This window comes from Erpetoichthys calabaricus, chromosome 2 (assembly GCF_900747795.2).
Source record: "Erpetoichthys calabaricus chromosome 2, fErpCal1.3, whole genome shotgun sequence".
Lineage (NCBI taxonomy): Eukaryota > Metazoa > Chordata > Cladistia > Polypteriformes > Polypteridae > Erpetoichthys > Erpetoichthys calabaricus.
The window spans coordinates 171811929-171884017 of NC_041395.2; the positions used below are offsets into that span (position 1 = coordinate 171811929).

At 38.6% G+C, this 72089-nt stretch overlaps 3 protein-coding genes across 30 annotated transcripts in view; 2 read left to right on the forward strand and 1 right to left on the reverse strand.

Annotated features, from left to right (window-relative positions):
- The window catches only part of kif1aa (kinesin family member 1Aa), a 243450-nt gene extending 236437 nt beyond the window's left edge, over window positions 1-7013 (forward strand). For all 27 annotated transcript variants that reach the window (XM_028794777.2, XM_028794779.2, XM_028794780.2 and 24 more), the window contains one exon: window positions 3066-7013. In XM_028794777.2, the coding sequence (XP_028650610.2) occupies window positions 3066-3108 (43 nt within the window). In that variant the 3' untranslated portion in view covers window positions 3109-7013. The remainder of the gene's footprint in view (window positions 1-3065) is intronic.
- A 33820-nt stretch (window positions 7014-40833) lies between these two features.
- On the reverse strand, window positions 40834-56565 carry LOC127526555 (uncharacterized). The gene is made up of 5 exons (XM_051922285.1): window positions 55946-56565; window positions 43415-43538; window positions 43223-43323; window positions 41930-41980; window positions 40834-41673 (listed from the first exon to the last, which is right to left on the reverse strand). The coding sequence occupies exons 1-5, from the start codon at window positions 56507-56509 to the stop codon at window positions 41248-41250; spliced, it is 1266 nt and encodes a 421-aa protein (XP_051778245.1). The 5' UTR covers window positions 56510-56565; the 3' UTR covers window positions 40834-41247.
- Window positions 56566-66095: 9530 nt separating this feature from the next.
- The window catches only part of cldn15lb (claudin 15-like b), a 22716-nt gene continuing 16722 nt past the window's right edge, over window positions 66096-72089 (forward strand). The window contains exons 1-2 of one of the 2 annotated variants that reach the window (XM_028792263.2): window positions 66096-66217; window positions 67709-67964. In XM_028792263.2, the coding sequence (XP_028648096.1) occupies window positions 67745-67964 (220 nt within the window). In that variant the 5' untranslated portion in view covers window positions 66096-66217; window positions 67709-67744. Of the gene's footprint in view, window positions 66218-67708; window positions 67965-72064 lie in introns of those variants that run through there. The other variant, XM_051922731.1, reaches the window with a different exon arrangement.

Genomic DNA, 72089 nt, shown 5'->3' on the forward strand with positions numbered 1-72089 from the left:
ATATACTCTATTCCTACTAATTTTCTTATACTTGTGCAATTGTGCAATTATATATAGAATGTTCATTTCTTTTGTTATATGTATTGGAGTACAGAGGTCCAAAGCCTTAACCGCTACAAAAAAAAAAAACAACTATTGTGTACAGAAAAGTACTTTGTTAGTTACATAGTACTTCTGATACACTTGATTATCTAATGGTACTACATCCACTGATTTACAAAATTTCCCTGGCAAAGAATCCAGATAGCACAACTAATGTGTATCTGTGTATACAGGTTGTTTGATAAGTATGGTAAAAAAGCAAGTGAAACACTGTTTTTTGGAAAAAAAAATACTTTAGAAATCTGTAGAATGTAAACAACGCATTGCTTCTGACTGAAAGTTTGGCTTGACCTAGTTTAAAGAGTAATGCTTGGTAGCCGTGATGTCACCAAATGAACTGTGGCTCCATCTCATAGAAATTTGCCAAGCTTATCAAAAAAAAAATTATATATATATATATATATAATATATATATATATATAGGCTGGGGATCATTAAAAAAATTAATTGCATAAATGTTATGAGATTAACACTAAAACAATTTTAAAATGAATACATAAATGATGAAGTAGATGTACACTGAATCATAAATTTAATGTAGAATGAACACAAAAGAATTAAAAAAAAATAAATGCATTGTTCAAACTTAAACAATGACTTTAAACCTGAACTTTTAACAAAATACTTGAGCAAGTACAACCTGAAATTGCATGCCTTCCTAAAAGGCAAGTTGAAAAGAAGGCAATAAGAAAGCGAGGTAAATGTATTAATTCTCATAATGGCATAGCATATGAGACACAAACATATCGAAATAAAAGTGAAATGATCCAAACGACTGTTGACTTTGAATGCACTGCTAAAGCCTGATTTAATTGTTCTGCCCCTTCGTACAGTTTAACAAGTGTAATTTAATTTAAGGATTTAATGCTTTCATGGTTTTTAGAGTCATGTTGTGCCTTGGGATTTTTTGGGTTACAATAAGTGTGCCAAGAAAAACACTTGGAAAACACTGCTGTACCTACTTCTTTGCTCCTGGCACCCTAAAAAAGACCTCTGTACCTTTTATCTCACTTAAAAACTGACACTGTGTATTACTTGGATGGTTATGTTGCATTCTTTGCATAAATTAGCGAAAATACTACAAACTTGAATCATGGGTAGGGATAAATCATTATACTTCTATTTCATAGAATTTTATCATTATGTTAGGGCAGTCAGCACTGTAAGCTGGCTGGCAGACTGGCAAGTTAAATAAAGAGATACTAGAGACTTATTTTGGTTTTAGTGCCACTATGTGATATGACATTGAGCGACAGAGAATAATTTTTACCTTTGCAGTTTTTCTCTAGCATTGCATCCGATATCTTTGCAAACGGACAAAGGTGCAAGTCTTTAGAGTCCTGGTGCTTCCTGTCTTGTTATTTGGTTGCGAGACATGGACGCTATTCACTGACCTGAGATGAAGACTGGACTCCTTTGGTACTGTGTCTCTACGGAAAATCCTCGGGTACCATTGGTTTGACTTTGTGTTGAATAAGCAGTTGCTCATGGAGTTCCGAATGAGGCACATTACCTGCACTGTGAGGGAGCGTCAGTTACGGCACTATGGCCTTGTGGCGCATTTCCCAGAGGGTGATCCGGATCATAAAATCCTCATTGTTAGGGTCCCAAGTAGCTGGACCAGGCCAAGGGGTCACCCACGTAACACCTGACTGTGGCAGATAGAGGGTCATTTCGGGAGGGTGGGACTGGACTGAGGGGTTGCCAACCGGGATCCCGAGTTGTTTCGTTATGTAGTGGGTGCGGCAACACACTGTACCAGTGCATGCTCCCCATCTTGACTTGACTTGATTGCACCAGGACTGCTGTAACCTCCCAGTCCCCACCCCCTTTCCCCTGCACCTATGTCAGTCTGTATAAATCAAGAAAACAAACACCAATGCTACGTATTGACATGTGGCGTACTGCTGTGAACTGCATAATACAAAATGTTAAAACTTTCATAAAATTTTTAAGGCAGTCTATAAATGTGGTACTGGATGTGTATGTAATTCTGTAGATACATACTTAACTTATTTGTACTATTATTTTGTAATGTTAAAAAAATGAAAATGCCACTCTGACCAAAGCACTGCCTGAGGCATTTGCCTCATTGCCAGCCCGGGAAGTGACGATATTTTTTAACACATTAAACGACCACATTTTTCACAAAAATTAATGCGTTAACTTTCCCAGGCTTAATACACACACATCCACCCACACATACATACATACACATCTACTCTGGGGGGGGGCAAAAATTTTTGGAATTGGTCATGGCATGAAGTGGGGTGTAGTTATGCCACAAAGTATCAAATGTCTACAATCTTGTTATTAATCTGTCTGCCAAGTTGCACTGTGCTGTGTTGATTGAGATACGTATTTCTGACTTTTACAATATTGTATGTGTGACTTTGCCGATTGAGCCAAAAAAAAGCATGTCAGATCATATTAAGCATCTAGACAATGATAATACCTTTGAAGACTATTGAATCAGAAACATTACACTGAACTGTTGAGGCATCTGCAGAAAACTATCAGGAAAAAAACATCCAGACTGCATTTGCATCATGACGGCGCTCCTGCACACCCTGCCTTGTCAGTCAATGCCTTGTTTTTGACTTTTTATTGTTCCCAAAATTAAACAACTGAAGGGAAGACAATTTTCTACCACGTTAGAGATCCACGAAGAAAATCACAGGAGGCTATAGACACGAGTAACCAAAGATGAGTACAGGAAATGTTAACAGGAATGTGAGAAGTGCAGGGACAAGTGTCTCAAGGGGAGTATTTTGGAAGTGATGTTATGCTTTTTGCATTGAGCAACGTTACGTTTAAGCAAAATTACGCATGGAAAAGTAGTAAGTAATAGATCAGCCAATATGTTTTAGTTTCAAACTGTGTGATAAAAGGCTCATTTTTCTACTATGAAAATCTATTTTTTACATACTAATTGCTTTTGTTTTGTTTTTTTTAACTTCCAGATCAAAACTATCCAGGAAGCGAACTGGACAGATGAGGATCTAACTTCTTTCTGCATTCAACCCGAAAGTAAAGAGAGACAAATGTAGAGTAACTTTGCACTGTACATTGATCACCAGACTGAATGCCGAGTCCTGTGCTTTTCCAGTTCCCTCTGTAGCTTGTCTGCTTCTTCACACAGTCAGCTTGTCACAGCTGAACCAGGAAGGAATGCACAACCCCAAAGCTCAACTTGTGTGCCGTTTGCAGGCTCTGTCTCTAACCTCACTGTGGTTATTGAGAAGTGTGGCTGTAGAAATGTGGGGAATTGGGAAGGGAGTTGGCACACACGTGCACTGCTCATTGGCACCTTCAAGCATTGCCCCCAGACATTGGCCTCCTGAGGCCCGTGCTCCCTATATGCATGGCCTTATCCAATTTGCATTTTATCTTTGTTCTCCTGAGAGATAGGAAGGCTGTCAAAAACCAGAACTTCCACCCATAATGCCTAGTTTTTCTAATTTTCGTTTCCACCTGAGTATAAAATATTTAAATATATATTTATGTATATATAGATTTTATTGATACAGTATGTGGTTATTTATTGACTTGTCTATGAAAAGAAAATTAATTTCAGTCGCCTTAAACAGTCATTCAGTTACCCCTGAAATTGAAAACGATGCCTTGACTTAGTCCCTTCAACCTGCAATTCATGACGTCATATCAAAGGCCAACATGGAAGTATAAACAGTACATTTAAAAGAAAATAAAAAAGATTTTGCATAGTGTTTTACTTTATAGTTTACGTTTAAGGTACCTAGTTTAGAGGGAAAGCCTTAAGGAGTACCTTAATTTTAAAATTAAACATTGTGAAGGTCAGGAGTCGAAAGTATACAAGATTAAGGTGATATAAAATAATGTACCAGCTCTTATTTGATCATTTAAGGTGAAATTATTTGGATTTATGATAAAACAACGGAGAGCTTTGAATTTTTAGAGCATTTTGTATGGAGTTTTTCATTATGCACTTTATTTCTTTTTAACTAACCTCCAAATTAAGTGACCAATCCTTTTTCTTCTGTGTTTTTCAAGGTTAATGCCACACATAGCAAACGAGAGCTTCGCAGACAGGACCTCTTACCCCTGTTCTGTAGTAGCTGCTGTTCATTAGCCATCATCTCAAACACTGGCCAACTCACTTCACAAAATGAGCTCACGGTGTAAGCACAGAGCCAGCTTTGTCCCATAAATCCATCTAAACCAATCACCTCAGTGGAGTTTAAGCTGATAGCCTGGGCTTAAACATACTGCAGTTTTCATGCAGCGATCAACAAGTCCATTCTGACTGTTTTGTAAGGTGAAGTACACAGGCCATGCATATGAATCTCATTGAGGGCCCATGGGAACCTTATTTCATGTGAATTTGGTAAAATTAGTTTCAAATTAAGGAAATGCTATACCACAGTTGAGAATCAGGTGTAGAACAAGAGAGCTACCAACCTTTACATTCCTTTAGCAAAGAAAGCAAAGCCTACAATTGTTCTGCACCACAGAAGAATTGGTAGTCACTGGCAAGATCGCTGGCTGGAAAGACTGCAAAGCAGCACACAAACATTAATTAGTTCATCGAAGTCTTTGGGAATGCCTCTCAAGAAATGTGTGGTCACGGTTTACCACGTGTAGACGGTCAAAGTGGGAAGAGAAGTCCAGATTACGCTGTTGGGCAGGAAGACTTTTACAGTAAGCTCTTTGCAAGTTGGCTTTATCCAAAGTTGGTTACCTGGTAAAGAAAAAATCTTAAATGCAAGTTTATTTATTATTATTTTTGAATGCACTTATGGATATATTCCCTTGTATTTGACAGATCATTAGAATAAGTTGTAAAGGCGAGGATGTGTTCTCGGCTGTCGTATGGTGATGGCACGTCAACATTATAAAGAAAGCATTGACACATAGCGCACAAGGCTCTTGTGAATTTCTGTTGGAAGTCCCCGGCAGTAAACCTGTCTCGATTCTGCATGTTTAACGGTAGCATCCTGTGAAAGGAGCATAATACATTTTTGAGTCATTAACACCGTAGTGGCAGAATCAGAAGAGACTTGGTGCAGATATCCACAATGCAGGATTCTTGTTAGCAGTCAAAGAAGGCCGGATCCGTTCTCAACTCACAGTTCTGTCATCTTTCATATTGTCCAGCTTCTTTGCTCACTTTTTTCACAATTAGATATTTAGAAAAAAACTTTTTCCCCCAAACCAAATTCTTCCTCCTATTCTTCTCATAAGCGAACTCGTGTCCCTTACCACCCTGTCAAGAAGAACTATATGGCATAGCTTGTCTTGTCGGGTCAGCGCTATATTCTCCTTGGGCTGATTTACATTGACCTCTGTCATGCCTTAAAGAAGTGTTTTCTGTATTGGTGTATCTTACTGTTCCAATTCTGGAAGATGGCATTAAACAAAAGCGGACACAAATGGAGGCAGCTCATTAACCTCCTCGGCCTTATGCTCCCAATATCCGTCTCATGCTGATATTGTCCATGTAGGTGGTCAGCAAGCCATAAAGTACATGGGTAAATGTTCAGTATGTAGCAGAGGTTCGTTTGCTGTTGTCCTTTCAGATGGTCAGAGCCTGCCACCTTTTTCGTAGAGGCCATGCTGAAGGTCAGCAAACCTTTGCAGCACCCCGACAAAGCAGAAAAGTGTGCTTTTATGGCTTTGGCAGAGTGTGGCCTTGAAATTGTTAACAGAGATCATTGTTTGCAGACTCTTGTGGCATTGTGTGATCCAAGGAAGGTATTTAGAGGCAATGTGTCTGCTTAAATGAATGACAATACAGACTGCAAGTTTTGAAATGCTACACAACCAACATTCTGAGCAAATGTTTATTTCTACGAGATTTAATTATCTAACGCTTTTTTTGGTTCTTGGCCTTTTTTTTTTATTGTGTGCCTTTTGTTATTTCTTGATATTTGTGCAATAATCACTCGGTATTCAGTACCTCCTGGTCCAGTGATTAAAGCTAGTGAGCCTACAATGACGAGGATACCATAAATTACTACCCATAAACCTTTAAATGCCTTTCCAGCACAACTATGATTGTAAATAAATATATATCTATAAATACAGTGAATTGAGTAGTTTCCAACACAGCCTTTACAAAGACTACCATTCTATTAAACTCTTTTAACACTTCTTACATTACTAAGTTTTCTGGTCTTCTCCTTTCAGTGTGTGAATTCTACTTTTTTGGCTCATGGAAAGCTTACGTGGCAATAAAGAGTGCAAGTGGAGCCGTTTTACAAGTGAGAAAACACTGAGGGCTGTTACAATGTTGGCCTTCAGGAGGACGGTAAGAAGCATGAGGCATTGTCAGTGGTCACCTCACCACTGTACTTTAAAAGGAAAGCTTTGGTTACTGCAGCGGCGTATTTTAGGTCTACTGTAATTTGAATTAACTATATATTAGGGAGGAAAAATGGTGACTACTTGATAGAGACAACAGAGATCCAAAAGTGCAGCCTTCTAGTATCTCCCTGGGTGTAGAGTTTACTATTCTCCAACTAAACTACTACTAATATGTGCATCTCCCCCACTTCCACCCACTCTGTAATAATCGGATGAATTGAAACTCCTGTGGAGAACCCCAGAAGGTCTGACTGAATGTGGTAGAAAGAGAAATGCACTTTTTTATTTTGATTTCTGTGCTTCCACATTTGGTTGAGACCCAAATGGTTGCCTCTGTTGCTCTGTAAACTAAAAACACTTTTTCCCCTTTTTGTTTAGCTTTGTATATAAAGTTGGGTTGCTGTGGACAATGTACTATACGGCTGTAGCGTGTCTGTAAACATGGAAAACAGGCAGTAGTGTAATCAATGTTTCAAAATGTTTGAGTGTTGAAGTTCAAGTCTTAATATGTTTGTGTGCACTTAACACCTTGTCAGATTCTAAATAAACGTGAAACTTATGCACCATGTAATGTGTCGCCTCATGCATTTGTACCACTGTGCCATGATGTTAGCTCAAAACTCACCAAAATATTCCTAAATGGTCGTTACACTCCTCCAGTTATTATTGGGACACATTATAGTGGAGCTTTTTTATAACTTGGCTTCCTTGCACTTTCAGCTAGCATTATCCATCCGTCCATTTTCCAACCCGCTGAATCCGAAGACAAGGTCACGGGGGTCTGCTGGAGCCAATCCCAGCCAACACAGGGCACAAGGCAGGAACCAATTCCGGGCAGGGTGCCAACCCACCGCAGGACACACACAAACACACCAAGCACACACTAGGGCCAATTTAGAATCGCCAATCCACCTACCCTGCATGTCTTTGGACTGTGGGGCAAGCATTATTAGACTGACAAAATCTTGCAAACCTTTTCCTGAGCTAAATCTCTGATCAGGGTGGGTTAAATAAATCCTACGTGTCCCAGTGCCCATATATATCAAGAGTCTCAGAATTACTCCTAGGAATTATACTTAAAAGTCTAAAAGAACATTTATGAAGTGATTTTATATCTCCCCCGAGTGGCAAATGTTGTACTAATTAGGATACTAATAACAAGGCTTCACCAGAAAGATCATGATAATATTCAAAGGGGGAAGATTGTACTAAGTTGCACATAATTGTTGCCACTTCACAACATCATCAACAATAATACTGTCATGAGCACCAAACTGGAAAGACTGAGACACACACACTGAATAAAATAAAGCCCAGTATCAGGCATGTTTAGTTGAGTGATCCACAGCCATACTCTCACATGAAATCACCTTTCCGCTAGAACAGGAAATGCCTCGTAAAGTAACAGTTACTGTAACTAGTCAAGGCACCGTTGCTGAAATCACGTTCACTCTTTCAACGTTCACACTCTTCTTACACTGTGGCATGCAGTGTTTCTCCGTGATTGCCCCTTATCTCCTGAAAGTGCCCTGGGAGTTGACACTAGTCTTCTTCAACTGTCCTGGGCTTGTAAAGTGTACTGCAAATGTTCCAGGGGTTCATGGAATGCAGAGCTCAGCATAGCATTTCATGCTCAATCACCCATCATACCCCACTTATCTTACGATACAGTTTGTATCTGTGACCACCTGTGTGTTGATACTGTGATTTCCCAGGATGTGTGTGTCGAGTCCCATCTTCTGGCAGCTTATCCCAAGTCCTGGTGAAGTTAGGAGTACTCTCCTTATTTAGAAAAACTCCTTCTACTTCTAAGAGTAAGATCAAATTTACATCACTCTTAGATTTTTAAGCCAGTTAGGACGGTTTTCCTACTCTGAGACTCTTGATAAACATGGACACAGGTGTCTTTTTTTAATCTTTCATCTGAACATTTCCTTTACTCAACAATCTGGTAGTTGATGATCAGAAGAAACAATATCCTCACAGAACACAGCTACTTACCATATGTGGCAGGTACCCATAATGTCCAGCAACACTACACAACACAGTTAAGTTCTTTTCAGTTTTTTATCACACTATAAGGACGAGGGAAACCATCACTCCATGTTTCGAGTCCCACATTAATTTCATCTGAATATATGCAGAGGAGAGATGCTGGATATATTGGGAAAAGGATGCTAAGGATAGAGCTGACAGGCAAGAGGAAAAGAAGAAGGCCTAAGGTTTATGGATGTGGTGAGAGAGGACATGCAGGTGATGGGTGTAACAGAACAAAATGCAGAGGACAGAAAGGTATGGAAGAAGATGATCTGCTGTGGCAACCCCTAATGGGAGCAGCCGAAAGAAGAAGAATCATCAGAATAAACATTTCTCAAAGGTCTCTAATTATTCCATTTTACTGCAATAGCATCATTCATTTTTATTAATTTAGAGTGTTTCCATTTGGTGTTATTTTCTGCTGCCAAAAAAAGGTCTCAAATGGCAAAATCTCTCAGGAGGTTGGTTAACATGGGCCAAGTTATTAGAAGACATGCCTTTATTTGAAAACATGGCCTTCTATAAAAAAGCCTCATTTATCACCCAAAAGGACTAAAATGTGACACTTAGATCCTTAACATATAGAGACTGCAACATTGGACCTAGCAGGAACTCGAGTGGCTCATTCCAGACACAGAGACAACACTAAAGGTCCCAACACCCATCTTTCATCCTTTGTTCCTCTAACATCTGGATTGACCCTTAAGGTTTTTTATCATGCCATGTGCAAAGCTTGCAGTAGCATAATCAGCACAGACAGGAATATGGCAAATCTAGTTAGGTAAATGAACAAAAAGTGATTAAGAGCACTTGATGTAAAAAAAAACGCCCAGAAAGTGTGCTGGTAAGATTAAACCTCATGGACACACAAGTCTAAGCTTCCGTCTCCTGCTTGACAATCTGGACATACAATAAAATGGAAAAGTTGGGATTATGAAGCCGCTATTACTCAGTGTGCGGTCCTTGCAAGCAAGTTTTTTCAGTAAATAAATGACAAAAAATACAGAAAAAATAGAATGGGCAACAAAAAAAGTTTGCACATACTAAGAACTGTACAGATTCCATGTTAAGAAATAATTTGACTTTTCCAGTTGCAAATTGAATATCTGGCAAAATGTTCTTTGGCAGTAGGCTGTTCTTTATTACAAAGTAAATGTGTGAAATTTAAACAAAAATGCCAATTCCAAGCATGAGAGACCATTTATGCTTTGTCGTGGCCCAGTAATTGACGGCAGTCATCTTGGCACTTGCAGCTCCTCAGTCTCTGGCACAGATTTTTTTTGATGACAGATGCCGCAGGCGCAGCGGCGTATGGGAAGATTTACCACCTCCCAGTGTTTGCTCCACGTTTACTGCTAGGTGGGCTGAGGAGACGTGTGTGCAGGTTTGAGCCCAGTGTTGGAATACTTCACTGGATTGGCCCTGCCTTGTCCCCTTTCCTCACCAACGTAGACCAAGATAAAGATGTTGCAGAAAATGGGTCAATGACAGACAAGCTTTTTTGTTATGTAGGATTTTATTAACTACAAAATTTAGACACTTATGTAATTTAATTATGGTTTACTTCAACATAATTGCTTTCCACAACACCACAAAGTAAAACATCACGTTTCCAAAATTTCTCAAAGAGTGATAGTTCCCTACCTGTGGGCGGTAGTCTTGGATGGCTACCTGCTCCGATGACCCATTTCTTGCAGAATGACCACAAGCTGGACAGCAGCTACACATAGTGGGACAGCCGAGTCTCACTGAAGCTGTTGAGGTTTGTTTTAGACACCATGGCAATGGTTCATTGGGTGAGGTTCTAGAGCTTTTATCACCTAACATGCTCTACTTAAAAACTTATTGCCTTGCAGAGATTCATGGGACCTCCACTGGAAATAGGAAGTGTGACCAAAATGGTCACAATTACCTGTTTTTTCAGGCATCCTTTTCCAATGGTCCCATTATATACTGTGGATGGAGCAAACTAAGAGAAAATGCTATGAACTCCATGGTCAGGACATCTGTAGTGGGCTTGATGAACCACTCCAGCAATCTTAAAGGAAGGACTGGAGGACAATTCTTTCAAGCCCCACTTCCCAAAGCATTATTGTCACTAGAGGTGCAAAAAATAAAGTCTCATGAGTGAGCATCAGAGTAGCTACTAGAACTGCTCATGGTTCACCTTAATTCCTTCTAAACCTCTCGCGACCCCTTGCTCACCACAAGGGCATTACAGCACTAACGATCCACAGCAGCTGTTCAAACTTCAAAGCCTCATGGAGAACACTTAAAAGAATGACTCAAGTCGCCCACAGGCACAGAAGGAGGGAGTCATGGAAAAACAAGGGTGTTGTGGGTAAAGCTCTAAAAATATTAAAAATTACTTGTGTGACACTCACATGATGTGGCCTCCCTTATTTCATCCAAGGATGAAGCAGAATCTCTTCTAGGGTGGGCCGTCCTTCTGGGTTCATGGAGAGGCATCTCTCAATAAGATCTTGACATTCTAGGAAGACACAAACAGAAGTACGCTTATAGAGTCTGGTTTAATGGCATTCAATACCAAGTCCCACTGAACATAACTGGATTTAATGTTCTTCCCTATAACTTTGAATCAATCCATTCCAAAATTTCAGACTGTTACATCTGGTACTACAAAATTTGAAGTTGCGTGTTGTACTGCTTATGTCTATGGTAACATCAAAGATACAGTAAGTCAATATATCCATCCATTTTTAGGAGCAGTGTTTAATGTTTTGTATCAATGGGAGCCTAGACCACAAGAGCCAGACCACATGCAACTTGTACACTCACACCCAAACCCTGGTCAGCTTCATGTTGCTCATTGACCACGCATATGCAGGAAAAACATACGAACACCTCATAGAAAAGACCCTTGCTCATAGCTGAGTGAGAATTGAACTGAGCATTTGCTCTAATATTTATTTTTATGGAATACATTTATTAATGAGTACATTAGAGGGGAGGCGGCATGGTGGCTCAGTGGGTAGCGCTGCTGCCTCGCAGTTAGGAGACCCGGGTTCGCATCCCGGGTCCTCCCTGCGTGGAGTTTGCATGTTCTCCCCATGTCTGCATGGGTTTCCTCCCACAGTCCAAAGACATGCAGGTTAGGTGCATTGGCGATTCTAAATTGTCCCTAGTGTGTGCTTGGTGTGTGTGTGTGTGTGTGTATGCTCCCTGCTGCACCCTGTGCTGGTTGGGATTGGCTCCAGCAGAACTCCGTGACCCTGTAGTTAGGATATAGCAGGTTGGTTAATGGATGGATGGATGGATGGATGAGGGTCATCTCAGGTTGGACAGTTGGGTTGACAAAGTCAAGAGAGGCGAGATTGCGTTGGTTTGGACATGTGCAGAGGAGAGATGCTTGGTATATTGGGAAAAAGATGTTAAAGATAGAGCTGCCAGGCAAGAGGAAAAGAGGCTTAAGAGGAGATTTATGGATGTGGTGAGAGAGATGGGTGTAACAGAACAAGATGCAGAGGACAGGAAGATATGGAAGAAGATGATCCACTGTGGCAACCCCTAACAGGAGCAGCTGAAAGAAGAAGATCTGATCCTTTTCCACAACCCTATGACTGAAGAACCCCTAATTAGAGTTCAATAAAATGTGATGAGCTGACATGTCTATCAAAGAATAAACAACTTGTTGGACAAGAAAGAATGCTTTTTCCAAACAAAACCCAAGACAATACAGTTGAAGGCAACCCTATCTGACTATAAATCTGTTCTGACATTCAGATGAGGAAAATTATTGAGTGAGGATCAGGAGAAAAAACAGTCAATAGTAAATAAAGATTAAAACCAGGATTTAAAAAGTGTCTTCAGAAATCAAAGTCAAGGAGCAGAGTTAAATTCAAGAACCAGTAATCAAAAATTGTAAGAATGGCAAGTTGTTAAGTTTACCCAATCACAGACACATTAGGACCATACACATGCCCTTTAAATGGTTGTGTAGTTCTCAGTACAACTTCGAATTCATTCAACTCGGAAATGGGCATTGCCAAAACAAAAATGACATTGGAAGAGATCTGAAATCTATGTCCAGTTCTGAATTGAAGTTCCTATCACAGAACTAATGACAAACCTCATGAAATGACAAACATGTATTTTTTCAAGTCCATAGGAAACTCAAAGAAATTTAATAGAAACCACCAATCATAACCTTAATCTGCCATCTACAGTATAAAAGTAAGGCAAAAAGCAGTTGAAAGCAAAAGTTGTGTTCCTAAAATTTCTAAAGTGTTTTATGATTGATCTTCTCAACAAGCCTATCCTTATTTAAACATAGCGAAAGCAGTGCTTTTTCTTATACTGTATTAATATTGTTCACGCTGTCACGCATATGTGCCTGTGGGATCACCTTCCTGGCTCTACTGAGGTAAGTGGCAACACTCCAGGATGAGAGCGGGGTATTCACGCAGTCTCCCCTTTTCAACCCGTAGCTCCGATTAGCCACAGAGTGAGGGCAACTAACCCAACAGCAGAACAGCCCTCCAACGTTGTCTGATTTTGCACCTGGAACCCAACCTGGAGCAAGCTCCTTTGAGTCACCTAACCTTGCATAACGTGGGAAACTTTTTGTTTGCTGGGCTAATACGTGGTTGTCCCATCGTGCACAATTTTTGTTCGCTTGATTTATTAAATGGGGACATACAACTGGTGTTCCAACAATTCAAAGTGGCTGCTGCAAATTCTGCAAGCCAATCACGAAGTTTTAAGTTGATCAAGGGTCAATGAAGTACATGATTAAATGTGTAGCTGTACTGGGCTCCTTTATTATGTATTTTTGTTTTTTGTAGAAGTTTTTCTTTTAATATGATTTTTATTTTGACCTTTACTTATTCATAAATGCAGATTCAACCCCACAGAGGAGGGAAAGTGTGTTGACCCCCTCACCTAAAGTGTCCCATCTCCTTAGTTATGTACAAAAGTATTTTAATTTGTTCAACCTGTTCCGTAAATAAATACTTGTACTTTGTCAGTAGTCAAATAGCCAAAACACCAAAAGTGACACTGCACAGTGTCAGAGCAGCATAAGCACTCATCCATGCAGTTCACAACAATCCCATTCTGTACCAAAAAGCTACATATAGGAATAAAAATAGCAGCCTTTGTAGATTTATGGTAATGTTACAACACTCAGGTATCAGTTATATGATAAAGCATATTATTGTATTGTTTGTTTAGAAAGTGATTTGAGTTTCCTATTTACAATAACCAACAGTGCATTTATCATGCATTAACAGTTACCAACCCCATGTTTTCAACTTTGCTTACCAAACCTACCCCACACCCCCCAGCCTCTGTAGCTCGTATTGTAAGGAGGGGGGCTGTACGCACCCCAAGGAGACACAGTCGCTCCTCCAAAACCCCCTTTTAAACGGTAATTCAATGGGAAACAAATAGGTTGTTTTTTTTTTACCTCCTCTTTGCTTGATCAGCTGCTGGTTTGCTGCGGCTGCCATGCCACGTGATCTGCATCTCGTACAGCACACTTTTGTCATATCACCTATGTCCATATATTCAATCTCTTTTCGCTTTTACCTTGTCATCAATATCACACTGAATTTTGATTCCGTGTTTGGAATTACATCGTACCAACGCAACATATAACTGCCTGTGAGTGATTATCGTTTCTTTCTCTCTACAAGAAATGTGTCTGACAATAGCATTCACAAAAATGAGAAATGACTTCTTTCACGTGATTTCACTTTCACCAAACAACAAATCTTTTAATTCTCGCGAATACGCCTCTTCATTGGGAAGAAACAATAATTTTTTTTCCCTGATGGCAACATGAATTAGACGATCTACAAATCTCTGACTTAAAGTTTAAATCTGAACAATATATTCGATCTCTTTTCGCTGTCCAGTTATTTCAACCAAGTAATAATTTCCATTTGTTTGCACTAATGCAATTTTTACTATCCTTTTTTTGAGACTTTCGAATTTTCGTACTTCCATTATCCCTAACCTGCTCTGCATGTGTATCACGCCAATGTTTTTGAATTCTTTACAACGTTCTACTTTGTTTAGTCTAGTGTTTGTTTTATTTCTGGCCCTGGGCATGGTTAAATCTCTTGGCACAAAGTTTCTTCTCGCAGGATGTTAAAGTGTCTCTGTGAGAAAATCACGTCTCGTCTCCTTCCAACCTTCCAAGTTTTTATAATAGAGAGAGATATGACGACCAATGACTCTGTTAAGGTAGCTGTATATTGGAGGAAGTCTTAAATAGAATCATATTTTAAAAGCAGAGGCTTTTGATAGAATAATGAATATGAATGAACTAAAATATGACTCATTTAATAATACCACATTTTAGTAGTGAGTATTCACTATTTCTTGAAAGCAGTTTCACTTGGCAGTTGCATATCGCCAATCTCACAACATTTCAGTTACTCTAAAGTGTTTTCTCCAAGTTGTAGGCCCTTGCATGGACATCATCTTTATGTTGTTAACAATGATGACTAGTAATAAAGGTCACAAATTTGTTAAGAATATCCAGAACCTGAAAATAACATGGCAGAGAATGACAACACACCAGCAACCCGCATCCCTGCATCTAAGCAGGAGTGACTGCATTCGTAACAGCCAACAACCAAAATGAGCAACATTCAAAATCTGAAAAAACTAACATCCAATAAATGAATGACAAAACAAAATCAGAGGGAAAAACATAAGAGCATTAAAATAATGTTAAACACATGCAGAATCTGACACAACCATGCCAAGACCTCACTTTCCTACCCTCAGACAGATCTTGAGTAAATATGAATCTACCACAGAGGATCTCCCCTACTTTCTGGAATGGCAGCTGCCCACAGAGCAGTTCAAAGAGAGTGACTCCTAGGGACCACGAGGTTGTTGGGATGGCTTCATGATACTCCAATGAGAAGACCTCAGGAGGAGCATACAAGGTTGTACCTGCCATTAGACAAATGGGTGACAATTACTCATTCTGCCTGTGGCATTACTTAGAAAAGAAGGGCTTGGGAAGAGTGCATCATGATTAACCTTCAAAACTCTGATACTTCCCCTTCTTCAGCATGGTGCCACAGCCAAAATCAATAAGTTTGATTTTCCTTGTGGTGGTCTGGATCAGAATGTTTCCTGGTTTCAAGTCCCTGTGGAAGACCAAACAGGAGTGGATATGCTGGACTGCGTCAACCACCTGGGAGAGGATATTCTTTGTTAGGTCCTCCGTCAAATGACCATCTTGGATCTTCATATAGTCAGTGAGATTCATGGATGCCTCCACAAGCTCCAGAACCAGTACATCTTTTGTGGGCACCGTAAACCACTCCAACAGTTTGATTATACCAGGGTGCTCAGGAACAGAGACCAGCTGCATGAGGCCTACCTCCCAAGGCATAACCTGCATTTCTTTATTAGACTAACAGAATAAATCAAAAGGAAGTTCAGCAAAGGCAGGAACATCATTAGAACCTTTTCCTAAAGCTAGCCCTTTTATAAAGCGTTTACTTGTCTCCAGGCTTTCGAGTTAGGCCCTTCTGTAAACATGGTGATTCTAATATAACTAAGTTTACTAAAAAAATAATTAGATAGATGGGGTAGAAGAGGTTCTTCAGCTTACCATGTTATACATCACCTTTTCTGGTTTTGGTGTTGCAAACTTGATGGCAACCTATGAGGTAAAAAAGAGAGTACGGTAGATGGAAAGTCAAATCATTTTATAAAAAACACACATAACATGTAAAAGCCATATTCAGCCTGATTATAGGTTCAAGAACAATACAGGAACTGGCCAGCCAAACTGGAACAGGATGCAGACTGGAAGAAGTCCCGTTACCAATAAGTTGTTCTCAATCCTTTGAGCTGCCCACACCTGTCCAAATCCACCTCCCCCCAGCACCTTGTCCACTGTATACTTTTCAAACACAGCTCTGAATTCTGGAAGAGGAAAGACAGTCAGCCATAAGCTACACAGAAAGCCTACCTTTAAAGCCCCTTTGACCCATTAATATTTGACTTACCTGGGTCCTCTTTCATACTGCGTAAAATGGTAGATGGTGGATTGTCCTCAGATTCATCATGTTCCTTTAACAAGACAATGGAAAGACAGACACATATTATCCAGCATACTTTTGCTTTCACAGCTAACATTGCATAGCTCCTCAGTGTGATTACAAGTACCAATGTCCAAAATTGTATATCCTTTATGCTAAAAAAAAAGAAAGCTACACTAATGTTGTAATAACAAAAAAAAATTGTTACCTTAAACTCATTTCTGATTTTATACAAGATGTGTATTTAGGGCAAAACAATTGTGGATCATCTTTAAAAATTCAAATGTCTCCCTGGAAAAGTTGCAGTGTACATGAAATAGTACCATACTAGATGTGGATCATCAGTACCTGACCACACAGTCCGATAGTAAGAGTAGGAGGAGATCCTCAGGTAGATCAGACTACGTAGTACGGTAGTAAGGAGACAATCCTCAGGTCTAAGTGCTGCCTCAGTGAACAGATTAACAAGATCAATATCAATAGTCTAACTAATCCACAGTCTCACTGTCGGATTGCTTAATTAACAACACACCATTACACATTTCTCTCAATTTCAAGGAATAGAGCACAGAGAAAGTTTGCCCTCCTGTAAACTTATTAAAAACAAATAACTGCAATTGCTAATCTACACGAGTGTCTCTGTTGTTTTTATAAATGTTACTTTTGTGCATATGAAAGGGCCCTGAAATCCCTATACAGAAAGAAAAGAGGACAAAAAGTAAACATTAGTAGAATCGTATTTGAAACATAATTGTCTTTCTGTAACTCGTAGATGGATCTAGCATCAGGGTGACCTGTGAATGCTCCCTGGGGCAATGGCATATGTTGAGAAGAAAAGTAACGCCATCATATTTCTGTTTCACAGGTACATTATGTTCTGCACGATTAATTATGTCAATGCTCCTTGATCTAATGCAGGAGTGATTACTAGCTTAAATCTTCAAGGAAGACCACCTCCTGGGTTGTTTTATTTTTAAATGTGATGTTCATTGAGTGTAAATATATGTGTGTGAAACCCTGAGGCCTGTGGGAGTCTTAATCTGGTCTTGCTGTAAGTCATTTCCCAATTACCTGGATAAAAGAGAAGACTTAATACTCATTTAATTTTGTGCCTAGCTTTTTCTAATAACTGAATTGATAATACGACAGTCACCAAAGCCTATAAATACCCAGTCAGAGTCTCGACGGTACTTGTAAAGAATGTCTCATCACAGCATGGACTTTATAGAAGAGCACAAGCTCAATATACAGTAATACACACTGTTAGAGATCTCATGTCAGAGCTGTAGAACATTTGCTAAGATACATGATACAAACATGATAAAAGATGCATATTTCAATGTTTTTGAACCAGTGAACAAGCAAATTCGTAATTTGTGTCTTTTTAACAATGGTCAAATTTATGTTGATCTGTATTTCAATATGTCTTATATAACACAATATAAATACTTCCATGCATCCCTCATTTTTCCTGTGGTTTTGAGTTAAATATATTTGATTCAGTATCATGCTATACTTCAGATCAAATATAAATATATGGTTTCCATTTTATTCAATGGCATATTTGTGCTTTTTCATGTCCATAACTGTCTGATGTGTGCAAAATATATTATGTAATATTTCCCATGGTACTAAGTCCTTTAAATTTGCTCATGATGTCGTCTAAGTTAGTACTTTGTTCCCCTTCTCTAACTCCAAGAAGCCCACTGCACCTGCACCTTATTGGTCCGCTGCTAGTTCGCTGTTCTGGGGCACGGTGCAGCAGTGCAAAATCTGAAAGTTAGGCTTGTTACCCTAAATAATACTAAGACCAGATCAGCACAGGCTCATCCTCACTGATAACACACTGCACAAATGCCCATCTGGGACAGCCCTTAGATTTAGTGGTTTTGTGTTCAGCCAAGAAAACTGAGACAGTTTAGTTTGGACAGTATTACCCCTAACTGAGAAGGGTGTATAAAGAGCAAAAACAGTCTAATAAGTGTGTTTTCAAACTGTGTTCATTTTCATTCAAATTAATAAACTGAAACAAGACAAAATCCCTTTTGTATAGCAAAATTTATAAATATGATTTTGTCAGTCTGAATGTGTCTCTGAATTTAAAGATGCACCATTTACCAGAAGAGAAGACAGAGAAAACTGTGCAGCATACCTTTAGAAGACTGCGTTCAAACTGTGCCCCGGCACCACCTGTTAAATGTTCTCATGTGCATGCGTTTTCTTGTGGATCATCTGGCTGTCCTCCCACATCTTGAAAATGTGCTAAGTTAACTAGTTACTTTAAATTGGCACAGCAAGGCATGACTGAGTGTGGGTATGTGCCCAAGTGTGCCAAAGCAAGGAACTGGCATTTTTGGTGGTTACCTGATAATGTTGAGACAGACTCTTGACCCCTTTGAACCGCCCAAATGATACAATATTGTGCCAGAAGAAAGTTTTATATTCATTATCGGTCTGTATGTTTGGGATTTGATGGCTGATGAAGAACTTTAAACAGATAGATTAACTTTTTCAACCCTTCTTAAGTTCACAAAAGAACCAGGCATGGCCTGACTTGAATTTCAAAGAGTCCCATTGCTGTGGATAGCTAACAGTGCCAAATCAAACCAAGGCTCATATACTAAAAGGGACACATGCAGAAAGAACATTGCTACAATGCTGGATATCTCTTATGGTCCAAGTGTTATATTCTAGATTCTGCTGCAATATTCTTTCTGAAGCCAGAAGAATTAGCCATAAACACGGAGAAACTACTAAGTGCCTCAACATCCTGATCCAGTCTCTTCTTGAAGTATGTTTCCAGGATCCTCTGCAGTCTCAATGTAAATTTAAAAACAAGAGCAATTAAAAGGGACTAAAACTAACATGGTCGTCTAGAGAAACATTTATTTTATTTCAGACAGGTCAATATAATTCCCAGCAGACCAAATTCATTGGCTGATTCCCTGTATGCACGAATGGCTTCACAAAATTCCTAACAACTAAGGGATGGAAAAGTAGACCTTGTATTAAGAATGACAAATGAGAAAAATCTGATCCTGAGAGTCCCAAATCAAATGGTGGCCCCTATGTGTGGAGGATATGCAAAACAGAGCAATCCTCACACACAAGTTGTTCTTGGATAAATTATTAAAATAAAACTACCTACCCAAAGTGAAATCTACCAGGATGCTTCATTTAGGGGGATTATATGCTAAAGAATAACACACCGACCAGTGTCATGCACACAGTAGTGCTACTTTGGCAATGACATTGGATTTGATTGATCTGAAAAGAAATCGTTGATTATCAAGGGTTAAGTGTGAACATTTAGTTTTCAAAAACTAATTTGAATATGCAAACAAATTAGATGTGGTCCCAATTTTGAAGCTCTTGTCGATATATAAATAAATTGTTTAAACAATTTTTTTCTAAACAAATTGTCATGTCTTCAAGCAAATATAAAGCATCTTACTGCCCTCATAACTTAATGGTGCATTAAGTTCTCAGGCACTCTTAGCTAGAAATGTCTGTGGAAACCTCTCTAGTTTAAGAAGAGAAAACCATTCCCATTGCTTTCACAAGCCTTCTCATAATCAATCAACCCTTATAAACTGTCCAAACACTTTTGCAATACTATTCACAAAAATAGAAAAGAATAAACTAATCAGCAAAAACTCCTCCTCAGTCAACGAAACATAAGGACACAAAGCTGAAGGGAAAATCAGACAGTGGTGATGGCGTCCAATCACATTTTTCTACCTACCATAAAATCCTTCACCTCTATTTTCCTCACATTTTTCATTTTCTGACTGTAGGGTGTCATTCAGGTACAGTTTGTACCTTTGCATTTAAATTTATTGACCAATAGTGGAATCTGAAAAAAATCTGCAGCATATCTACCGTATTTGTGTACTTGTTTTACATTCAAAATAGTATTCTACATGCATTGTGCCATTTTAAGCATTTATCTTACTATATACCAGCGTGTTGTACCATGTTAGACATTATGAATGTGATGACAAGTCAAGCAAAATTACACCTTTTTTTGGCTAACTAAAAAGATTACACTATGCAAGCTTTCGAGGCAACTCAGGCTGCTTCTTCATCTTGCCTGAAGAAGGGGCCCGAGTTGCCTCATAAAGCTTGCATATTGTAATCTTACCATATATATATATATATATATATATATATATATATATTTATTTCGGACAGACCTTTTATATATATATATATATATATATATATAATAAATATAAAAGGTCTGTCCGAAAAAGTCCAGCCATTGTTAATATAACAAAAACGGTTTGCATGGCATCAATGTAACCTGCCAGTCAGGGAGAGTGGACTGCAATGCGCTTGCGTGATCAATGACGACTTCAATGGATTAATCAGTGAGGGTTCTAGACATTGTTGAGTGAGCATGTGTACTGTGTGGCCGTCGCATTCAAAATCACTGACAGAAGAGAGCAACGAATCTGCATCAAATTTTGTGTCAAGCTTGAACATTCATTTGTGGAAAACTATTTGGATGATTCCGAAGGCTTTTGGGGATGATGCAATGAGTGACGAAACATCAGATCAACCAGGGGACTCTACAACTTCTGGCTTTTCCCCAAACTTCCCAAAACTAAAATCACCTTTGGAAGATTAGAGATTTCAGACTGTCGATGCAATTCAGGAAAATATGAAGAGGCAGCTGATGGCGATTCGAACAACAGATTCTGCAGAGTGTTTTGAACAGTGGAAGAGATGCTGGGAGAACTGTGTGAGTTCCCAAGGTGCCTACTTGGAAGGGGACTGAAGCGTCACTGCCCTTTGTACAATGATGCTTGTATCTTGTATCTTCTTCAATAAATGTATCTATTTTTCACATTACATGGCTGGATACTTTCCAGACGGACTTTGCATTTGCAGCGTTTTCAAGTTTTATTGTACAATTTAAGTCTTGATGCTTTTGTTTTTTAATGTTCGTATTACTGCAAAGGAAAATGTAAAAGTAGCTCTCTCCGACGGCTCACAATTTCCCTTGGTCAAGTAATTGAACTGCTTTCTCAGACTTGAGACCCTGTGATGATACCTGTAATGTAGATCAGCATTGCTTGTAAATTCTCATTTTTTAAGATGTTTAAAAGAAAAACAGCTTTCTGACAAGTAAACAAATATTCTAAGTGAAAAGTGTAAAGTAGAAAATCAGGCCTTGTTTTCAGGAAGGCATGTTTTATCAGTAAGAACAGCTGTGTTTTATAATATTATTATCAGCATGTAAAAGTTTACTTGACCTTCCCTGGAGTCTTTAGGAAATTCTGTTAAGAGCTGATACAGAATGTGCCAATGTATCTGATTCTACAAGAATGTTGTTATAAAACACAACGTTTCTGACAGTTTACAAGTGACGTGCTGATTATGAGTACTGCTGCCATAGTTCAAGGTAAAAACATCTCTATTTCCAGTTCCTAAATATCATTTTAAGATTATCTATTGCTAGTATCAATTGCAGAACTGCCCTTCAAATAATTTTGCATTCCTGTGAATTCAGCCAAGTCTGATCTGTCAGCCATACCGGACACATTCTGTTCCTCTTGCTTTTAACACGTACTTTAGCAAACACGTCAGAACAATGGCCACAAAACGAGGACTTTTCTGGTTAGTAAAATTCTGAAAATGTGAGGTGCATTTGCCTACCAATCTAGAATTTACTGTGCAAACTAACAGAATGGATGTTCAAGATTTAGGCCTGCTTCATAAGAAAGAGTAAATCGATGGATGTGTCTGCAGTATAGTCTAATGTGCACAAAACCTAGTTATTGAGTTTTTTAGGAATCATAAGGTGATTGTGCACTTACGATTATAGAATATGGTGCAAAAACAATTAGCAGCTAAGCTTTACCAGGAATTAAAGAATTTACTAAATGTTATAATTCTGAGAGTCTTGCCCTGTAATCCATAAATTTTCTAATTTGGTGCTCCATGAACCCTGCATGTGAATAGCCTATGTCTTTCCCAGCAATACAGCAACATTGGGCACAAAGCAGAAAACAGCCTGGGAAGAAACACCAGCCCATCCATTACAGGACACACTCAGTCAGGTGTCTATATACACTAATACTAAAAGAATGAGTTGCCAAACAAGACAACTGGTTGTGAATATTTATTTTGCCCTTAATATGATTAAAGCCCCACCACACTTTCAGTCATTGGGTATTTTTAAAAATAATCCTTTTTGGTTAGCTGTCCTGCTATGTATGAACAGGTATCCCAAACAGGCTTAGTTCTGACCTTGCATCTGGTGCTGCCATGATAGGCTCCCACACACCATAAAACTGTCTTGGAATAAACAGATTTGGAAAAAAAGTATTTCAAAAACACCATCAAATGTGTGTATTTAAGAGCTAACCACACTGTAAGCCCCTTCCCATTTGTGTTCCTGATTAGTTTTTCCCGTTTGCATCACAGCCAGTCATTTCCAATCAGACACATTGATGAGACCTCACACTTTCACTTACCTCGCTGTTTTTCAGCACCACACACAAGACCTCCTGCAACATTTCCACAAGCTCCAGACGGACCGTGGCTGAGTGGAAGGCCCTCTTCACACAGATATGGATGTCCTCTTTGAGGTTATGGATTTCTTCTTGGAGATTTTGATTTATGTGTATCTGTTGTTTGAGAGCCTGCATCTCCTTTTGTAGGTGGCAGTTGGTACTTTTCAGTTCACACACCTCCATGTTTCTCCTATGAAGCTCTTTGTTGAGCTTCCTTACATGTGTGTCGTTGATTTGCAGCTGACATATCTGCTCCCATGTCTGATCAGTGATGGATGCGATCCTAGTGGACAGCTCCTTCTGACTTTTATTTAGACTGCTGTATCGACTTGCCAGATAAATACCAGTGGCGATCAATAAAGCGTTCAGTGCAAAGAAACATCCAAAAATGAATCCCTGCAGCATTGAAATGTCCACTCCCAGAAGAAGTATTATTTGACCAAACAGATCAAACATGGTGTGCTGCTGCAGCACTACTGTGGCTCATTCCACTCTGTGTTCATCTCTAACATACAAGCTCTACACCTCAGTGCAATTTTCAATGCAATGACGGCCAAAGTCCTTCTCATGGATAAAATACTACAGGTTATGAGAAATATCGCGAGATGGGCCATACCAACTTGCTATTGTCTGAAAAGGCCAACCAGTATGGTAAGGAAACTGTGGCAGTTCCCTGTGAAAAGTACCTACTTGAATCCCCATATGTACACCATCCACTATGTACTCCGGCTTCTCAATTCTGCCATGCAGGGATTCTCTGCACAAGGAACCCAAGCACCCTCCCTTAGACCTACCAGCAGGTGCTGACTGCCAGAAACTGACTGAAGCACTGCTCCCAGTCCTTCATTTTGCCTGCTTTTTACCCTGGCCCCTCCTAAATGCATCTGTTGCTAGTCAGCACTAACTTGATACCAATTGCATAATTGAAGGGGAAGCTTAGATGGTGGCGTAGTGCTAGCACTGTGTACCCTTTGGCCTCTGCTACAGCTGCCTTTCTACAACTTCCCTTAAGACTGTTTTCTTGTAGTTTTAACTATTTTTATCCTTTTCCCAATTTGGAATATTTGACTAGTGATTTGGACACTTGATCTTGTACTTGCCTGCCATGTGTTCTGACTTCTTTTCAATTAAAGGTCCTGTTTTAGTGCTCGTCTTCCAAGATCTAAGCCTTACTTTCAACATGCATAGGTTCACACTGCCAGCCTTGCTTTGGGAGTTGCTGTGTGTTTGTGAAAGGACTGCAGAGTGAGCATCAGTCCTGCAAAGCACAACTGGGGCTATAAACCCTGCCTTGGACAAGCTACATGAAACACGGTGTAAATGAAACACAAGGAGCGACACCTTATGAGACCAACAGGGGACAATTGCAAAATGTAATTTATTGAATTAAGGATTCTTGCTCAATTATGGCAAATCAGATTGCTTTTTGTGCAGTTCCATAAGCTGCTTTAGTGCAACACTATACAACACTGCAGCATGTTTTCTTAGAGCTCTTCAAGGGTGCTGGATATGGACAACCCATCCGAGTATTACCTGCACAACTGTATGGTGCTTCAAAAAATATGGGGCCCACAAGTAGATGCTGAGGAGTTTCTGGAAGCACTAAAAAGCAATGGCTTAAAAGGTCCTTCTAGTCATAGAATAACTGAACCTGGAGGCAGGAGGCTGGCATTCGGCAAGGGATCAAATAACAGGAGAGAGAAAGGAAGGACAAAACAGCAGGGTGTGAAGGTGTTTGCTGTTGTTTTAAAAGAAGGTGAGCAGTGGAGTGGCACAAGTAGTGTTTGTAGGAAGTGCGCTGACCAACCTAAATGACAGGCAGAGGCACCTGGGGGCTCCTGTATAATAATATAACCTTGCTTTAGAATACTAAAATTAAGCTTACGCTTGAAAGACAAACATGATGTACTGTACACATATTAAAAAATGGTTTTATAAAACTGTATGAACACTAAATCAATTTCCTTTATAAATCCTAAATCAACTTAAAACTATGTGTTTGTGTTCACACTTTTAGCTACTATCTATCACCTCCGGTCAGTTACAATGTATGGTTTTAAAGAAAAAAGAATAAAAAAAAGCCATTTCTGAATATTCATGATGTAATTAGCATATACATTTGGCCATGTTGTTGAGTGACGTCTTTACTATAAACCATGGGAGAACAGAGGAAACTAAACTTAGTGAATGTGAACTTTAAGTATTACTGAAATAGAGAATCACAAAAAGTTCTTCTTGAATATCTCACTGAGAGTCAGTAGTACTAGGGTGTTGTACCATGTTAGCCATTATGAACACAATGACACCTTTTATTGGCTAACTAAAAAGATTACAATATGCAAGCTTCAAGGCAACTCAGGCCCCTTCTTCAAGCGTTATCACATCTTGCATATTGTTTACATTTTACATCTTGCCTGAAGAAGGGGCCTGAGTTGTCTCGAAAGCTTGCATATTGTAATCTTTTTAGTTAGCCAATAAAAGGTGTCATTTTGCTTGACTTCTCAATAAAAGAAAAAAAACAAGAGTGGGAACAAGTGACAGCAGCTGAGTGGCGAGAGCAATAGTAATGTGCCATCATGAATTGGCCAGACTGCCACCAGATCCATGGGCTCCATGCAAATTGTGTTGACTGACAACGCAAAAAAAAAAAAAACAGTGTGAATTGACGTGGGCTGTATGAAAGAACATTCTTATTGAACATGTAAAAAAAAAAAAAAACGAAATACTTTTTCCAAGTAAATGTCAATATTGCAGTACATACAGGTATTTTTTTTTTTTTTTACATTTGACAACATCCAAATGTTTTTGAATTGCCATTGCACTGATATCGTGAGGATCTGGGACTGGGGTATCCATGTGATCATTCTAGCCTATCTCAGGTGGCAGAGGCAGTCCATGTTTCTGCATAATATTGTGCAGTACTGCACAAGCCATCACTACGTGGGAGACCATTTTGGGGCTGTACAGCTGTGTGCCATCCAACAAGTTCAAACACTACCATCTATCTTTTAACACTTTTTTGACTCTTGAGAATCACTGGCTTATATGTAGATTTAGACTTCCTACAGCTGTCCTCTTGAGGGAGTAAACTGAATCAGAGGCTACATTACAGAAATCATCATGCAGAAATCACATAATCTCTGTTTACAGGTTTAAACCACCACAGAGTATTTGGCAATGGGCACTTTTCAGGCAGAGCTTACTTACAGGTCAGGAATCTCACAGTTATGTCTGAGTCATGTTGTGCCATTTGTATGTGGTGGTATAATTAAGATGCTACTCAGATATGTCCAATTTCCTGATGGTCTGGGAGAGCAAGCTGACATCAAAATGCAAATGTAGCAATTGCTGATTTTCCTAATGTAAATTACACAGTTGACTTCTCACATGTTGCGACAAAGACACCATCTCAGAATGAATTTGCTTTTGTAAACAGTACTTTCCTTAAATTAATAAAGTAATATGTGAAATTCAAATATGTCTGATTAATGTTGCTGCAAAGTGGCCTGGCTGAACCCAAATGCCATTTTTCACATTGCATCACACACACATACAGCCATTGCCAGGTATGTTGTACACACACAGCAACACCCTTTTTTGCATAAAAAAATTATAGGCTATACAGAAGGACAATTAATTATATACAGGGCGAGTCAAAATTATGTTAACATTTGAATGGCGGAAACAATTTTTTCACAAAACATACTTCATATGTACAAGATGATTTTACAGGAATGCCTCAACCGGTTCGCCATCGTGTTCAACACATGTACCATATGTGGCACATAAATTGTCCATAAAAATTGTATATAAATATATACATAGCATTACCGATAGTGTTAACATAATTTTCACTCACCCTGTATAATAGGCATTATTACCAACACTGAAGACAGCTGTATTGAGAGAAAAAATCAGCTGCTGCTGCTGCTTCTTCTTCTTTTTCTTCTTCCATAGCTATTCCCATTTTTATATGTAAGGTAACTGTGACATAATTAGTTCAAGAACATTGGAACATGATTGACACATCATTAAAATTAAGTGAGTAAGATTTTCTGTTCACTCAATTGCCCTGTTGCCTGGAGTCACTAAAATGCCAACACCAAAAATAGTCTGCCTAGGACTGATATTTGATGCAATGCTGAGCCAATTTCCACAACCAATTCTTGTTTTATAAATCCCAACATTTGCACAAACAATGGCTTATGCACATTTCTAAGCATGAACACATTTTATACATAAGGCCCCTGGTGTGATACATAAGATCTTTTATCTTTCTTTTACAGGTGCTGGTCATAAAATTAGAATAGTATGACAAAGTTGATAATCAGTTATAATCATCAACATTAAAAGAAATAAACATTTGAAATACATCAGTCTGTGTGTAATGAATGAATCTAATATACAAGTTTCACTTTTTGAATGGAATTACTGAAATAAATCAACTTTGTCATGATATTCTAATTTTATGACCAGCACCTGTATATCTCATATTCTCCAAGTCTTCTTTTACTATAAAACCCTTTTCACTTCTATACTTTGTACTTACAGATCTTTTTATTGAAATCTGTTAACAGCACCCAAAAAAACAGGCAGCAGTTCCAGGTAAAACACAAGCAACCACAGGCAACAGTATCCCATTAATAGATAAAATTCTCAAAACCTTACAAAATAAAGTTAAAACTATATGAGTACAATAGAAATAAAAAGCTAGGGGAACTTAGAAAAAGCACAAAGGAAAACAATGCTAAAGTAACGGCACCGTCCAAGCTCCATGTCACACACATCTTCAGACTGCCGTAAATAAGTGTTACATAGCAACAGACAAAAATAGAAGGGGCCAGTGGTGAATGACAAAGAGATGACACTCTCCTCAAATACTGACCCTACCTGGAAATTCAGCAAGCCTCACCAGTGCACTCAGACATTTAGGTGGCAGTGGTTGGGGTTTCAACTTCAAATAGTTTCATCCTACAGTATTTTTGACTTCAGATGTTTAATCTTTTTATTTATCTATTTCCTGTTTTCCTTCACTTGAATGCACAGAAGATGATGGAAGCCCTAATCAACTGATCAACTCAGAGACCCACAACCAATATAGCCAGACCACTGAATCTAGAAAGTTTTTTCTTTATTTGACTTAAGCTCAGGTGCACACACACAAACACACACACACACACACACACAGAGAAAATAAACAAACATATTGGCGTAGCTAACCCACAGAGGCTGAACTGACCCTGAAGTCACCCTGACCATCCAGAGTTTTACATTCCAAAAGCATAGCAGACCATTAACAAAGCCTGGCTCAACCTATCCCACCCCAGGTATTGAGCCGTTATCCAACCTTATCTTATCTATGTCACCCAGACTAACAACCCAGACAGGTCTTTCATCTGTGCCTTGGTGTTCAGAGCTCAGCCCACAGGTCCAAGGAAACACCAACCTGCTTTAGCATCACTAGGTCTCCAGAGTGAGCATTGTTGGTTACACATGGAGCAATATATCAACCGATTATCTAGGGTCTCCTTCTGTAGCAAAACACAGGTACCTTACAGGTACAACCCTTACTGGGTGTCACCTTTTCGAGTTTTATCAGACAGGAGGCATTAAAACATGGACTCTTTATCTATTCATAGGTGTAGGTACTCTATCTAGAATTACTATGAACTTTCAGAGTGAACATCATGGTTCCTCCGTTCTCTGTAGACCAGTGGACCATATCCTTGGCTAGATACTCACCTGGAGACTGTATATCCTTTGCTGTAGGGAGTTCCCCTGAAAAAGACACTGGATCTCAAGTGACTGAGAGTGCTGGAAAATCACCAGACTATTTTATCAGTAAGCCACTTAGTAATGAAAAGTAGAATGATGTGATTTTGCTTCCAGGATTGTTACTAAGAGTAGGAGAGTGGGAAAGTAAGGCACTCTCACTACTGGCTCATGGATGTTATTGTGTTCTAAGCCAAACATTTACACTTAACAAGTCTATAAAACAAACAAACATGCAACAGTGTGAATTCAAACTTTTTCACTTCCCAAAAGGTTCATCAGTCTTTCTAATTACATAATATACTTTATCACAGTTTGCCTTGACTCATCCTCCAAGAAATGCTCAAGGCAGCATGGGAAACTTGAAGGAGGAGCTGTCAGTATGTCAATGGTGATTAGTTGCCTGTCTTTGTGGGGCCTGCTCTGGAGGCTTCACCAGAAAATCTCCTTCAGACTTGACTTGGACTAGACTTGAGACATACAAAGCATCAGAAACATAGCCTTCAGTTTGTTTCTTGGGAAACAGAGAGATAAAATGGAATAGGAAATGGGAACTCTCCAGCGCCCACTGTAAAAATAAAAATTTGAAGGAGTGTATCAGTATAAGCAAAGATCATTGGAGAGGTATATTGAACCAGAGCCTGTGTTGTTGCTTTCTCATGAGGTCTCTAGGTGTTACAACCTCATTCTTGGAGAAACTAGTTTTGGTAATTGCTTATTTAGACATATTTACAGGTTCCAGGAGTTATATCCATACCAATCACAAAGATCAGTTTTCTCACCTTTCTCCATTCCTGCCGAGATTTAATGTGACAGGAGTGGCACCGTGCAGATTTTTGCTCACCTCTCAAAGAATATCAGACTGAAGATGTTCCCATTGCTGGCTCTGCTACAGTCATCTTCTGTCATGTTTTGGATCACCAAACAAATCAGCTTCACAAACAAAATTTGACTTTAGAATTACCTGCACATTGCCTTCCTTAGCATTCGACACCTGTCATAGAAAAGACCTAAGAAGTGATTGCAGAAAGACATTGCAGGATGGCAGGCGTCAGACTGCAAGTCTGGTTGCAGAGGAGGGTGAACTCTATGACAGAGAGGCCCGCACGGAGGTTACTTGAAAACAGCTTATAAATTAATACAAATTGAAAAATATTCTCAGTTCCTAATGTGCTGAAGCCTGAAACAAGACACTGCTGACTAATAAGACTGATGGTTGGACAATGCTATTTTCTAGGCATTCTAATCAACAAAGCATATGGGGATTACTTAAGATTACAACCTAGAGTGTTGAAAATGCTGGGAGACGTCTCTGGACTGGTATATAAATGAGAGTGCAACTGATCTCATAGAAGTAACTTTTATGATCAGAAAATAAGATCAGCCATTTAATGAATACACTCAATCATCTTGCTGCAAAAATCCTCACTGCAGCTCAGTATGAAACTATTTAAATCACTATTGTGTCATGCCACATTCTTTGATGCACCCATAGCCATACTTCTGAGCGTTCCCAACTACCCAAAATTAACACCATGGACAATTTGACTCTGTTCGCACAGCCAAACTTTCAATTGAACAGCCACCTGATATTATTTTTCCCAAATGCTGTTATATTGAAGGGTTGCACAGTGGTTAGCACTGATAGCCGTGGCATCTTCAAATCCCTCAGCCAGTCATTGACGCACATTCTCCACACATAGGTTGATATGGTCATTATTGTCACACGTATAATGTAATTCTTACTTGCATGCGCTAATCATAAAGTAACACATTGCCACTCTCCAGCACCATGATTGCTAAGTACAACAACCATACCTCAAAATAAGTGCACAAAAGAAAAGAATTACATAGAAATAGACCTTGTCTCATGCCTGTATGGTGTGTGTGTGTGAGTGTGAGAGAGAGACAGAGAGGGAGTGAGTGTGTGAATAGGATTAAGCAGGTTTGATAACATTAAATATAAATTGACTTCTGTCCATTACTATCTGGTCACTCCGTGCACCTTTTATGTATTAATTGTATTTCTTTGCTAATAATCATATATCTGGACCTGATCTTTGAATCATGAAAATGATTTTGCTTATGCTATCCAGATTTACATTAAGCTCTTTTTTTCCCCATTTTGGAGTGTCAGCAACCGGAATCCATCCTGTAATAAATTTTGTAGTTGCTTTCACACTGTATAGTAAAGCTGACTCCTCCATGGTTAATCATGAGAATTTTAGTGTGGAAATGAGTATCTATTCTGGGTGAAGTGACAAAGCGAAATGCCAGTGAAATGACAAAGATATAGATGTTCACGGGTATAAATATTGAAGGAAAAAGGAATCTTGAATGATAAAAACTTACACAATTAAAGGCAAAATTGACCAGGATAACTTCCTCCTTCCATACCTCATCCAGAAATGGCAGGGTGTGCTTTATGCAAACATACCAAATTGACACTGCAGGGAAATGCTGCGAGAAGGTCTGGTCACCACCCTTAAAATGTCTCTTTCTTGGTCTGTTTGGTACATATCCCAATAATTAGTTTTACATTACATATGGAAATATATAACTGAAAAAAGGGGGCCATGAAAATTGTTAAAAATAATTTACAAAACAGAGTTAAAGCACCATTAACAGAGGGAAGCAGAGGATAAGCTGGTGTAGGACTCCAAGTAGCAGGTCAATAACAACAGAACATCATTTTGATCTGAGGCAAAAAAATAAAGAAATGGATTTTGAAAATAAGACTCCTGGTTTTTCTTTACAGACTTCAGATGTTACTTGCACTCCCAAACTGCTAGGCTTGGTGGCCAGGTGGTGCTTAAATATGTGATCTTGTTTTTTTGTTTTTTTATCTCTGTTTGCTTTACTGTAAACGCTGTGCAGGAGGAGGTGGAGACAGACATGATATCATCACTCTTGAGCCAGGCATAGTGCTATTTAAAAGAAATAGACTCAGAAGCTGGGACTTCCTATTAGCAAGGATACAGAGCGCTCAATTAAAAGAGGCAAAATCAAGAATAATTAAAAAAATCTCAATACTTATAAAACCATGCACTTCTAATTATTCGGAGGTTAAACTGATAGTGTGGGAACTTTGAATAGCTGACTGAATGAGAGTACTAAAATACCTCTAGGCCAGGGGTTTCCAACTGCAGTCCTGCAGGTTTTCATTCTAACCCTTTTCTTAATTAGTAACTAGTTCTTACTGCTCATCAACTGCTTTCCTCTTTTATTAGACTTGTTTTTATGATTCAGTCCCCTGAATTCCTTTATTTCTTCCTTAAAGAGCTGCCAAACAGAAATTAGGTATGACGTGAGCCAACTGATGACCAGCTAAAATTCCAAAACATTTCACTCCAACCACTTTCTTAATTAGAAGATGATTCTTGATGCCAATTATACCTGTTATTTGATTCCATGGTTTGTCGTTGCTCTCTTCCTGCCACAGAACACAGATCCAAAATTGATTTTATTTTTTCTGTGAACACCATAAAATCATTTTGTTGACCTGGCCAGATCAACATTACTGGGACCTTTGCCTTTCTTTATTTTCAGATATTGTATGATGGACAAAGATTGGTGGTCTTGTGTCAGCTCGTTTTGCATCTCATTAGTGTTTGGTTGTTAATTAAGGAAAAAAAATAATTAAGGGAACTGAGTCAATTAAAATTAAGGCAAAACAGTTAATTATGAGCAAACATGATTGGCTACTATTGGCCGAAGAAGGAGAAGAAGAGGGGGAGACGTGTCCGGAGTCAGGAGGAGAGGAGGCAGATAAAGAGAGTGGAACTGAAGGTAAGAACTTTGAATGTGGGCAGCATGACTTTTAAGGGGAGAGAGTTTGCTGATGTGATGGAGAGAAGAAAGGCTGATATATTGTGCATGCAAGAGACTAAATGGAAGGGGAGTAAGGCCAGGTGGATCGGAGGTGGATTCAAATTGTTCTGTCATGGTGTGGATGGAAGGAGAAATGGGGCAGGGGTTATTCTGAAGGAACAGTATGTCAAAAAATGTTTTGGAGTTGAAAGGAGTATCAGACAGAGTAATGATTATGAAGCTGGAAATTGGAGGTGTGATGATGAATGTTGTTAGTGCAGATGCCCCGCAAGTAGAGTGTGAGATGGATGAGAGCGAGAAGATTTTTGGAGTGGGTTGGATTAAGTGGTGGAGAGCATACCCAAGGGATAGAAATAGGTGATTGGAGCGGATTTCAATGGACACGTTGGTGAAGGGAACAGAGGAGATGAGGAAGTGATGGGTAGGTAAGGTGTCAAGGAGAGGAATAAAGAAGGTCAGATGATAGTCGATTTTGTGGAAAGGATGGACATGACTGTGGTGAATACATATTTTAAAGAAGAGGAAGGAACATAGGGTGATGTACAAGAGTGGAGGAAGAAGCACACAGGTAGATCATATCCTATGCAGGAGAGTCAATCTGAAGGAGACTGAAGACTGCAAAGTGGTGGCAGGGGAAAGTGTAGTTAGGTAGCATTTCATGGTGGTCTGTAGGATGACATTGGAGATCAAGAACAGGAGAACAGTGAGGGCAGAGCCAAGGATCAAATGGTGGAAATTGAAAAAGGAAGACTGTAAGGTGGAATTCAGGGAGGAGGTAAGACAGGCGCTGGGTAGTAGTGAAGAGTTATCAAACAGCTGTGCAGCTACAGCAGAAGTAGTAAGGGTGACAGCAAGAAGGGTGCTTAGCGTGACATCTGGACAGAGGAAGGAGGAAAACGAAACCTGGTGGTGGAATGGGGAAGTACAAGAGAGTATAGAGAGGAAGAGGTTGGAGAAGAAGAAGTGGGATAGTCAGAGAGAATGCAGAAAGTAGACAAGTGTACAAGGAGATAAGGCGCAAGGTGAAGAGAGAGCTGGCGAAGGCTAAAGAAAAGTTGTATGACATGTTGGACAATATGTAGGAAGAAAAGGACCTGTACCAATTGGCTACATAGAGTGATCGAGCTGGGAAAGATCAGCAGCAGGTTTGGGTGATAAAAGAAACACTCATAAAGGATATGGAAACATATTCACAAGCGAGGAGGATGTGTTGAGAAAATGGAAAGAGTACTTTGAGAGGCTGATGAATGAAGAGAATCTTTGTGGACCTGGAGAAAGCATATGACAGGGTGCCTCAAAAGAAGTTGTGGTATGGTATGAGGAAGTAGGCAGCAGACAGAGCTGGAGGTGGCAGATTGCTAAGATTTGCACTGGGTGTGGCGAGGATGGACAGGATTAGGAATGAGTACATTAGAGGGTCAGCTCAGGTTGGATGGTTTAGAGTCAAAGTCAAAGACATGGACATGTGCAGAGGAGAGATGCTGGGTAAATTGGGAAAAGAATGCTAAGGATAGAGCTGCCAGGGAAGAGGAAAAGAGGAAGGCCTAAGAGAAGGTTTATGGATGTGGTGAGAGAGGACATGAAGATGAAGGGTGTAGCAGAGCAAGATGCAGAGGACAGGATATGGAAAAAGATGATCCACTGTGGTGACCCCTAATGGGAGCAGCCAAAAGAAGTAGTAGTTAATTAACAGTAAAAACTAGTCAGTAATTAAGAAAAAGTTTAGAATGAAAACCTGCAGCCACAATAGCGCTCACACCTGTTCTAGGCTGTTCAAACAAGGTCAACTTAGAAAATTTTCCTTCACTTATAAAATAATTCTAATAATAATAATTCCTTGCATTTATACAGCGCTTTTCTCACTACTCAAAGCGCTCAGCAATTGCAGGTTAAGGGCCTTGCTCAAGAGTCCCTATTGGCATTTACGGGATTCGAACCAGCAACCTTCCGATTGCTAGTGCAGATCCCTAGCCTCAGAGCCACCACTCCGCCTGTCCAAAAAAAAAAAAAAATCCTACTGATCTCCAAAGGAAGTATTCTCTTAGAAAATGAGAAATGAACAGCAGCTATATGGGAACGTGTGCTTCTTTAGACAATTGGATCCATTCTTTCTCTGACCACTAAAAGTGTGAAAAATCTCATCACTCCAGATAGTTCATTTACTCAGTGAACTCCAGACAGTTTGTCTACTTTCCACTTAATTTACTTACATGAAGTCATCCCACTGCCAAGCTCTGGCTCACCTCAACAGACTGGTTTGACTTTAGCCAGGTATGGAGCAGAATCTCCTCCAGGGTAGGCCGGTAATTGGGGTTCATGGAGAGACAACTGCATATTAGGTCCTTGCATTCTACAGTGAAACCACAGGAACTGAAATGTTAATTTCCACTTACATAAATAAAGACATTTTTTCTTTGTTCACTAGTTTTTATTTGTTGTTTATCTTTGCAAACTATTTCTTTTAATTTCTTTTCATTGTCATAGATTTGCTAAAAATGGGAAAAGTCTTCATTTATGTAATATCAATTTCTCAACACACTAGTGTACTTAAATACAAAATGCAGTCTACAGTGATCTAAAGGGTTCCCAAGCACAACGGTCTCAAAAATATCTCAAAATGCCCAATAGAGGGGGCAAACCATGAAACCCTGTCTAGTAACGAAAGGACAAACAAAGAATCTTTATAATTTACAGATATAGATATTTATAGATTTATTTTATAAAAATTCTCTATATAATATTCAAAGTTCCAAAGAGACAAAAAGTAAAAGGATTTTCCTGAAAAAGGCAATCCAATAGCAAACAAAGCACTAACACACCATACAAAGAATGGCAGAAAAAAACACAGCAAAATGGAAAGATTCAGAAATCCACAAAAGCACAAAGATAATAAGAAAACCAAAAAATCTCATCAATGCCAGCCCATTTAATGAACCACAAAGGACTATGGATTTTCTTTAGCCTTTATTGGGCTGAGGGCTGTCCACCGACAATGATGAGCAGATGGCTCAGCCTCTTGAGGAGCCCACCCACAAAACACATGACACATTGTAAAAAAAAATACATAAATACACAGAAAATAAAATTATCAAAAATATTAACATACACAAAAGAATCAAAACTGAATTCATCCATTAAAGAGGAATTTGAATCCCAGCCCATGCAGGAACCATGTCTGAAACAGCCGTAACAGTCCATGCCATTAATATAATGAAAAAGAGGCTCATAGTATTATCAGCATGCTTTCCATGATGTGTAAACAAAGAAGTAAAAGAAAGTCAAAAATGTCCAAAAATAAACAACACTGCAAGCAAGCATGTGCCTCCACATACTGCCAGGTGCTGGGGTGATAAGGGGCACCATCAGACACTACTCATTTTAGTTTACCATCACAACATTTTTTTCAATTATATTAATCCAAGAATAAATTTAAATAAAAAGCTCAGGTGTTGTTTAGTTTAAGGGCTGACATACACAATGTTGTGCCTATTGAAAAAAAATACAATTATCCTGAAGAGAGGATACTTTAGGAAGTGGATCAGGGGCGTCATGAATAAAACATACTTATACTCCGAAACATGTAAGAAAGTTCTTGTGCAAAAGCTGGGATTTATAAAACCCAAACTTGGCTCAAAAATTGGCTTATGGTAAATTTCAACTATCCCTAAGTCCTATTAATATGTTTTTGGTATTAGGATTTTAGCTATTCCAGGTGTCAGGACAATGAAATGAACAGAGAATGTTGTTTCATTGTGCATTTCAATGACATGTCACTCACATTCTGATGTTCCTGAACTAAGTGAATCACATTTAACTGACATATTTTCTCAAAACAGCTCTTTTCAGTGCAGGTAATAATGCCTTAGGTATATGCTTAACGTTAATTGCCTTAGTTTGAAGCCTATCTATTTTATCAATTAAAATGGTATGTTGTGTGTTATACAACATAATTGGTAATGTCAGTATTAGCTCTTTCGGAGGATAACGCCAATGGCAGGCTATGCTAGGAGTATGTTTTCAGGGATTGTGATCATTTATGGGCAAGATGAAGATGACTGGCTTCTAAGCCAAATTAGACTTCCTATAGCTGTGCTCTTGCAGTTGTATGGTGAACTGGACCATACATTACAGATATCATCACACAATCCCTGTTTCATTAGAGGTTTTAACAACCTTTGGGTATTTGGCGACAGGTGCTTTCAATGTGAATTGGCTGATTGGTCATGAATCTGGCTGTCATCCATCCCTGATCTGTATGGCATGGTATATTTAAAATGCTACCCAGATACATCCAGTTTCCTTTCGGTCAGGGTGAGCTAGCCAAGATCAAAGGGCCTTTTGCAGAGATTGCTGTGTTTCCTAATGTATTTGGTACAATTGACTGCACACATTGTTGCAGTAAAGAAACCATCACAGATAATTAGGAGGCACCTTCATTCAATTAATATAAAACTAAAATGTGATGCTCAAATGCATTTAACAGTGTTGTGAGTTAGTGTGGCTGAACCCACAATTCCCTTACTTTATCAAATAGTGTAGGAATTTCTGTTCTTCTGTTCCACCATAGTGTGTAGTAAAGACACCATTCAGGAACATGGCCAAATTTATATGGTGATTAGACCATAAATATTCAAAAAATACATTTTTAAGATTTACATGGTGTGGGAGATGGAGCCCTCCTTGTAGCATGGGAGTGCCCCAAAGACCAGCAGGGAATCATGGACAATGGAGTTTTTATTCCCAACCCTGCTGGACACTGTGGGGCCCACCAGGGTACACTGCAGGGAGGCCCAAGGACTTATATGTGCCCTATAACCCGGAAGTGCATCACGATCATATGACCTGAGGGAACGACGTGCTTCCGGGTTGAAGAAAAGGACTTTTAATCTGACCCGGAAGTGATAAGGACTCATGGACTGCTGGGCTGGAGCCACTTCCGGGTCAGGGAATATAAAAGGACTGTGTGAAAGCCCAGACGCTGAGCTGAGCTGAGAGGAAGGGTGGCAATGCGTCTGGGAGAGGAGGATTGGTATTGATTATTGATTAGTGTATTGTATGAGTAGTGTGGAGTGGAGGGTGCTTTGTGCACGAAATTATTATAAAATAAATAATAATTGTAATTTTACCTGGTGTTTGGAGTGGTATCTGAGGGTTCAAGGGAGCTCTAGCGCCCCCTACTGCTACAATGGTTACTGGCAGGAGTGATGGGGAGACACTAAAAATGCATGATTGAGTGCATTGTTTTCAGTTGCTCTGAGATTAATAAAGAAACAGTGTGACACATGGCATACATGTGAGTTTATAAATTCTTTTTTTGAGAGACAAAAGCAGTGTATGCACAAGTGTCAGCAAAATTTTAGTATGGAATCTAAGCAAGGTTTTACACATGAGGCCCCAGAAGACTTAAAACAAGACACTGAGGCTAAACAATAGTCAAAAAATAAGTAGGGGTCAAAACCAAATGTTAAAAAAATGGCATACTAATAAAACCAATAGTTACTAAAACTACCAGTACCTGAAGATGAGAGTAAAATGTAGTCAAGAACAAGTAGGAGTTTAAAGCCAAAAAAAATCAACTACATAAACCAAAAAACATTTGACATTTAGATAGCTAAATGCATCACAAGAATTCACATAACATCACAAAACCCGGACAAGAGAACGCATGTGCCATATTTTATTTGAATGATGACTCAGATTATGACCACAGTAGAAGCAGTAGAACAATAGTAAACAATAGGGTCGGGACAATGCAGGAACAACCTCCAAGAAACAGAACAAAAACTGTAGTTAAATAAAATATATACAGTACTGTGCAAAAGTTTTAGGCAGGTGTGAAAAAATGCTGTAAACAAAGAATGCTTTCAAAAATGGAAGTGTTAATCATTTATTTTCATCAATCAACAAAATGCAGTGAATGAACAAAAGAGAAATCTAAATCAAATCAATATTTGGTGTGATCACCCTTTACCTTCAAAACAGCATCAATTCTTGTAGGTACACTTGCACACAGTTTTTGAAGGAACTCGGCTGGTAGGTCGTTCCAAACATCTTGGATAACTAACCACAGATCTTCTGTGGATGTAGGCTTCCTCACATCCTTCTGTCTCTTCATGTAATCCCAGACACACTCGATGTTGTGATCAAGGCTCTGTGGGGGGCATACCATCACTTCTTTGTTCTTCTTTACACTGAAGATAGTTCTTAATGACTTTGGCTGTATGTTTGGGGTCATTGTCCTGCTGCAGAATAAATTTGGAGCCAATCATACGCCTCCCTGATGGTATTGCATGATGGATAAGTATCTGCCTGTATTTCTCAGCATTGAGAACACCATTAATCCTGACCAAATCTCCAACTCCATTTGCAGAAATGCAGCCCCAAACGTTCAAAGAACCTCCACCATGCTTCACTGTTGCCTGCTGACACTCATTATTGTACCTCTCTCCAGCCCTTCAACGAACAAACTGCCTTCTGCTACAGCCAAATATTTCAAATTTTGACTCATCAGTCCAGAGCACCTGCTGCCATTTTTCGGCACACATGTCCCTATGTTTTTGAGCATGCTTGAGTCGCTTGGCCTTGTTTCCACGTCGGAGGTATGGCTTTTTGGCTGCAACTCTTCCATGAAGACCACTTCTGGCCAGACTTCTCCAGACAGTAGATGGGTGTACCTGGGTCCCACTGGTTTCTGCCAGTTCTGAGCTTATGGCACTGCTGGATATCTTCCGATTTCAAAAGGTAATAAGCTTGATGTGTCTTTTATCTGCTGCACTAAGTTTCCTTGGCCGACCACTGCGTCTACGATCCTCAATGTTGCCCGTTTCTTTGTGCTTCTTCAAATGAGCTTGAACAGCACATCTTGAAACCCCAGTCTGCTTTGAAATCTTTGTCTGGGAGAGACCTTGCTGATGCAGTAGAACTACCTTGTGTCTTGTTGTTGTGCTCAATCTTGCCATGACATGAAACTGTCTTCCACAACCTCACCTTGGTAGCAGAGTTTGGCTGTTCCTCTCCCAGTTTTAAGCCTCCTACACAGCTGTTTCTGTTTTAGTTAATGACTGTGTTTCAACCTACGTGTGACATTGATGATCATTAGCACCTGTTTGGTATAATTGGTTGATCATACACCTGACTATAATCCTACAAAATTCCTGACTTTGTGCAAGTGTACCTATAAGAATTGATGCTGGTTTGAAGGCAAAAGGTAGTAACACCAAATATTGATTTGATTTAGATTTTTCTTTTGTTCGCTCACTTTGCATTTTGTAAATGGATAACCATAAGCAACCATTATTTATATTTCTGAAAGCAATCTTTGTTTACAGCATTTTCTCACACCTGCCTAAAACTTTTGCACAGTACTATATATATATATATATATATATATATATATATATAGTGGCAAGTGGCTGGGGGTGGTACCCAGCCGGGATGCCCGGAAGGACCGGAGGAGGGATTACGCCTCCTCCAGACCACGAGGGGGCAACCGCCCTGGTGGTTATGGGGACCGTGGGAAAGGAGCTTAGAAGCTCAACCCTATAGGGGCTCGTGTTCACCGCCAGGGGGCACCCCGATGCCTGAGGAGCCCTGGCCCTCAGCACTTCCGTCACACCCAGAAGTGCTGGGGGGAAGAAGACTACGGACACCCGAAGTGCTTCCGGGAGCACAGCCGGCACTTCCGCCACACCGGGACGCTCATTGGGAGGCACCTGGAGCACATCCGGGTGGATATAAAAGGGGCTGCCTCCATCCATTCGATGGCTGGAGTCAGGAGGAAGAAAGACGGAGCTCGGGAGGAGAGGAGTGGAGGCGGACCTGAAGAGAGGCATTGGTTGTGAGGCCTGGACTTTGGGGGTGAAAGTGGGTTGTGTGCTGTCTCTTGTAACTAGTATTGTGTAAATATATGTGTGTGGTGCTTAAAACAATGTCTACCTGTCTGTGTCCGGGCCATATCCCACAATATATATATATATCACAATGATACAAACCAAGGGCAGAATGCATGCATGCTCCAAAATCTCCAAATTATGATGGCAAGGAGGAGTTCAGCAACCAAAAAGGTCCAGCCAAAGTGCTAAACAGTTACTATAGAATCAAACATTGTCAAAGTAGCTTTACTTTGTTATCCAAATACTTGGACAATTAGAACATATTTTATAACAGAGGTGTTGTGACTGTGGCAAAACAGCAGAGTCCTAAAGTTAAGAAAATGGCAGTGTTTATAGTATTTACAAAATGGCATTGCTTAAAGTAATAGTGAAGGAAAAATTATAATTCTATAACAAAATTAATCAAAGATAAATATAAGAAATGAAATGGTGAATCATGACAGACAGAAGCTCAGAATTATACTCACTACAACAATAAAAAATGTTAGAAAATCTAATTTTCTTACCAAATGACAGGTCTTTTGTAAATGTGAACTTGCAACTGACTATCTGTGATATTCTTTGAAATGGCAGGTGCCCACAGAGTAGTTCAAACATTGTGACTCCGAGAGACCATGAGGTAGATGGGATGGCCTGAAATTGCTTCAAGCGAAACCACTCAGGAGGAGCATATAAGGTTGTACCTGGATATATAAGAGTAGTAAAAACTTATCATGTCTGTCTCATTTGATCACTAGTGCAAATAATACCTTGCATACCTTCAAAATTGTCATATTTCCCCATCTTCAACATGGTTCCACAGCCAAAATCAATCAGCTTGATATTTAAAGTAGTGGTCTGTATCAAAATATTTTCTGGTTTCAGGTCTCTATGAAAAACCCGGCAGGAGTGGATATGCTGAACAGCATGGACAACTTGGCAGATGATATTTCTGGTTACATCTTCAGTCAGATGGCCTCCTTGATTCTTCATATAGTCAATGAGATCCATGGAGGCCTCCATAAGTTCCATCACCAGCACGTTCTTAGTGGGTCCAGTAAACCAATCCAGCAGTTTGATCACACCAGGGTGTGTGGGATCAGAAGCCTGCTTCATTAGTCCCACCTCCCAAGGCAAAATTTCCATTTCATTATTTGACTAGAGGAATAAACAATGAAAGGATACTAGTAAATGAGTGACAAGGCTACCACAGGAAGACCTTTCCCTTTAATGAATGAGAAGTCACAGTACATGCAACAGTTGCATCCTCAAGACGTACTGTCTCCCTGTGGCACTGTCAGTCATCATACTTATTATTATGCAGCAGTAGCAGCAGCTTACGGTAGCAAACTAAACAAGAAAGCTATTCAGAACAATAGGAAACAAAGATCTAAAATGTCTTATGTGGACTTACTTTCTTCAAGATAACTTTTTCTGGTTCTGCATCCATAACCTTAATGGCCACCTATAAATAAAAGATGTTAAAAAGAGAAAATGCATCAATATATTTCCCATACTCGCTCAGTCCAATTAAGTGTCACTCAAGCCCTGTCCACACTACTGTATTTTTGTTTAAAAATGCAAACGTTAATTTTCATTTTCACCTTTCATCCACATTACCCTGTCATTTTCAACCCCTGTAAACAGAGATTTCTGAAAACGCAGTTTTAGTGTCATGGTGTGGATGGTCAAAAACATAGACTCTATTAGTGATCCGATTTGTTTGTGTTTATTAAGTGTCCCTTTCCTGTTTAAATCCTGGTCTTTACAACATCTTGTTCCCTGATCTGTCATCCTTCGCATAATAACAGTGGGAACAGAAGAGCTGCTATCCATGCCTCGTGTTGTGTTGCTAACCTGTATGCATCTAAATTGAGTTTTGTACAGTTTGAATGCTGCATACATGTGCAAAAGGCAAATCATTTACGGATTGAAGACGTTCTGCAAAAAATCCCATGGCTGGCCATGTTAAAACCCCTTAAAGGCTCCGTGTATGACTGTATATATATGTGTACTTTTCTAATTTAATATTATTTATTGTATCAGTATGCTGCTGCTGAAGAATGTGAATTTCCCATCGGGATTAATAAAGTATCTATCTATCTATCTATCTAAAGGATCACCGGTTTTGGGTAAGTCATCCATTCAGCACACATACTGTACTTAGTGTAACCAGATTGACTATGTCATATACAGTATGTTTTCAGTCAATTTAGTGTCGATGGGAATATCTTTATAAAGTGAAAATGCTAGTGTACACAAAGATCATCTTTATTTAAAAATGATTAAAATAAAACCGTATAAGTGTGGATGTAGCCTCATAGTTGGAGCTCATTTCAACATCATTAGGCCCAATTAAAGGAAGAAAGTACAGGGTTACTTCCAATTCCAATCCACCATACAACTCATTTGCGCAAACACAAATTCACTTATACTAGGTTTATTTATTGTTTCAGTCAGTTTGAGTGGAAACTGGGGTACAAAGAGAAACTCCAAGTAGAGAGTGGGGAGATCATGTAAACTCAGAACAGACAGTTTCTACACCAGGCCCTGAATACAGGATTTTTAAGGATTAATGACATTAGCACTATTAACCTTGGGCATCAGGGAAAAAAGTAAATGGACTCACATGCTACCAGAGTCCATTTAAACTGATTAAATGCACTGATGAATATAGGGCGGGGGTAAAAACAATCCCCTCACATACCTGGCTGTGGTCCTCTATTCTTTCTGCTACCCACACCTGACCAAATCCACCACCACCTAGCAAGCGCCCAAGGATGTACTTTTCAAATACAACCTTGTATTCTGGAAGAGACAGTGATTAACATCAAGTAAGCAACTTAAATTTCTGGATAGCTGATTGCATTCAAAAGTCATTTTGTTCAACCAGTTCTACCTGCATCGGCTTTGAGCTGACTCAGCACAGCAGAAGGTGACTGTTTGACCCTTTCTTCATCATCATCATCTTCTTCTTCAGATAAATCAAACTCTCCTTCCTCTGTCTCATCTTTTTGTGCACCCTGAAATGAAAGTAAGACTTGTTAACATTCCAAACTTGACACTCTACCTACCCTCATGTTGCACTTTTTCATTTAGGTCTACGTTACCTTCACAATGTAGTGTGAAAATAATGGAATATTAGTGCTTTTGAATACATTACAATATTTTTATAATTATTAAACAAAAATATGTGTAGGTTATCTTCCAAATAATGAGAGGCTTGAAGAAGCATATCAAGATCAGAGTCTGTCAGGTTTAGCTCTCAATATAAATCTGGAAAAACTTGGTTTTTGTATTTTTCCTTCCACACTATCATTTTCCGATCACTTTTTGAAATGGCAAAAACACATAGATATTTATTGAATATGTACAAATTCAGCCAAGAATGATATTTGTCTACAGAAAAAAACTGACTTTGGAAAAGGACTATCCATACAGTAAAATGAGATCATCATGAACAAAAATGAAGTCATTGCTTGATCACAAGGCAATCATATGACAGTGCTTTCAAAAAGGTCAATTTTCCCCATCCACACAAATGTATACACTATTGGGGGCATTTCCAAAACAATTCTTTATTTGTTGTTACAAATCTTATTTCAGTGTGGATAGGAGGCAAATGAATTTGAACTCAAGAGGGCAGCATTCCGACAGGATGTTACTTGAATAGCAGCATCATCTGTACAGCATTTCAGTTGGCTTCCAGAGATTGCTGCCTACAAAGCAACAATTTTGGGGAGTATGAACAAATATAACAATTTACATATATACAGCAACACATCATATACTGCATATACATATCTCTCTATTATATAAAAAAATCTTGGGATAAGACGAGACTTTTTCAGAGAGACGAGACGAGACATTTCCAGAGAGATAATTTCACATCCCGCGAGACAAGACTTGTGCCAAGAGATGAATTGAAAACCTAACCGGTACAAGCAGGGGCAGAAATAAAAGACAAACAGTAGAAGAAGAAAAGATAAAGAGTAGAAGAAAAAATAGAACATTGTAAAGAGGTTCAAAAATTTTGGTGCAATACACATGCAGAGCAGGTTAGAGATTATGAAAGTACTAAAATTCGAAAGTCTCAAAAAACTGACAGTAAAGATCACATTAACGCTAACAAACGGAAATTATTACTCGGAGAAATAATGAAACAGCGGAGAGATATTTGGACACAGAGCGATTGTTCGGCTTTAAAGTTTAAGTGGAAGACTTGTAGATCGTCTAAATCATGTTGTCATCAGGGAAAAATAGTGTTTCTTCCCAGAGGTGTATCCGCGAGAAATAAAAGATTTGTTATTTAGTGAACGTGAAATCCACAAACACTACAGGCAAAATATCTGAAACTACAATAATCTGTTCGAGTAAGCATCGTTCAATACTCAAAATGTAGATTTACACAATTCAGGACCATATGCAATATGAATCTGTGGTCCCGCAACAATTAAAGCTACTACAAGTTTAATTTCAAAGAAACCACAATTCAGTCAGGTTTATATATATGATCACGGAGAAGAGATGCAACATAGAATTGAAAGAGTTATACGATCGGACGTATTAGAAATTCTACAGCCAATAATGGATATAAATCCATACGTCTAAACGCGGATAACATTGGACAACAAAGAAGATCTTGATATGCCATTCGTATTAAAACATTTACAGTTTCCCATTAGAATAGCTTTTGCAAAGACAATTAACAAATCTCAGAGCCAAACATTCGAAAAAGTTATTTTATTCAATAGTGAGAAAGAAACGAAATTCAATCATGGGCAGTTATACGTTGCATTGATACATATGTAACAATTCCCATGAAAATAAAAATCTGTTTAAATTTTACATCCGCATCCTCATACGCAAGTGGCAGAACCGCAAAGAGGCTAGTGTGTAGCACGGGCCAGGGGGTTGACGAGCGAAGCTAGCAGGGGGCACAGCCCGCTAGTATATAATATTCACAAATGGGCAGAAATGTTAGAATAGATTGCATTGTTAATTTCTTTGTAGTTGGACCACAAATATTTGTAGCTTCTTCTTAGCTTTAAGTACTATGCCTGTTTAGGAGTCCCCACACTTAGACCTATGAGTACTGTAACTTCCAATCTGTTCTTTAGTTCTCTTATATCAGGAAATTAGCTGCAAGCAGGGCTGAAATGTGAAAGGGTGGTAATAATATACAGGCTACTCAAAAGTCTTTTCATTGTCTTTTCATCTTTGCCCGGGCTTCTTTGGAGGGTTTCACTTTTCCAAAATGGGTATCATAGAACTTTGAAGGCTAACCATGGCATGGCACCCTTTTCCAATGGGGTCAAATAAAATGTGGCCTAAAATATAATACTGAGGAAAAAAAATAATATGAGTTTTTCCATTATTGACTTCATTTAATGAAATTGGCCTTTAAAGATTTTGCAAGCTGCAACTAGTAGTAACTGGTGCAAGGTTGAAACTATGACTGAACAGTGTACTATACTCACTATAGTCACTATAAGAGCATGGAAGATATTAACATTAACAAAGAATTTAAAGATTCATGTATTGTGATAAGCGCTTCACGGTGGCACAATGGGTAGCGCTGCTGCCTCGCAGTTAGGAGACCTGTGTTCACTTCCCGGGTCCGCCCTGTGTGGAGTTTGCATGTTCTCCCTGTGTCTGCATGGGTTTCCTACGGGTACTCTGGTTTCCTCCAAGACATGCATTGGCGATACTAAATTGTCCCTAGTGTGTGCTTGGTGTGTGTGCCCTGCGGTAGGCTGGCGCCCTGCCCGGGGTTTGTTTACTGCCTTAGTCCGATTTAGTAAATGAGTGGATCTATGCTTTCATTACAGTAACCTGAAATCGTAATGCCCCATCAAACAACTGTTAAATAAACTAGACATCACTTCAAAAACCTGAAGAGGGCACTACTCACACAAAATTGAGCTTTGAAAGATTCTTTCAGAATGAAAACACATTAACATGCATAAAAACAACAGTGGAGTCATTTAAATCATCAAATTTTTAGAATTTTTCCAACTTTTTAACTGAATCATTAAGGTGGTCACTGAACTATAATCTACATATCCTCCAATGACTTATTCATTTACAATCACAGAATGAAAACAAAAGTCAACCTTAACATAGCACAAGTTGATCACAAGGTGTACTGTATACACAAGCACAGCCATACATATTCTGAACCACCAGTCTACTTATAAAATGTGTTTGGCCCCACTGAATGTGGTATACAAAAATGAGTTTTGTCTTGTGTGATGGATTATAGTCAACAATAGACTCATTTGGTAACTTCAGTTTTTCTGATCCCAGAAACCCTAGTGATCTTAAACTGAGAAGAACTCCACATCAGCTCACCAATGTGTGGAAAGGTGGAGAATGTAAGTGTTGACAGTCAGGGGCATCATGCAATTGACTATACAGTGTAAAATAAAAAGTCAGTCTTATATGTACAACACTGGTATTTAATAATAATAATAATTCATTACAGTTACTCCTGTCATTTATGCATATATCCACAATTTTGTAAAACTGTATACTAGTTGTTATTTATAATGATTATACGATAAGTGATATGATGCTGTGGCATTTTATTTAAAATTACTTGCATGGTATGTGGACTTTAATGTATATCTAATCTTGGGAATACAGGGTCATTATTGTGATATGTATAGAGCACAGGAAGATTCTTACTTGTTATGTGTTACCTTGGAGGCATAAAATAATCATATTGCAATTGCCTGAACTATATTAAAAAGCAAGCTGCAATCTGCCTAGGCTTGAGGATTTTTGTTCAAACGGACCAAGATGACCTGTAAAATCATCATTTGGAAATGTTATCTCAATCTATGCATACATTCTTTCATTTTTATGTAACTGTATAATATTAACTTTAGAATGAGCAGACAGGAAGGATGGATGGATGGATGGATGGAGATTGCACAGATTAAGCAGAGCTATCCATCACCAGAAAAAGTAGTCAATTAACTGTGTATAACATCACAAAGTCTGGAACCACATGTTGCTTTTGGACATAAAGAACGACTTAGAAAAGAGAAAGAGAGAAATTAAAAGGGGTTAGAGAAAGGCTGTTTCCATTGGAGGAAGACACCTTCAGCCTGACTGCTGATTTTAAACAACCTGCCCATGATGGCATTCACTTTTGACAGTGACGTTTCTTTTGCTGCGAATCTTAAGTAAGCAAAAGGGCATTTTAATTTAGGACTATACATCCAGACTTTATTATCCTTTTGTAGTTTCTCTTATATTATCTTCTGCTGCTATTACAGTACTTTACTCTTAATAAATACTACTTTGCTGTTACATTCCTTGCATATTTTGATGGAGATTGCCACTTTCATCCTCACAGATTTATCAGGCTCAGAGAGACACCTGAACAGAGGACAGCACGATTAAATGAACACATCGTTGGCTGGTAAGTGGTAAGCATTAACCAAGGTGTATTAGCCATCATGGATCTATTCTCAGAGACGAAGTTATATCAGCCTTTAGGAGTATGTTATATCGGTGTGTTTGTGGTTCACTGAGGTGTGACAGGCTACGCAGGCACCACTCACAATCAATGCTTAAGTGGAAAGGATCTGTGTGTGTGTGTGCTATGCTTAGTGTGTGAGAGTGAAAATGAAGTTGTTTAGTTTCTCTCACTTCATGATAATAAAACATGCAATATATCACCACTCTCCGGCACCATGATTACAGAATATAATAACTTTACCTCAAAATGCCTAATAAATACAATTTCTTGAATGTTTGCATATTCGCAAAATGGTATTGTTATATATACAATTCATAAATATTTTTAAATCTATGCATACTTCATTAGGGTTACTACACTGACGGAATAGATCTATATTGTGAAATTTAAGGGTACAGGCTGATTTTTGTTGAATGTACAAATTAAGACAAAACCTGGAAATTCACCTTAGTCATTTTCAAGCAGAAATTTGCTTTTTGACATGAGAGACATTTGCATGAAAAAAGCAGATTGTGCTGAGGAAAGAGTGGATTTCCACTCCAAAATTCTGTGAATTTGCACAAAGCAAAGCTGGTTTACACTCTACAGTGTGCTCCTAACTGGGAGGAGAATACATTTATCTCCAACATTTTTCTTTTCTTCCAAATATGCAGTATATGAGGTAAAATAGATTTTTTGATCATCCCTCACTTAATATAAAACCTTTAGAACATGATCCTAGAATCTTAACCCTCACCTGCTCCTGGATGACTTTGTGAAATATGTGTTCTTATGGCTAAAGACTATTTTACTAGGAACAACTTCACCAAGGCATTTTGGCTACTTTCAAAGCATACTGTATCTGAGGGGTCCGGTATTATCTAAATCAGTATGTAGGAGAAAGCAACACACAAACATGTTTGAAATCAAGCCCTTCATCATAATATTTGAAGGAGAATGTGTATAATTATCCTCTTCTGAGCCCTGAACCAGTTATTCTCCAGACTGAGAGTAAGTTTTACCCAACAAAAAATAAGAAACAATTGGAACATAAATTGCATCATTCACTATCTGAATATGGAGAATAGACAAATAAAACTTAACATTCCAATTATATAAGTGATTAATTGCTATTAATCTTACTGAACTGAATTCCAGAGAGGATTCCATATCCAGAACTAATTCCAATGGATTCCATGAAATATCTGATAACAGTACCGAAGATCTATATAGAACTCCAGTGATTTACCCATTAACATTTTTAGGAAAATGAAGGTGCTATCAAATAATGACCGCAAATAATGAAAGTAGAAATAATTATACAATGGAATGTTGGGCACAATCCAGTAACAGTTAATTCCATTAAAATGCATGATATATCTCAGCAATCTAGGATGAAAATAAAACAACTCTAAATTAACTTACTTAACTGCACTGGATGGCAGCAGTTGATAAATGAAATTGAATTTAAGAGTCTGATCATGATTGGGGTTAAAGTAGCCAAGGTCATAACCAAGAGACTAAGGAACAAATAAAGCACAGGACATGAAACAGATTATTGTAATAAAACAAAGCGAGAGTGTCAATAACCAGAAATATAAGCATTTTGTCTGTGTTGACACACACACAAACAAAAATTATGTATGTTTTAATAGAATATTATATTAAAAGCTGCTATAGTCTCTTTCTCATGAAAACAAATACACACAGACAGTGGCCATATTATAGAGTGCACCTGGTCATGACGTAATTATATTCTTCCAAACTTTCAGTCATGTGGCAGAAACATATTCACACACACACTTATATATACAGTATATATTGCTATATAGTAACTGCCAGTATTTGGTATATAATACAATGAGTACATGACACGTTTTTATGTGTGTGTGTGTATATTATATATATATATATATATATATATATATATATATATATATATATATATATATATATATATATACATACACACACACACACACACACACACACACACACACACACACACACACACACACACACACATACATAAAATCAGGTCCATAAGTATTTAGACAATTATATGATTTTCAGAATTTTGGCTCTGTATGATACCACAATAGATTTGAAACAAAGCAATCATTTTGAATGAAGTGTAGACTTTCAGCTTTATTTTAAGGGGTTTACCAAAAATATACTATGAGCCATTTAGGAATGACATCCATTTTTCTGTATAGCCTCCCCATTTCCAGGGGCTCAAAAGTATTTGGACGTTTGACTGATAAGCTGTTCCATAGCCAGGTGGGAGCAGTTCCTTCATTATTTCATTAACTATTAAGCAGGTAAAAGTTCTGGAATTGATTCCAAGTATGGAATTTGAAATTTGGAAACTGCTACTGTGAACTCTCAATATCAGGTCCAAAGAGCTGTCCATGCATGTAGAAACAGACCATCATTAGGCTGAGAAAACAAAACAAACCCTTTAGAGAGATAGCAGAAACACGAGGAGTGGTCAAACCAACCATTTGGTACATTCTTAAAAAGAAGGAATGCAGTGGTGAACTCAACAACATCAGAAGGTCTGAAAAACCACGTAAGACAACTATGCTGGATGATTGCAAAAGGTGCAAGGTGAAGAAGAACTGCTCACAACATTTAGCCAAACTAAGAACTCTTGATTGTAGACTTTGGTAATTATAGTCTGCTTCCTGGAGAGTGAAGACTTCATGAAATTAAAGACAGAGGGTTAACCAAAAGGTGCAAACCACTGGTAAACTGCAAACAAAGGAAGGGCAGATTAGACTTTGCTAGAAAATATTTTTAAAAGCCTGTCCAGTTCTGAAACAATTTTCTATGAACAAAGGAAGCTAAGATCAATATATACCAGAATGTTGGAAATAGAAGAGTACAGAGAACAGAAGGAATGGCTCATGGAGGCAGTTTTATGGAATGAGCATACAAGGCTGCAAATGGAAGTCAGTCACTAGTGTTTATTGATGATAGGACTTTTGGCAGAAGTAACAGGATGAATTCTGAAGTGTACAGGGATATATAATAGCTACTCAGATTCAGCAAAATGCTAAAAAAACTGATTGGACAATACTTCAAAGTACAGATGCACAATGAACTAAAACATATTGCGAAAGCAAATCAAGTGCTTTTTAAAGCAAGGAAATGAAACATTCTTCAATGGCCAAGTCAATCAACTGATCTCAACCCAGTTAAACATGCATTTCACTTGCTGAAGACAAAACTGATGGCAGAAAGTCCAACAAACAAGCAGCAACTGAAAACAGCTACAGTAATGAACTGGCAATGCATTACTAGTGTAGACACCAAGCACTTGGAGATGGCCACCTGTACCAGACTTCAGTCAGTAATTGACTGTAAAGGATTTTCAACCAAATATTGAAAATGATCATTATATTTATGATTATGTTAGTTTGTCTGAACACTTTTGAGCCCCTGAAAATTGGAGAACCATGTACAAAATTATCTGTCTTTTGTAAACAGCTCATACAATTTTTACTATATATATTATGGGGTGCCAAACAGGCAAATATAATGATTTTCTGAATATATAACACCAAAGCCTGATTATATAAAGTCAGTGTCGAAATATATAAAGTCATTTCTGAATATATAAAGTCGGCGTCGGAATATATAAAGTCAGTGTCGAAATATATAAAGTCATTCCTGAATATATAAAGTCAGCGTCGGAATATGTAAAGTAAAAACTTGAATATATAAAGTCAGTATCAGAATATATAACATCAAAACTTGAATATATAAAGTCAGTGTCAGAATATATAAAGTCATTCCTGATTATATATAACGTCAAAGCCTTATTATATAAAGTCAACGTCGGAATATATAAAGTCATTTTTGAATACATAAAGTCAGCGTTAGAATATATAAAATCATTCCCGAATATATAAAGTAAAAACTTGAATATATAAAGTCAGCTTTGGAATATATAAAATCATTCCTGAATATATAAAATTAGGACAATCCACAAATAAAATGGTCTAGTTCCATCAAATATTCTCTAATTTCCGTGCTTGTCATTTCACTCGTACTAGTGAAAGGTAAACTTCAGCAGAAGCCACTCGATCGGGATTGTAGGGTTCGTCCAAAAATGCGCCCATACAAAAAGAATAAATAAATATTGTGTTCAAAATGCCAGGCACATACATCATTTTGAATACATTAACTGAACATCCATCCATCCATTTTCCAACCTGCTGAATCCGAACACAGGGTCACGGGGGTCTGCTGTAGCCAATCCCAGCCAACACAGGGCACAAGGCAGGAACCAGTCCCGGGCAGGGTGCCAACCCACCGCAGGACACACACAAACATGCCCACACACCAAGCACACACTAGGGCCAATTTAGAATCGCCAATCCACCTAACCTGCATGTCTTTGGACTGTGGGAGGAAACCGGAGCGCCCGGAGGAAACCCATGCAGACACGGGGAGAACATGCAAACTCCACAAGCGAACCCAGGTCCCCAGGTCTCCCAACTGCGAGGCAGCAGCACTACTCACTGCGTCACCGTGCCGCCCTTTTTATATATAATCTTTTTTTTTTCCTGAAGAAGTGTTTGTTAACTTATTTCATTACGTTGTATTAGAAACTCATTGAGTTTACTAAAAATGTGCCTGAGTCGTTTCAAGCAATATCAATATAATCTGATTTTAAATTTATATATTCAGGAATGAGTTTATATATTCCGACGTGGAGTTTATATAATCAGGAATGACTTTATATATTCCAACACTGACTTTATATATTCGGGAATGACTTTATATATTCCGACATTGACTTTATATATTCAGGAATGACTTTATGTATTCTGACACTGACTTTATATATTCAGGAATGACTATATATACTCTGATGCTGACTTTATATATTCAGAAACAAGTGTTGACTTTATATATTCCGACGATGACTTTATATATTCAAGTTTTGACTTTATATATTCCGACGCTGACTTTATAAATTCAAGTTTTGACTTTATATATTCTGACACTGACCTTATATATTCAAAAAATCATTGCATTTGCCTGTTTGGCACCCCATAATATATATATATATATATATATATATATATATATATACATACATATACATATACACACACATACATACATTCACACCATAGATAAATGGGCAAGATGTTTAGTTGTTTGACCAGTCATTAGAATGATCTAGCAACTTAGACTGTGATATGATCAGATTTTCAACATCAAAACAATGATTACTTTCTCAGGATTTTCGTAGACTACAATACCTAGAGGTTACGGACATTCAGGTCAGGTCAGGTTAGGAAGCATGCACTATTACAGTGCGTTACCACACTCAACACATGATGAAACAGCTCAGGATTCTGGTTGGCAATCACCAAGGCAGACACGTGGTCAAGTCCCACCCCACCAACCCCCCCTAAATGGCCATCTTTCTGTGGCAGCCAGGTGTCACATGGGCATTCCCCTTGGCCTGGTCCAGCTGCTCAGTCCTCATTGCTGCAAGCTGGATCACACTCAGGGAATACTACCACATGACCGTAATGCTGTAACTGACGCTCGTTTACAATGCAGGTAATGTGCCTCATTTGGGACTCCATGAGCAACCACTCATTTGATACAAAGTCAAACCAGCGGTACTCAAGGATTCTCACAAGAGACACAGTACCAAAGGAGCCCAGTCTTCATCTCAGGTCACTGGATAGCATCCATGTCTTGTAACCATATAACAAAACAGGGAGCACCAGGACTCTAAGAACTTGCACCTTTGTTCTTTTGCAAAGATATCAGGAGTATCACACACTCATTTCCAGCGACCTCATGACCCCCCCAGAAACCCCACTCTCCCAATCCGTCTACTGACTTCATACGAAGAATCACCAGAGACATGAATGTCACTGGTGAGGTGCGTAAACCTCTTGATGATGTTGACATTCTCTCCACAGATGAACACACTGCTGATGGCGGAGCCCAAGAGGTCATTAAAGGCATGGATCTTGGTTTTTATCCAGGACACTTGCAAGCCCTGAAACTCAAGACTCCTCACCTAGTCTCTCGAGAGACCCAACCAGAGGCTCTATTGACTCTGCAAAGATCATAGCATTTTCGGCAAAATTAAGATCAGTGAATCTTTTTTCATCAACAGATGCCCCACAGCCACTGAACTCAAAAACCCTGTCCAACATCCAGTCCATGCAAGCACTGAAAAGAGAAAGAGAACACACCCCCTACAAACCCCAGAATCAACTAGGAAAAATGCAGAGGTTCTGCCTCCACTCTGCACAGCACTCACAGAACCAGTGTACTGGATACCACAGATCCCTGCAGCCTTCCCTGCTCACAGCTGGTTTATCACCAATCTCAGTGAGATTGGGAGGTTCACAGCTAATTGGATGGTCAGCCTCTAGAACCGTGGACCCAGAGATATCCATTGTCCTAGCCAGATGATCAGTTTTAAACAGCTGCTAAAAGTAGCCAACCCAGCAGATCACAGCGTCATCCATAAGGACCATTCCATCACCCATCCTGACTGTGATTCTCCAAGGAACATATTCATGTGAATAATGCTTCAATTCCTCACTAAGCAGGAGGGTCACTAGACCAAAGATAGTGTGTCACTTGCTCACAGATTCCTCTAACAAATGCCTCCTTATCTGCCCTCAGAGCCTTCACAGCTGTCTTCTTCAGAGGCCGGTACAGACTTGAGTTGTCATCAAGCCATGCATTGCGACTACTCTCAAAGATATCCAGGGTACACTGTAAGATGAAACACCTCCTTCTGGGCACACTGGTAACACCAATACAACCCTCAGCAACCTTCAGGGTCTTGTCACAGAAAGTCTCCCACATCACATTCCAATCAGCAGCCGAACCCAAGTCTGTAAGTTCCTGAACAAACTATGTGCAACTTCATTAGAAAGAGCCTGATCTTGGAGTTTGGCCAGGATTCAGCCTCATTCTCCAAGTAGCAACAGAGTAGCAACAACAAGTTTGTGGTCAGAATTCAGAAGCTGGACACTTCTGTAGACCCTGCAGTTCTGTAGGAGCCACCAGCGTCAGCCCACGAAGATGTGATCAATCTGCTTCACCACACCACCATTACTGAAGTACCAGGTCCAATGATGTGGCTTAGAACGCTGGAACCAGGATCTAGCGAGCTGGAGCCTCTGACCTTTTGCAAAGTCAAGGAACATGGAGCCATTTTCACCACAGTCGGCAGACCCATGGGGACTAACACAATCTTCATTGCCAGTCAGTGCCAGTGATCACTTTGAAGTCACTAATGACCAGAGGAGTGTCTCCTCACCATCACCCATAAACCACAGAGTGAAGTTATGAATAAAATGTCTCCCACACTGAGATATCACTCAGCACAGTGGAGCATACACTGAGACAACAGACAGACCACACAAAGGGTGCCTTAATCTGAGTCTCACAATACGCTCATTGAAAGGAGTGACATTGGACACCATCGGAAGAAGCCAATCCGCTACAACAACAGTATGACAGCCATCAGAAGAGAAAAAAAAAAAAGATTTTTGTGCAATAAAAAAAAAAAAAAAAACAGTAAATGACTGTGTTAATGGTTAATTATAGAGGTCAGACAAAATGACATAATTAACAGCTTGTGCAGTGCAGAAGCAATACCTGAATGAAACATGCATTGGACCTTGAGGCAGATGGGCTACAACAGCAGACACCCACACCAGGTTCCAGTCCCTTCAGATAAAAATTCTGGATTACTGACGGTTATCTGGTGTGAAAAACCTGAATTCCTGCGGTCATGTGTTCAAGGTACAAGCTAGTGGTGGTAGTTTAGGCTTTAGCTGCTCCAAAGTTTTAATGTTAGCAGACATGTACTGCCTATGGTATGACTGGATCAATTAATAGTAAATTTAAATAGAACCGATTTAAAATAACTCCTTCTGAAGGGTAGAAATTACTTACTTCCCACTTGTCCTCATTCCGTCTTAGCGCTTCCAAAATTTCTTTCAGCATTCTAAGAATGTCCTCACGGAAGGTGTCCATTTCAAGACATCGCTGCTCATGCTTGAGGCTTTTCATTTCTGAGTAGATAGTACTAGTCACACAATCTTGACGCTGCTCTTTGACACCATGGATCTCTTCTCGAAGTTGGCAGTTGGCGCTCTTTATCTCACAAATGTCTGCCTCCCTCCTGCGCAGCTCTTTATTAAGTTTCTTGAGATCATCTTTTGTTTCACGCAGCTGTGCCTTCAAGTAACCCACATCTGACTCATTAACACGGAGTTGGCATATCAGCTTCCACATCTGGTCAGTGACAGTTGAAATCCTGTTGGCTAATTGTTGCCGACTTCCCCCGAGGCTGTACAATCTAAATGCCATGCAAACCCCAGAAATAAGCAGCAGGATGTTTAGCACCAATGAGCCTCCAAGAAATAAGTCAGGCACCACCGTTACCTCTGGAAGAGGTCGTGATTGTGACCCCAGTAATGGGAAGCCATGGCTGAAAAGATCGAATATAGTGCTCATTCCCAAGAAGCTTCTATGTTGCGTACTCAAGCCTATGCCTGTCTATCACGGGAAGGAAGCACACTCAGCACAACTCACTGAACAATGGCCAGTGTCATACTCTCACTCAGCTGAAATAGTCTGACTGGTAGGAAACAACGCGAGATGTGATATGGCCAGAAACTGCATTATCCTTAAAGAACCATAGCATATAATGTTCTGTTTGGGCCTAATATGATCGGATGGTTGTTGTGTAAAACACACAGTCTTTCCTTGAGAAAACATTATTTTTTAGTTTGTCAAAATATTTGGTAGGAGTTCACTGTTCATTACATTTCTGTAATTCAGTATTGCCAGTTTATCACCGTTATTCACTCTGTTAAGTCTTAAGCTTTCAGAGTAAGAAAAATAATATCAGAAATAATAAAGTTCCCCGTTGGACAAATAAAGTTTTGTCTATCAATCTATTATACCCCATATAACACATGGTCACGGGGGTCTGCTGGAGCCAATCCTAGCCAACACAGGGCACAAGGCAGGAACAAACTCTGGGCAGGGCGCCAGCCCACCGCAGTCAATCTATTATCTATATTACTAAATGACAGTTTAATATATGCATGGACGCCGGACGCATGACGCACCGAGGCGCATGCGCACAGCGCCCCAGAGTCAAACCCAGCGGCTTCCCAGAGTCAGTAGGTGGCGCCCAAACAACACAACCTGTAAACTAAACTTGCTCTAATCCACTGTGCCAGCGGTCAGTGTGGCATATTTGAATCACATAATGGTAATTCAGTATTAAAAGTAAGTTGGATTATGATTCCTAACAGTAAACGACTTCTACCTAACGACACAGCCACAGAACAACAAAGACGAGACCGCATGGATAAAAACAATACACGGAGGCTCCTACAACGTGCTTCAGAAACACCAGAAGCAAAGACGTCACGGCTCCACAATGAAAGAGCTCAACTAACAGAAATACAAAACGAGCCCGTATGGATAAACACAATGAACGAAGGCGCCCACAACGCGCTTCTGACACAGCAGAGGCAAAGGAGTCACGGCTCCAAATGGAAAGAGCTCAATGATTAGTAATACAAAACCGAGCCCGTATGGCTACAACCTGTAAACGAGCCTGTATGGATAAAAACAATGAACGAAGGCGCCCACACAAAGAAACTGCTTTAGTACAAATATGTTTATTTAATTAAATGAAAACTTTACCAGGACGCTCCCACCCTCCATCACTTTTCATTCCTCCACAGATCGGAGGGAATAGAAACTGATTGCCATTCTTGCATTTGCGATTCTTTAGAGAATCGGGGGTTTACTGGTATGTATCTAAAAAAGAAAGAATGGATAAATGATGGTGGCACATTTGTATTCTCTGTCAGTTAAAACTATATTTACTAAATGGCAGAACCAAGGCACAAATAGACTAGAAAAGTAACCACCTGTCATCATGTAGTCAAACGACATTTTGTGCATGTGCCTATAGAGGCACACTAACTTATTTCAGCCATGATATATTAAATTGGTGTGGCATAATGACCCAGAGATTAGTGTTGCTTCTTAATAGAGCCTGTTTGTTGGTTGAAATCCTGTGTTTGTTAATCTTCTGTGTGGATTCTGCATGCTTTCATAATGTCTGAATGGGTTTTTCTCAAACAGTTTCAAAACATGCAGGCTAGATTGACGGTTAACTCTGCATCTTACAAGGGGAGTGTGTGCGACTCCCGCAAACTGGGACACTGTCCAGAGTTGACTTCTACCTTAAGCCTTGTGCTGCCATGATGGGCTCTGGTCCATTGCACCCGTGAATTGGTTTTAACATGTCTAGTAATGTTATATGTTGTATTATTTAGATGATTATAAATTGGGCTATTATAAGTTTGTGTGTGGGCAGGAGCACAAGTGTGTTGGGTAATGATCGGGAATTAAATTCAGGTCTGCTTTAAATCTAATGTAAAGTTTGTGGATATCACATAACAAAGTATAGCGCCAAATACCGTAGAGTCAGTAGAAACATTATAAAAGAAACTGGCACAATTCAGAGGTCAATACAGTATGTGCCCTATGAACTTTAATGAAAAATAAAAGTTTAAACATACAAAGTAAAATTCTTAGATATAATAACACAATGGAGGGTAGACGTTTCAAGACTAACTTGTCACAATTCACAAACAGATGGAAGTGTTTCAAAAGGTTAACACGACAATGTTTAATAAACAGTTCAATGCTGTGTTGAAATCAAGTCAAAGGAATATATATACTTAAGCTATATAACACCATTGTGAGACCTCATCAGGAACTTTGTGTGTAGTTTTGATCTCCAAATTAATAAAAAGTAAAGAAGGGAGAAAGTAAAAAAATTGAGTCTAGGACTGAGGGATATGAGCTGCAAGAAGATTAGCAAACAAAGATTAAGAGAAAACTTAGATAAAAGTGTTTAAAATTATAAACTGGGTTTGTTAAGGATTGATGTCTGCTGATATTTTAAAATGGGTAATGCAGCAATAACACAGGGTCACAGGTACAGGGTGGTTTAAGGGTAAAATTTACACTTATGTTAAAAATTATTTCTTCACAAAGAAAACCACATATTCGTGTACCAAATTAGTTAGTTTGGTAGCACTTTAGTGGCTACTTTGAAAAGGATGAATACTGATAAATGAGCTATATTGAACTTACTTCCCTGATTTTGTCAAAACTTTTGGTATGTGCCTATGTTGCCAAGTTAAGCTCCGCCCTCCTGTAAAATGGAATGAAAAACCCAATTCCATAAACGATTTGATGGATAATTTAAAATTATACATCTATGCAATCCATAATGAAAAGTTTTTTTTTCTTTTTAAATTTTGACATCTCTGTTTAAGTTCCTGGTTTATTGCAGAGCTGTGTTAACAGACTAAGTCATTTAGTAAAGCCTGAAAAGTATTTCCAACTCTTTTTTTTTTTTTTTTTTTTGCATTTATGGAGAAGTCTTAAACATGAATATGCCTGTTCCAAGTAAACATGCAGTCCAGACTTCAATATCTTTATGTGGAAGAGAAGTAGTTGCTGCACTTGCTTTCAATGTATGATGTATTTAAGATGACTATCCTTTAAATTAATATTAATATGTATGACAAGGGTACGGTTGTCATTTAAAACTCTCCAATTCCTTATGTGTTTGTACCTCTACATTTAGAAAGGTCAGCTCTATCCTGTTCACATTGACCTCTTGTAAAATCCACAGAGCTTTTCCATCTACTATTTCCACTTTGTTTGGCATCTCCTGGAGGTATTATTTCATATAGAAACTTTCACAAAGATTTTAAAGCATACAGATACAGAATAAATCACAGAGATACAAATTGGAGAGAAGGTTAAACAACAATGACTTGTTATAATTTAATGCATCTCCAAGTCCACCTCCTTTGCCATTAAAACTGCTGTCAGCCAAGCACACCTTGCTTATTAAACAGCAATAAAATTGCACGTCGGAGACTTAGCTGCTCATTCTCTAAATTTGCCTTCCTTCTTTTATCTGCTCATTCTGTTTGGTATACAGCATTTACTTATTTAACTCCTCCAATTTTAGGTTGTGTATGACATATGTGGGTGGCTTAGATGACGAAACACAAGCGTTTCAATGATACTAAGTACCTTCACTGAAATCACATGGTTGAAACCTGCTATCAGTTGTGGACAGATTAGGGGAAAGTTCATCTCTGGTGGAAAAGAAAGCAGCTACCTCAGGCACACTGTACACCTAGCTCATAGTCATTTGATATTATACTGTATTACATAGCATTTCATTTCAGAAAAGCTAACCTTTCTTTCATTATATTATAATTCAATGTTGCCACATTTAATGATGTACCACTGACAGCACTTATTGCTTGTGTTCAGAGATGTGTCATTGGTATCAGAAAACCTGATTTGTACCTTCTCTGCATATGCTGGTGTGAACACAAATTATGGGTCACTGTTTCAGAATGACTAACATCTATTTCCGAGGCCTCAAGTTTTATAATTATATATGGTTAGTAAGATTATTTCAGGAACCTAAATTAAATGTATATGCTTATGGTTTATCAGGATGCTTTGCTAAGAGTAGGATGAGTAGGTCAAGTATAGATCCATCTTTAAATGCATCTTGTAGCAATGTATAGCCACATCCAGGATAGACTTTGCAAGTCAATTCTACCATTGTGACTTTCCTCTAGCAACACTCTAAGACTGGGCCCCTCCTACTTTAGGACAGGGAAGGTCAGTTGACCAAATGGCCATCCACTTCTTCACCCCCAGTAAACAGTATCTAGACCCACTAGCATTTCATATTACATACAAACTTGTAAAATTTACAAACTGTTGAACGTTGGGTTCCATAAAGCTTGACCTTTGAAGACAAAACTATATAGATATAGGAGTGTTCACAGATTTGTTTTGTATGTTTTTGTTACTGGGAATGTAATACATACATCACTTTGAACCAGAAGGATGGTTTCACATTCCATCAAGGTTTGGTTCCCTTCCACCTCTAATTCCCTGTAAAATTGGGACGGGTTCTCTATGACTATAACCTACTATAGATATATAAGATAGAAAATTGAAGGAAATGTAATAATCCTAGGGATCTTTGTTCAAAAGTTAGGCTGCAAGTCTATATTATACCTAAAAGGGTGGAGAAACGGTTACTCTTATCTGGGCAGTGGATTCATACTGCTTTTTGACATGTTGGATTTTGTGCTGCATGCAAGTAAAGTTTGGATTACATTCACCTGGCCGCCATGCTGAATTCCTCAAGATAACTATTTCAGGTCCCACTGTTTAACATGGAGTTCACCATAAAATTGTTAAATAATAATATGCTTTGAGTTAAATTAACAAAATGTTGTTTGTGGTCATATTGTGTGTCTTGGTCTCTAATAATTCCTGTAGCATTAAAATGACTCTTCCTTCATGACAGCATGACCGATACTGCAGCTTTACAATGGTGACATGTCGCCACAGTGATACTGATACCTTGGTGTGGGTGTGGTTTCATTTCTAGTTTGAATCACTTCCCACTCCTGGCTGTTTAGAGAGGGTCTTCTTAAACTTTGCCAATCTGCGGTTCACTTTATCTCCTCATGTCCTTCTATTTACGTATACCTAATATGTTTCTTTAGGGCTGGAGTTCTCCATTTTGCACTCCAAGCTTTACATTTTCACAGGTTTAACAGAAACGGTAAGCAGGATCAGACTTTGATCCTGGCAGGTTTGCAAACCCTATTCAGTCAACAATTAACTCTACAGGGAGAAGGAAGTAATGAAAATGATGAGCAATAAAACGAGGACGTCATTGTTTACAAGTGAGCAGTTGCAGGGTTGCGCTGAGCGAAACTCTGGCTAGTGGAACTGATCCAATAGAATGCAAATGAATCATACTCATTTTTATCACTTTCTATGAAAGAATTACACATATACAATATGCATAAGCCCATAGTTAAGCTCCTGGTGCTTTTCTAGGAAGCCATTGAAAGAATACTTTTTTCTGATGTTTAATCATAGATGTGTGACTAACAGCCAAGCATATGAATCTTCAGGGAAGTGAAGAGTGTATTCTGCTGTAGTATAACATGGGTGTGACTGGGCATCACCAGTATGAATATGAAACATAAGGACACAGAGGCAAATGACCTGGCTGGGTGGAGAAGTAAGCCCCATTTGAGGGCTGCAACCAAGCAGGGAAAGTGGAAAAGTATGCTATCTTCTTAGCAAATCCACCATCATGTGGCCTGAGTTATAGAATTCGTTCATGATACAATTCTTTTCTCAGTGTAGACTTTCTTTACTAGGCAGTAAAGATGTTAGCTCTACATTTTTTCTCCTAGGTCATACTCTGCAATCTTAAAGATAATCAAGCACTTATAGAGCTGTGCTAAAAGGCCTGCTTCGCTACTTAAATAAGCATTGGGAGGAAAAGCCAGTGACACAAATGAGCAGATAGTGTAACCAGCAGGTGAAAGATTATTGGAGCTAGATGAAAGGTGCCATGGAAAGTCAGCAGTGGCAGCAATGGTGTTAGAAGGTGGCCAAGGAAGGAAAGAGCCTCCTATAAATGTGATGTGTGCGACCGAGAGACAAACACAGAGCTTGATAGTGTGTTAGACTGCCAGCACCAGTGAAGATAAAATACCAGCTAGACTGTGGGCATTAAAAAAAATGAAAATCTACCAAAATCTATTCAAATCTATTAAAAATTGTATAGTATCATACAGTACAACCACCAGTGTTAAAAGATTTCTCAACATCAAGATCAAATACTCAAAAGTAAAAGCAGAAACATAAATAAACATTAAATATTCAATATAGATGACTATACACAGATTTCCAAGTCTTCTTTATACTGTGAGATGCACTCTCTACTTCCAAACCACCATTATGTGATTACATTTAATGCTTTTTCCTTCTTCTCTGTTAAAATTAATATTCTTTGCATTTAAATGAACCATATAGTAGGTCAAACTTGAACTAATTCCAGGTTCATCTGTTGTTATTTGGACGATGCAAATGTATCCGTTTAATGTTACATCCAAATTGAATTCACATAATCATTTTTTTAAATGTATATAAATGAAACGAGCTACAGACTCAGGGTCCCCCGGATCCACCTGAATTACTGCTGCTTGCAGTCTGAGGATTGAAAGTCATTTGTAAGTCATTATTGTAAGTTATACAATCCTATCGTCTTAGTAAAATTAAATTCTCACTAACTACCTGTTACCAAACCTGTTCTGGACAACTGCTTTTCTAAAATTCTTTCCATTAATTTAATTTCATCATATAAGACACAGGGAATTTGTGGGTTAACTGTTTCAGGATTTCACTGGGATTCATTTATTCTCACATTGCAAGGTCAAATAGTAGTCTCCCTAGTTGACAGCATTTACACATTGTGAATGTAGATGGCGCTATACCAGCACTTGACCCGACACAGACAGACACGGGAGGCACACTACTAAAAAGTGCTTTTATTTTTTCTTCGCTCTTGTGGAACATCTTCCCCGTCCCCACAACACAGTCCAAAGCACATCACTGCACACAATACTTTCCTTTCTTCACCACTCCTCACCGGCAAGCTTAGTCCCTCTCCTCCCGACTCCAGCTCCTGGAGTGGTGGCTGCTGGCTCCTTTTATAGCCCACCCGGAAGTGCTCCAGGTGTTTGATGACATGTTTCTAGCTGTACTTCCGGGTGTGGCGGAAGGGCCGCCCACACAGGCTCAGGAACAACTGCAGCAACCCCTGGCAGCACCCCTGGATCCCAACAGGGTTGTAGGGAACTCCATCTCCCGTGGAGCTCTGTGGGAATCCAAGGCACCACTGCCACCCAGGGGGGCTGCCATCTAGCGTCCTGGGGGAGGTACTGTTCTGTCCAGGCTTGCTCCATACAGTGAAGAGGTGTCCCAGTCGGACAAGGGCGCCGGCTGTCTGTGATAACATGAAACGCTGAGGTGCACCACATTTCAGAATCTCTAATCACCAGCTTGTTTTTCTAAAGAGGAATACACTGGTAAACATATTATTATTTCAAATAGTGTACTTAAATTGCAAGGACACACTTAAGATATACATGGAAACATTAATGGGAAAATATAGAACAGCAGACAAGTATGAAGCAGAAAGGTTCAGAAATATGCCATTTCATTTTTAATATTTTGGAAACTTGCATGAGCGACATTTTTTCACCAAATGCAAGTGGCACATATATTACAACTTCAGTTCTCCCTTTGCTATTAGGGTATACTTTCTATGAAGCAAACAGATCACGGCTGGGGCTGTTGTTAACGGTGTCAACAATTTCCTTTATGCCTCGAGTAGAGGGAAGCTTCACATTTCAAAATTACTACAATTTATTAACACCTTCCAACCTGCTAACCTTAGTAAACAACTAAAGCAGCTAGTGGCACAGATCCCTTTACTTACTATGGATGCATTTTTTATAAAAATATGAAGGGGATTTTTTGTATTACATCAAACGAAATTTTAGTACTAGGGTGTTGTAGCATGTTAGCCATTATGAATGTAATGAGAAGGCCTGAGTTGCCTCAAAAGCTTGCATATTGAAATCTTTTAGTTAGCCAATAAAAGGTGTCATTTTGCTTGACTTCTCACATCAAAAATAACAAACATTTTGTTTGCTGTGAGTCACTCTTTCATAACTTTTCACTTTGTTCCTGTCTGCGTGAGGTGAAAATCTTTGTAAACTAAGACCGCTTTTTCACTTGAGCATGGCTCACTATGTACACTCTACAGTGTAATAAACTTTTTGAAGCTCCTGGTCCTCTGGATGAATTCACTCAATTAGCACTTTTTCCAGCTTTTTAAGGCTGATAACTTTTTCATAATCTGCTAACTTTGACTGAGCATGTTGCAATTTGTCTTAATTAATATTTCCAAAAAGATTTTCTGTGTCTTGGATTTTTCCAGTACTGTTGTTTACTGAAAATTAATAGATGCTAACATAGTATATTTAGATAAGAACTGTGAGCTAAGTATATTGTTTTTGAAATAAGGAGTCTAACATGGTGAAGAGAAGAGAAAAATTGTGGACTAATGCAGTTATGAGTAATTTTTAGTCTACAGTTACAACAGCGTTGAGAGGTCTTTAATCATCAATCTCTAATTATCTAGGTTGCCTAAGTTGCACTCATATTGTGTGCTTCCCTTGCATTTCGAAGATCAAAATACATACTTTTCAAGTATCTCTTTTTAGCCCTTATATTGATAAACAGCATTTCAATGTAGATTTAGTATATTTGTGACACCCAAAGCTGCTCTTTTGAGACCTATAGCTATTTTACGCTGGAACTATTGTAAATTCCAACTTCTCATAACAGCAAAAAATGTTAGCAGTAACATGTAATCTTGCCAGTTATCTTTTTTGCATTTGTAGTCAACAAAAGTCACTATCTGCATATATCAGTCAATCCATTTTGAATGTATAGCTTCTTCTGTTTAATGGTTGAATAGTGATGGAAGTAGGTAAGGTAAGGTAATGACACTCGCTAGTCAGGGTGCTGGAGAGCGATGATGTGTTGCACATATGCAAGTTAAGAATTGCATTGTATTCTTTACATGTGACAATAATAAGTGTGTAAACCTATAATCTATAATCAAGTTCATTATTTTGTAAAATAAATTGTGATGTTGCTCGTTAATATATATGCTGCATAAAATAAATGATTCAGTGATTTGCTTATTGATTAATTCACTGATTTGTAACTAGTAAATGTAAAAAAAAAAGATTGTATAATACATAATAAATGTGAAGAATGTAACAAGTAACAATATTGCATCGCACCTCATTTTTAGATTGGATATAAATTATTTTGCATAGCTGGATTTTAATTATTCATTTTGTAAATAAAAAGCATCGACTTAGACTTGATAGAAAATCGATAGCACTACAAACACAGATATTGAGCTCTGTGTCCCGGAACATGAAAGCTCTTACTTCCTTATCAAGCAATTGTTTTATTTATAGAAACAGAAAACTTACCATTCAAATGAAAAAAAAGTTGAAGTGACATGCTTTGTCTTTACAGAGTTCACTGTCCCTCTTGTGCTTGGAATGTTTGCTTAGCATTTTGACATCATGTGTTTAAGGTCTTTGGCCCACCGTTGGGACCATTTATTCCAAGAATATGTCCAGTCTCGTGTATTTCTCGTGTTCCTCATAGCACCAGATCATTCAGGTAAGATGATTTTCAATTAAAACATTTTTTTATTATAACACCCTGTACAATGGAGTTTCCACAGTATATTTAACTGCATAGTATTTTAAATTTGAATACATGTATATTATACAGCAATAAAAAAACAACAGATACTAAAATATTTAATGTGCCTCAGTATATGGAATCATATATTGGGATTGAATATAATAAATAAATTACACTAAATGCAGAAGAAAGAGCATAAAATATCTCTTAATATTACAATATGAAGACATACAAAGACAAATGTAGATACACAAGGGAAAGACAGAAGCGGCACTGACTGAGACTTCTAGATCTTTGTGCTTCTCATATGGAGATACTATACATGTCCGAGATCACAGGAAATGGGGGGCACGAGATGTACAGATTTTGACTTTTATTTTGTGAAAGCACTCCTTTGTCAATAATTTAATGATAGTACTGTGAAAAGTAATATGGGAAATAAAGTGCTAGTGTTCTTTAGGCAGCACTTCGTGATGATGTTCATTATGAGGTGACATCAAAGCTATCTGTACTGTATTTCTTTTTATGATCATGCTGGGTGAAATAAAAACTGTATTAAAACCACTTTACTATTAAATCAGCTATGTAAAATTAACCTTCTCAGTACTCAACTAGACAGGATGGTTAGAAAATAGATGGATGCTTTGTAATGCATGATATGATAAGGCCTGCTTGAAGTCACTGGATAAACAAGATTACTTTGAAAAGCAGCATTTGATTGTGCTCACTACGAAATGAACTATGACAAAGATGAACTACCTTCTAAAGCTCTTTGTCATTTTGTTCTTTGTGAAAGGCACCATAAGGAGTAAAGATCAGCGCTTTGAAGAGAGTTACACAATTATGCTTATACTGAAAATCACTATAAAAACTAAACATTAGAGATCATTTAATTTCTAAAGCTATTTTCAAACATGATGATTATGAAAGGTACTGTAGAAGATAAATTGTAGTGGCTTTCTAAAATATTACATTACTGAAGTCATAATAGAATGTGTTATGTTAGTTAAAAGCAACCTTATTTGGAAAAATCTTGCACTTGTGCACAAAATGACTATATGGAATTAAATAAGAGTGGGCAAGGAAAAGCATGTTATGGTTATGCATATTAAGAAAAGGCAATCTATAAAATGAACATTATCTTGTTATCTGTAAACCATACATATGACCATTGACAGATTATGGCCCAATTTTCAGCACCATATTCTTGATCTCCTTGTTAATAGATTGGTAAAAGCCTGCCTGAAAGCAGATTAATCCATCAATGTGTGTAGTCAAAACAGCCGCACAGTCACACGTGCTTAAATATACAAATTCATTACACAGTATGTCAAAGTGAAATAACAGGTATTATTAGAATGATTAAAATAACTATTTACATCATACAAGATCAAGCAAGAAATGCAGGAAAGTACCCAAATATTTCATTTCTATCTGATAATTAAACTATTACCGTCTTCACAGGTGCCCATAGCTGTACCCTTGGTTAAAAAAGAAAGAATGAGCGTGTTGGCGTTGCAACTCTCAGGCTTTCTGGCTTCATTCCTGGGGTTCATACTACAAATTGTCTGCACCAGTTCCAGCAACTGGAAAGTCTCCAGCATGTCAGAATCTGTGATTACTGCTACGTGGATGTTTGAGGGCCTATGGATGAACTGTGCTGCCACCTCATCTGGATCCATCCAGTGCAAATGGTTTTCCAGTGTTCTGGGACTTGAAGGTATGTGTTCCTGCATAGCCAACAATTCCTGAGTACAGATTCAACCATGTATGTAATGACATTATATTGTGAGTCTGCCCTACCAACTAAAGAAGCAGTGGGTTCAGGCCAACACTGACTTCTTAGCCGATGAAACTTAAAACTCTAGTCATCAGTTTTAAAGTCTGCACTTTTCCCCACCTCTACCACAAAATGCAAAAGTTGACATGCCATTTTAGGGATTTCTATCCCCTCCTTTTCCTTTAGCTAAAATTTTGACAGAAATTCGGCGGCAAGGATGTCCATGATTCACCTATACATTCATGTGGGTTCTTCTCTAAAGCATCTAGCTGTGTTTGAGCATTTGGTGTCTCTTGCTTGCTACTGAATTGTTTAACTTGGCATGTTGACACCTGCTAGTTTCTCATGCACTTGAAAACTTTGCCCAATTATTTAGGTGCACTCTGCTTGTTGCAGCTGTATCACAATCCAAATTACCCAGGTTTGGAGCTCAAACCAGTTACTCAGTGTGGAGTGTCCACATTCTCCCCATATTTGTGTGGTTTCCTGTTTTACTTCAATTTCCTCTCCCATTACAATTAGTGCAGGTTACAATAAGTTAATTGACAACTCAATTTGCTCTGCAGGTTCAGCTAAGCTGGCACATTTGTGAGAAAACATTTGTGAAAACTTTGGTATTTTTCTGAATTCTTGCATGAATGGGTCCTAAAATGAGAACTGCGTCCTTATTTACCAAATTTCTCTGAGTAAGAAAATGGTCGCAACTCGCTCAAAAATCTCGAGTGACACAATTCTAGCCCTACTCTCACTTTACCGGGATTTAGCAGAGCATACAAGTTGTCCAATCTCACTAGGAGCTGCCAGAACATGGCATTCAGGCAGATATCATCACGGACACCCTGGAAAAGGTAGACTTTTGTAGAAAAACTGCACAACAAGGAGCTCATAAAAAGATATTGATCTGGAAGAGATGTGATAATATTCATCACATATTTTGTCAGTTATGTGATCGCTCCATCTACATGGAGAAGCCATGCTCTGTTAGCAGAAATGTAGTAATGAAAGTGTAATGGTACATGTGAAATGCAGCATTACAATAGCAAATATTTGTATATTTTGCACCAAACTTTAAACAATACATGTGATAATAAGCAGATTAATACAATACTCACTACTCCATGTAAGGTAATGTTAAAGTAAGCCGCATTCATGAAAATCGTCATGCACATAAAGATCATTGCCTCACGTGTAGATGAGCATTCATATGTGAATCACAAGTGATATCACAGCATCAATACCCAGGTGGTCATGTGTGCAAACATATATTGTAGCAGCCAGCATATTATCCTAAAGATGAGAGGGAATGGTTGGGTGATTGATAGCAAAATGTCACACAGGTATGCTGAACTTTACATTACGCAAACCCTCGGAAAATTCCCTTCACATTTTACAAGCCTGGGAAGGCTCTGGAAGGCAGGCAGATACTTCTGGAGTATTGGATAAAGACAGCCTTGCAAAGATAATGTAGGATCACTGAGTGAGACATATCATGGCACAACTGAAGATACACTGGAAGAGTGAGCTTCACTTCAGAAACGTTGGAAGAATACCCGTAGCTAGTTTCAGTAGCTTTTACTTTACCAGGTGTTTTCTGTTGGCATAACAGCAGGAAGTTGATTCATCTGAAAGTATGGCTGTGGATCACCATCAGTTCATCCATTTTCTAAACCTGCTTTATCCTGCGCAGGGTCATGGGGAAACTAGAGCCTACCCAGCAACGACCCAGTTTAAGAAAGTGAATGGACAGACAGACACTGGAATGTAACTGACACGTCAATGAAATATGCCATGAAACAAATTTTTCTTTCAGGTCATTCTCTTGCTGCGTGGAGATGCCAAAATACCAACACCAAAAAAGTCTGTAGGGTTTACAGATGATAGGAACATTCTGTAACTCTAAGCCAATTTCTATGCCAAGCTCATGTATTTTAATATCAACTTTTGTATAAGAAATTGCTTACGCACGTTTCTGAGCATAAGGAGATTTATACATGAGGCCTGTGGCGTGCCATAGCACAATTTTTTGAAATAATGATACATTGATTTTAATTTTCTCACTGTAGAAAAATGTGTGAAACTCTAGCCAGATGGTCTGTGTCTCTTTCTCTCTTGAACTATCCCTGAAGTTCTGCCCATTCCAAAAACAAAATTGTGTGAAAATCTCAGTCACAAGGAATGCTCAGTGTGGATCTGTGAAAATCAGGTTAATTAATTGCTGTATAGTGTGCATCTCACTGGAGAAGCTTAGAGGTATTGATAATCAGTACTATAAACCACAAATGATGGAAATTTGTCATTTACATAGAACAGTACACTGGAGCTACCATAATCTCTGGCCAGTTTGAAAATCAGCAGTGTTGAATACCACTGTTAGGTTTAGGGTTTTACGCTATTGATCACGTCTCTTAATCCATATCAGGGTCACAGTGGAATGGATTAAAATGACTTCATGGCAGGAAATGGGGTCACACAGACAACACCCCAGCAGCAGCTATAACCACTGACAGCAACACCATACTACCCTATATTTAAGAAGCACCAAAACAATAACAGGTAAACATTTCACTTTCCACTCACAAAATCTAGCCGAATGATTTATCGGTACTAAATGTCTCCTCATTACTAGTCATCTCAGTTTGATCTATTAAATTCATAGAATCTGAAGTCTAAGGGCTATTTTGTGTTTGTGTTTTTGAAAATTTTAGTTTGTTAAACAACTTTACGTTCATGAATTTATTTGACTTTTCCATGTCATACTAAGTGTAGTGTCAGATTTCTATTCTTGATCCATATTAATAACACATTACAGTTACCTTTCATTACATTTAATCCATCTAAACCCTGCAACCCTCGAAGTCCATCGTGATCAACTGACCTTTACTGATGGGTCTTACAAGTGAACATAACATTCATCTCTCAGCTTTATTGTTGGCATTACTGCTTGTTCCATCCTAAACTCAGGGAGTAGTAATCCTTGCACATCAAGAATATTCACTAATGAAAGTGCACTCTTCAAGTGGCAAGAACTGTGTCTTGGGTATGGGACAACAAACTACATGCTTTTTTATCTTACAATCTGACTTACTGTGTGACCTAAACTTGGAGCAAAGTTTGATATAAAATGGTTACTACTCTTGATAAAGCCTGAAACAACCACAAGACATAGATTTATTGAACCTTTTGAACTATTACATATTCACTTTTAGAAAGAAGAGAAGTAGGCAGGAATCACTACCCTTGGTGTTCCGAAAGTTCATATTTTGCTCAAGTTAAATCTTTATAGGTAATGCATCTTGCTAAAAGGACACACAGTCTCATGTTGTAGGATATATACTGGTATACAAACTGAAGATACTGAAAGCCTGAACTTTTTAGCTTTACATGTGGCAAAAAATAACATTTTCTAAAGTATACAATAGAATAGTTGACAACTCTAAATAAGCCTGGTATGACAATATATGACCTGTGATAGATTAGAATCCCATCCAGAGTTCTTTTCTGACTTTCATCCAGAAAAATTACAAAATTTGATGAATGAAATTATATTTTATGAGTGGCATCATGGCACAGTATTTAGTGTTGCTCCTTTTATAGCACAGAGAACCTAGCTCAATCCCCAGCATGGTCACCATTGTGTTTGTGCAAGACTTCCCTAGGTGGTCTGGCTCCTCAAGACACTATAACGTCTGTGCAAGAAAGCCTACATATTCTTATTGATACCACACTTTTTCTGGTGCTCATTTACAAATTTTTACTAATATATCAATTAGAGTGATAATTCTTATATATATGTTCCACAGGAAAAGAAATTAATTTATTTTATTTTTCAGATATCTCAGGAAAGCTTTTCAGTTTGCACAGAAATTATCAGTGTGTCTACTAGCAACTTCAATAAAGTTTATTGAACTGATTTCCCAAGCAACCATTAACCCCCTCCCGTTTCTGGTTGTAATTGACCTGTAAATTCACCTGCCACTCCTTATGACTACTAGAGGAAGCAGTTGTCTTATCATTTTATAGCCTCTGTGCAAAGCTCAAAGTATCATCCAACCCAAACGGCAGACA

Coding starts and splice junctions, on each gene's coding strand:
- LOC127526555 (XM_051922285.1), bottom strand. CDS start 56,509: ATGAGCACTATATTCGATCTTTTCAGCCATGGCTTCCCATTACTGGGG. Junction 43,539..55,945: donor GGAATGAGGACAAGTGGGAA/GTAAGTAATTTC, acceptor CTTTCATTTCAG/GGTGCACAAAAAGATGAGAC. Junction 43,324..43,414: donor TCAGCTCAAAGCCGATGCAG/GTAGAACTGGTT, acceptor TGTCTCTTCCAG/AATACAAGGTTGTATTTGAA.